Source organism: Salvia splendens, chromosome 5 (genome assembly GCF_004379255.2).
Source record: "Salvia splendens isolate huo1 chromosome 5, SspV2, whole genome shotgun sequence".
NCBI lineage: Eukaryota > Viridiplantae > Streptophyta > Magnoliopsida > Lamiales > Lamiaceae > Salvia > Salvia splendens.
The window spans coordinates 39,044,398-39,116,486 of NC_056036.1; the positions used below are offsets into that span (position 1 = coordinate 39,044,398).

Sequence of the window (72,089 nt, forward strand, 5' to 3'; positions counted from 1 at the left end):
ACCTCAGCTCGACACGATCAACTGCACCAGAAACAGGGGTCGACGCCCGCTCGTCCAGAAAAGAGAATTTTGAAGAAAGAAAATATTTTTCCATTTTGAGAAAGAAAATGAAATTTTCTAAGTTTTTTTTTTCAGAAAAAGAAAATAATTTTCACAGCCCTTATGGGAACGAAAATGTTTATTTGAAATGCTTGCAAGATGCAACGTGATAGCTGATACTTTGCATAAGATATGCTTACTGTATCTGTGTTTTATGAGCTTGACATGAATGAATAGATGTCATGGGGACTATGTATGTGAACCTAGAGTGCTTTAGAGAAGTACCTTAGGTGAGACATGCAGAATCAAGTATTAGCAGAATGAGAACTTGTTACCGCCTTCCACGGCGACGAGACCAACTGAAACCATCAGTTAGGGAGAACCCCTAATTCCACAGAATTTCAAAAAAAAAAAAAAAAAAAAATCAAAAGACGAGCCAAAAAGTACTATTGTACTACTTATAGACAGCAATTAAAGGAAGTCCATTCTTTTAAGCACACAGATAGTATACATATATATATGTATACTAGACGATGAACCAAGAAGTTCCCAATGTCTTTACAAAGACCAAGTTTTAACGAAAATAGTTTACTTTCAAGCCTGTTCGGGAGATGCATCCCTACACGGAAAGAGATCGTACCCGTGATCTAGTAAAGTGATCTAATGTGGCGTAACAAGCCCAAGTGGCTACGTGATCCAGAAGCGATACTTATAGCGTGCTACGAAGCACGATGGAGAATGTGATGTTTTACCAGAATCGGCGTTCTAAGTTATCAAGAACGATATGAAAGTATGACCTCCAGCTGCGGTTATCAGTTTAACAGCACGAGGAACCCCATCTTGGAATGTATGGTTTCCCAGAACGCGTTTATCATGTGCGAGCTCCACAAGAAAAACAAGGGAGTGTCACATAACTAGAACCGATGATTATAATCAATAGTACTTACTTGGATTCCCAATGAAATCCCTTCTAAGAGTCCTTCCAAGGACGATACCCCCGTCTATTCAGACTCTAGTTTTGACTCGCAAGTACCATGTCAGTGTTCCTTTTTCTGTGCGAGGTTTGACTCATTTCCAGCTTATGGACTGCAGTCCTTTTTGACTCATCGTACATAAAGAGTAAAGTTTTGACTGTTTAAGCTCCAGTCGTAAACCCTAAATTCTACAGTTGTTCATATCCATGATCTTCGGAATGAGCGTATTCCTCAGACATTCTTTGAACCTCCGGGACAACGATGTCCTGTCGGCTATTAAGACCTTTGATTGACTCACGTTCTGCAAGTAGTACGCCACTTTCATTTTCTTCAGGAAAGCGGCGACTCAGTTTCAGTTCCCAAATTTTGGATACCTTTATGTTTCAAGCATCGTTATTTGTTGTTGTCTCCTTTGAGCCACAATATTGGAGATTTATATCTCGATTTCTTAGACCTATGCAATGAAATTTCATTCTTACGATGCTTACGTTGTGATCCCCAGAGTGATCAAGACAGTTAAACATTTTCCTCAGGGAATTTCATGTGGTGCTGGAACTTTTGTTTACCTCCCTATTTTGAAATCCTACAAAGGTGAAATTTTTCGACCTCGATCCCAGTACATGTATTATTCCTAGTCTCGGAATTTTTCTGCAGCTCGAAGTTAAGGCAAGCATATTGCACCTTTCCCTAACAAGCTTGCCCTAGCTGATTCTTTCTGAATAGTTCATTTCAGTGCGTTGCCTTAATGAACCTATGAAATCATTGATGTGATTTTGTTATTCCATATCAAGATGCCTTTGAAACATGATCAATGTTCCTTCATTGCAATCGCCTACGTTTATAAATTTTCGTGGTTGATCATCTTAGGCGATGACATGTTTGAACCACTGTCCTTGATGCCCAGATCCTTTCAGTTTAATTGGACAACTGTATTGTCCTATTTTGCAGCTTACTATGGGAATTTACAGTTAATTCATTTCCATCCAGTTTTCATGACCTATCTCATGATTTTTCCTAGCTCCCACCAGGGGTGAGCCTCAGCTTCTATGAGTTTGCCTGGAACCAGTTGAACTACGTAGTTCTTTGAATGAACTCAATACTTACCTTCAAGGTCGATTATCGACGAAAATTCATATAAGTTGAACAAGAGCTGTTATTCTAGTCCAGTTGGGTATTCAGTAGCCCTTCAATTTTCAGTCATACTCTCCTGTGTGAATAATAATCCAAGTTAAGACTATTAGATTAATCATTGAGTTATTGATACGAGGCTAGCAGAAAAAGGCATGGTCTCAGTTTCTTTCAGATACGCATAATAAATACGTCCCCATGGAGACACGTGCAGGAAATGATGCACCAACCAGAAGCGTCGCATAACCGACAGCAAAGCGTTAAATACTTCGAATCTACGTACCGCTTGTGACCAGCAGGTGGGAGATCGAATATTTTGTTGTATAGAGGAGCAACTAGCCTTGAGTAGAGAAAAATCAAGGAATATTTGAGGATTAAATGATGTCCGAAGACGTAAAAGACCTATATGGTAGTTTGAACGATCAAAATGCTTACTCCGAGTAAGATAAGTAAGCCACAAGAACAAAGACTCAATCATGGGCATGTAATGAAAGCCATGGAGAAAGTACGAGTGTATTCGTAGTTTATGTTTGACGGAACAAATCCCATCAGCAAAAGGGATTCGTCTGAGAGGTGGCCAGGAAAGGCTAAAGCTGGAGAGACATTCGGGGAGAGGAACGCGTGAGAGCACAGCTACCCTCACCATCACTACTATGAAGGGAAAATCGAAAATTTTCCTTAAAGAGTTATCGCAAGAGAACGGGTTTAGAGCCCTATAATATAGAGCAAGGGCAAACGTTAGCATTAAAACGCGAATAAGTATTCTACGATATGCCACGCCCCAAGTAAGCGGCCAGGGAGGAGCTGTCAATAGAGTTTTGTGTTAATCTAGACACGAGATCTAGATCACTTTGGAAAGTCATGCTAGATTATTTCACCATGAATAGCTCAGTCGAACCAAAAGAACATGGAGACAGTAGCGTTGGGAGAAAGAAGCCAACGCCTCCACATGCACAGATCCAGTATTCAAGGTTTAACGCGAGTGGAATAAAGTCTGTGCTAAATCATGACAAAGAATCGCGGTAAACACAAAAGCATCTTGAAAACGATGAAAGTAGACTACCTCAACTAAGCGAGAGGTTACCAGGTCATTAGGCCAGCTCAATGACTACGATTACGATCGATACAAGCATTTGAGAACTTAGTATCTGACGATGAAATCTAAAACGAGGAATGGCTTCATCAGCCAGACGAAATGAAACGTCTAATGGACGACTTGAATCAGTCATATTATCTCAGTCACCAGATAGAATGGCGCTTAAGGAAACAAACAGAACTTAAGACCCAGTTACAAGAATAAGTAAACATGGGTTCATCCGACCCAATGTATCGCTTTTGGGCGCACCAGTACTCTTCGTGAAGAAGAAGGATAGAACTTTGCGAATGTGTGTCGACTAACGAGAGCTGAACAAGTTGACCCTGAGGAACAAGTACCTTTACCAAGAATCGACGACCTCTTCGACCAGCTGCGAGGAGGTGGTGTATTCTCGAGGATGCACTTGAGGACCACCTTAGAGACGTTAAGAGCCGAGAAACTCTATGGTAAGTTTAGCAAGTGTGAGTTCTGGCTTAACGAAGTGAGTTTCCTTGGACACATAGTGACAGCAGAAGGGATCCGAGTGGACCCCGCTAAAGTTGAAGCCGTGCAACGTTGGCAGTCACCAGCGACACCCAATGAAATTCGAAGTTTCCTAGGACTGGCAGGATACTACCGAAGATTCATTGAGGGGTTTTCTAAAATAGCGAGGCCGATGACTCAACAGCTCAAGAAAGGAGTTAAAGTCAATTGGACCCCAGAATGTGAAGCAAACTTCCAGTTGCTAAAGGAGAAGTTGACCACAGCGCCAGTTCTAGCTGTGCCAGAAGCGGGAGTCAACTATGTGGTGTATACAGATGCATCGAAGGTCGGACTCGGGTGCGTGCTGATGGTAAGGTGATAGCATATGCGTCACGCCAATTGAGGCCGCACGAGTTGAACTATCCGACGCACGATCTGGAATTAGCAGCAGTGGTCCATGCGCTGAAGATTTGGAGACATCACCTCTACGGAGTTCGGTGTGAGATCTTCACAGATCATAAGAGTCTCAAATACTTTTTCGAACAGAAAGATCTGAATATGAGACAGCGCAGATGGCTGTGAGATAAAATTATAATATTTAGCTCTTGCGGTCACGCTACACCAACAACATATGGAACGATTTCAAAAGTTGGCATACGATAAAGATTCAAGCGTCATGCCTGAGATTTGACCTTTGGTTAATACTATGTGTGAGTGTGATCAAGTGTGTGCTGTATGTATTCAGTGAGTGTCATTATGCGGTGCAGTGTGTGTATGGTGCAATTTGTGTATTCATTGGGAATGTGTGTGGTGCAGCGAGTGATCAGTGAGTGTCTGTGTGAAAAAGTGTGTTCACAATGTTTAGCAAGAGTATATGGAGTAATAAAAGAGGGAAAGTGGCACTTGTGAAACCATCCAAATTAAAATTTGGAATCTACATAGGTGCTAGACCGGTCCTCTAAATGGGCGTGGGGATGGGTGTAAAATTGTCATGTACTCCCTCTGTGTTATAGAAGTAGCACCAGAGTCACCTTTTTTGGCACGGAGATTAAAAAAGAGATAGTATTAAATATATTAAGTGAAGATATAATAAAATACTCTCTCCGTCCCGCTTTAGGAGTCCCGGTTGATTAATTTCGTGCGTTCCACTTTAGGAGTCCCGGTTGAGATATACTAATAAAAAATAGGGTGATGCTAAATAGCCATAATATGGCCCGCCATAAAACTAAAAAAATAATAAAATATTGTACAATTAATGCTAAATCAATGAAGTTAGTGCATCTAAAAAGTATCAATATTTTAAAGGCTAATATACCCTTAAATATACAATACTCCATCTTAATATTGTTTTTGTATTTTCATATAAAAATGCATTTGTATCTAACCAACAATATGATAATTCGGACTTCAAACTCAATTTTCCATTTTCGACTTATACCAGAAAATTATTATAAACATGCTTTTAGGTTTATTATTAATATTAAGCTCCTATACCTTCATTTCATTTAATATTGCGAGATTATATCTGGAATCATAGAATAAGCTAGGACCATTATTTAATTTGTTGGTATATAATTGAAGGAGTAATAAATAAGAGCAATTAATTAGTGAGTAGAATATATTATCCACACTGAACCCTTGCTAACACGCAGACGCAGGAGTTTCAAGTGTAATTTTGGCTAGCTTAACCCAAAACTACAATGGTCCACCTCTTTATTTGCTTTTAATTAATTATTGAAGGTTAATTACCGTATTCTAATTTATACAAATATTATAACAAAGTTTATAAATTATTTCAATTTGAAACGGTACTGTGAAAGTGCCTAAAAATAAATAAATTAGGCTAACTAATGGTTAAACTTATACCGTCAAATCCCCACTCGGACCCATTCCCCACACACCAATTCCCATTACTCAAACTCCATTGAAGAATTTAATGCTTCATTAATTTTATTAGTAAATTAGTTATTTTGTAAAAACACATGAACAATAAATAGACTTATTAATTTATTAATTGTTTGTTATGTATATTGACCAAAATATCCTATTATGGCCAACCATAATGTGGCCACATAGCATTTCCCTAAAAAATACCTACAAAGTAAGTAAAAAAGTGTTAAAAGTGGGTCCCAACATCCATCACAATATTTATTTATTACACACTCAATTAAAATTGGGCTCCAACATCCACTACAATATTTATTTATTACACAATCAAACACTTTCTTAAAACATATGTCCGACTCAATCGGGAAGGAGTAGAAAATAGAGAAAATTAGAGAGAATAAAGTAACTGAGGGAAAAAGTGTTACTTTTCCCTAAATAGGGAAATGATTCTACTATGATGGAACGTCTTAAAAAGAAAAAATGATTCCACTACTATGGAACTAATAGAGTACTACTCCTTATGTCCCAAGCTAAGTGAGTCAATTGTTGGCCCTCTATCTCTTACTTTTTCCTCTCTGCTTTTATCTATCTTATTTTATTTTATTTTATTTTATTCTCTCTACTTGACTAATAAAATTCTATTTCTTAAAATACATGCTGTCTCACTTAGAGCAACTCCAAGGAGAGAAGGTAAATGAAAAGGGTATATCATGTTTATACCTTCTCAAAAAGTGCAATATACCTTTCCAAAAAGCAAGCAACTCCAAGGATAAAAGTTATATGAAAAGGTAAATGATTATTTTTTTTAAATATTAGTTGCTAGACTGCTGCAACGGTAATATCTTAAGTTCTATCATACTATGCCTCAAAATTAACTAATATAAAGCAACGGTACTAATTTAATAAGTATGGATATTTAAGCTTATATGTAAGCAACAAAATAAGTTACTGGACAATTCGTTTTCTGCCCAAATGAATCCTTTTCCAAATATTTTAGATTATATGAATAATGATTCGGATGATGAATTTGATGCCATTATAACGGCTGCACAAGAGGAAGAGATGAGTCGTCGGCGGGCGAGGGTCCATCACGGCTCCATTCCGGGACACCGAGTGCTTCATCGTGGTAGGCAAGAAGGCCATGAAAGACTCTATCACGATCACTTCTGTGAGCATCCCGTGTATCCTGCAAACTTATTCCGTAGGAGATTCCGCATGAGTCGTCCTCTTTTTAGCCAAATTGTTGACGATGTGGTAGCTCACAATGCGTATTTTGTCCGTTTCCAGTAGCCGAATCTTTACTTGTATGAAGATACGCCGCAATCAAAAGTTGATCATCTTCACGGGAGAAACTTGAACTTCGTTGCCTTTTTCGTGTTGTAGGAGAAACAACATTTGAAGTGTCGATTTCAAAACTTGTCCCAAAATCACCATAATCATCGGCTAAATCAACGGAGTGTTCTCTTGTCAATAAATTTGTGAGAGACTCAGAATCATTGTATGAAAAATCCATCTGCACAAATTAAAGAGATATTTAAACCATAATCTAAACATAAAATATTAAATATTAAATAATATATCCATCAAATGATATAAAGTATTAAACAAATGTATAAAACATAAAAAACTCCTAAACTATTAGATATAATGGGACGGTACTTGAACCCAATATATATACTCCCTATTTAACAAAAAAATCACAGCTTGTTCTACAGAACGAAGGCGGCGCAACGTTCAAGCAAATAACCAAAGCACTACCCCAATCTCACAAATCTCGGCGCAATCGCTCAAGCAAATAACCAAAGCACTACCCCAATCTCACAGATCTCTTTCTCCTATATTCTTTTCTATATTTACACCTTTGATTTTTGTTTGCTTGATATTGAAAAGGAATTGCTTGGCTTTGGGAGTAGAAGTGAATGAGGTGAAAGTGTATTCTTGGTGTCTTTTTATTTCGAAAATTAGGGTTTAGAATTTAATGGTATTCTGTTTCTTGTTGGTGGAATTAATTTCATAAAACTAACAACCAATTTCATAAAATTCAATATATGTTCAGTTTTATTGTAGTGGTTTTGCCGCAACTTTTATCTCCCGCCAATGTCAAAATCAGTTTTTTCTATTTTACATTCTCTTTGGTGGAGAGGTAAAGATACCTCCTCAAAATGGGAAAATGTATAATACCTTCTCATTTACCTCTCCCATTGGAGACTGTTTTTCTGTCAAAAAGAGGTAAATTTGACAGTTAGCATGATTTACCTTCTCATTTACCTTCTCCCTTGGAGTTGCTCTTAGTGAGGAATGGAAGGACTACAATGTATATTGTTGTATTGGTAAAATTTGGCAATAGTCTCTGTATTTTTAAGAGTTTGGGATTTTTATTTTTTATGGTAAAAAAGAGAGTAAAAGTGAGAAAAACGAGGATCGTGAGGGGGAGATGATAAGAAATGCGCATGCGCATGGAGTGACAAAAAAATTGTCGGGTGAATTATGGCTCTATTTTGTTTAGCTTGTACGGAGGGAGTTCTTTTTATGTAAAAAGAAAAATATATTATGAGTGCCGAATTGAGAAGGCCCACAAAACGAGTTCTTTTTATGTAAAAAGAAAAATAGTATATATTATGAGTGCCGAATTGAGAAGGCCCACAAAACGAGTTTCATGCTATTAATCAACTTTTTGTTTTTATCACTATTTAATTTTTATGTTGTAGTTTCACGTTTGTTTGGATATTTTAGGCTACATACACAATGTATTTGTTAGTATTGATAAAATAATACAAACGAAAGTAATAAAATCACATAAGTGAATCAGATTTGTTTGTCGTGAACAAGAATCAAGGTTAGTTTAAGCAACTATCATAAGAAGTTTTATGTTTCTGATATCATTCAATAATAAGAAACGGACAAACCCTACAATAAAACAGCCAAACCTGACAACGATTTTTATCATAATTAATAGTTTAATACATAATCAAGTGATTGATTTGCATGCCTTTGTTGCTATAGGCACACAACAAAAAATAGATGAATAAAGCAGGATTAATTTCGTATCTAGAAGATTTAATTAGCACGTTTTTTCACGTGCTTATTGGATTGGATGACTGCGAAAAAAGTTGGCAAAAATTGTTTGACTACCAAAAAAAGCATTGTTAAATTAGCAATAATAGTGCAAGGCAGCTTAATGATTTATGGGATCCCAAATCTTGCTTTTTGGACTGTTGGTTGTTTCTTTAATCACTTTTGGAACTTATAGTATCACGAGGCATTTGTCGTGGACAAAATCAGTGACGGAATCGGGTGAATTTTTTTTTAAAATAATAGTACTAATAAATTTCTTGTTATTATACGAGCTTTTCTTGAAGACATGAACTTTGATTGACAATCCCTTTCAGATGTATTCTCGAAGAATGTGGTTGCTAACTTGGACATCATTAATAAATTTATTATGTACACACACTCCCAAAAATGTTATACTAGACAGTCTAGACTAATTATAATTGTACTATACTATCAAGGGGTCCAAATACAAGTACCAATAACAATTATGTACATTGGGCTAATTATGGGATGATTATTATATTGGGCTAATTATGTTAAGGGCATCACTGATTTAAAATAGCCCAAAAATAAATATGTAACCCAAAACTAAGAAGCCCAAGTCTTGTCTTCTCCACCCTTTTCACTTTACAATTTCAGAATCAGGCAGCGGCTAGATTTGCTGGAGTCTGGACGGCTGGAAAGCAAGGCTCGCTCTGGGGCGGAGACCGGTCGGAGGCTTGGCCCTATGTGGTTCCATCACTGGGCAACATACGCTTTTAGTATTAATTTGCTTGGTATTTAGAGCTTATGATAATACTTATAATTGTGTGATGTGTTTTTAAAGCAGCTCTTTATATACAAATTTTTAGAAATTTGTTTGAGGTCGTAAAAAGAAAAATTAATAGAATATGGGTCCAGTTTTTATTATATTAAATTTTATAGTAAAATATGAGTTAATGGTCAGAAGAATAATAAATAATAATAATAAAATGATAAATTTAGTAACAATGAAGAATAAAGAAAATATGATCATGTAATGACAAACAAATGGAGTATAATTCTATGATACTCATCCCAATTACCATGTGAATCTGAGTTCTAACGTTTAATTCAAAGTACAAAAAAAGTTTTTATTTTCTATAGGAAGTCTCCATGTTAAAACTCTTAAATCTTGTCCCATATCGATTTTGTGAAAATCCTGACCCATCTATATAAGTATGAACAACTCTCCCCCTTATAAGGCCTTTTAAGGGGTGTGTCTCATTTCTAATATGGTATCAGAGCAGGCACAATGTGAGGGGCGTGTTAAAACTCTTAAATCTTGTCTCACATCGACTTGGTGAAGATTCTAACTCATCTACATAAGTATGGATAATCCTCCCCTTATAAGGTCTTTTATTGCAGTGCATCATTTAGAATATTGCAGTTCATTATTAGGAAATAGCTACAATTTTAGTCATCATGATTGAAATACTCTTTTTTTGGTAGTTCTGGTCAAAGTAAATAAGGGGGTGAATGCCCTATTATTCAGGGTGAAGATCCTGACTCATCTATACAAGTATGGATAACCCTTCCCCTTATAAGGCCTTTTATTGCAGTGCATCATTTAGAATATTGCAGTACATTATAAGGAAACAGCTGCAATTTTAGTCATCATGATTGAAATACTCTTTTTTTTGTAGTTCTGGTCAAAGTAAATAACGAGGTGAATGCCCTATTACTCAGATTAAAGCCAGAACTGTTTGCAAATGTGACGGAGTATTTGAATGTCAAGCAAAAGCGGGCATCAGACCTTCGATATAAGTTTTCAAACCATGGACATAATTCCTAAGTTCTGCCATGGTGATCTCAACAGTGTCATAGCCGCCCAAGAACTCATTCAAGAATTTCAACAATACTCAACCAAATACTTCTCGTCAATCAAAATCACAAACTACTCTTCAATCTGGCAAAAATCGGCAAACAATCCATCACTGAATCTGACAATAATCCATATCGCGACAACACGTGAAAAATCGACTGAGAATTGATAATCTGACAAAGCTCGCCTTCAGGAAAAACATCCAAATCAAAGTTGATAATCGATTCACTCATATTCGAACGAATTTGTGGAATGATATGCAAAGAGCACAGGTGCTTTGATTGCAGAGAAATCGCTGGCAATTCTGAAGGAATCAAATTGAGAATAATTGAACCGATCATGTGATTGATAGCTCGAATTCAGATGAATTCAAACTGGATTGAACAGGTCGCGTGTAATTTGGAGCTAGATATTGCAGAATCGAAAATCAAAATCGAGATTGGTTGGGTAATTTTATTAAAAATTAATTATTTTAATTATTTAATTTTATTATTTTAGATTTAATATTACTATACTTTAATTATATTATTTTGATTAAGAAAATAATTATTTTAATTTGGTAATTTTTATTTTATCGTGTAATATCATGTTTAAATCGTATAATAGCATCATATTTTAGTCATTATCGTATCGTGTCAAGCTAACTGACTATCATTAACAGAGGGTTGACTTTTTTTTGGGTATACGATAACACGTACGAATCCAACACGAACCCGTTAGGTTGGGACACGATAAGAACCCGATGATTTCAGGTTGGGTTGGGTTTTGACCTTATTGGGTTGGGTCGATAATGGGTCGACACGATAATGACCCAACCCGCACGATTTGACAGCCCTACAAAAAATCACATGTTTGGTACCAAGGGCTATTTTTGTCACGGGATACCAAAAACGATACTCCCTCCGTTCCCTTATAGTTGAGTCATTTTTTCATGTTCAAAAGTTCTCTCATAATTGAGTCATTTCTATATAGTAACTTTTTTCTCTTTCTTACTTTACTCTCCCTTACTTTATTTTCTCTACTTTATTCACTTTTTACTTTATTCTCTCTATTTTTTTTACTCTCTTACTTTTTTATCTATTTATTTAACACACTCAACATCTCTTCTTAAACTCTGTGTTGAAAAGTTTCGCCTAAACTATGAGGGAACGGATGGAGTATAAAATAAAGATCAGGTACCATTTATGTGCGAAAGTGAAAGATCAGGTACCATTTACTCTTATTTAAATAGGTCATGTTACAATTTTTCGCTTAATTAAGTTCTTATACTAATCTATTGTGTAAGATGTTTTTAAAATTTTATTGGATCTTTATTTAACGGACTTCAAAATTTAATTAATTTTTCTTGTATTAATTAAATTTATTTATTTTTCTTTTTTCTCATATTTGTTTTGAAATTAATGAAGTTGTAATATCGACTCAATAAATATTGTACTGTTGATATGTCCGTCAATTTTTTTATTTATTCAATGATTTTTTAGTCGATATTACAACTGAATTAATTACAAATAAATAAGTAACAAAAATAAATAAATTTATAGAATATTCTAATTAAATAAAATATATTACCTTCTATTTATGATAATTACTACTCCCTCTGTTCCGCGGTAGTGGGGGCATTTCTTTTCGGCACGAGATTTAAGAAAAATTGTGTTAAGTGAGTTAAGTAAATGAAGAATAAAGTAGGAAATGAAAAGTGTAGAGGGATGAAGAGAGGATAAAGTAAGAGAGAGTAAAGTAGTAAGATAGAATAAATGAGTTGACTTTTACTAAAAGAGAATGACTACACTACTATGGAACGTACTAAAATGACAAAGTAACTCCACTGCTATAAAACAGAGAGAGTATGGAATACTATACAATACATACAACCCATATATTGAGGCAAGTAGATTTATATATAACTTTTAGAGCATCCTTAACGCTAGGGGCCGGACCGCATCTGGGTCCGGCCCGCAACCTGCAACGTTGGAGGGAGCCCGCAGTGGCCTGAGCCGCGCCTGGGGACGGAGGAGCATCCCGGGGCCGCGCCCGGTTGCGTCCTGGCCCGACGTTGGGTGCTCCTGGGATGTGTTTGGTTGCGGCCCGACCTAGGGTTAGGGGTGTTCTGGCCGGACCCAACCCCCAAATCATTTTTTTTTTGAAATTTCGACAATGTCGAAGTTCGAGCTCGAGTTGCACCATGAGATGATCGCCTACATTTGCGCACAAATGAAGAAGTGGAGTAGTTTTTTTTCTTTTTAAGGACTTGTACTTTTTATTTTCTAGGATTTGTAATTTTTATTTTCTAGGATTTGTAATTTTTATTTTTTAGGATTTGTAATTTTTTATTTCTAAGGTTTGTAATTATTTATTTTCGACCGAACAATGAACTTTCCGTGTTTTAATTGTTCAACGTTTTTTATTTTATGAATAAAATAGTTTGTAGCTGTGAATAGTGTAACTTAGGGTCTAGATGAGGCTTGCAGGGTTTGTTAATTATGGAGCCTAAATATCTCCTACCATGTTTAGGATTTGTTTCCTTGAAGTATATTTCCTTGTAATAGATTTATTCCTTAAAAAATATTTCCTTATGGAATATGTTTCCTAGTTTGACTAGAATTAGGGCTCTCTAGTTACTTATAAATAGAGGTGCTCCCTCATTGTTAAATCATCCTAAAATTATATAGTGAAATCTCTGGCTTGACATCGCCCCCAGACGTAGATACACATTGTATCGAACTGGGTAAACAACTTCTTGTGTTCATTCTCTTTCATATTCGTGATTGCCTGTGTTTATTTCCCAACAATTGGTATCAAGAGCCTAGGGTTTAAGAGGCAGAAATCACGATGGGGATCGACGAGAAAATTGCTGTAGAGAAGTTCGATGGATCTGATTTCGGATTTTGGAAGATGCAGATTGAGGATTACCTGTACGGTAAAGATCTCTGGAAGCCTTTAAAAACCAAACCCGAAAAGATGGAACATGAGAAGTGGGAGCTGCTGGACAGAAAAGCGATGAGCGCGATTAGGCTATCGTTGTCCAAGGATGTGGCTTATCACACGACTGCAGCAAAGTCGACAAAGGAGATGATAAAGATCTTGGAGGACATGTATCAGAAACCATCAACGGCAAACAAGGTACATCTGATTAGACGATTGTTTAATTTTAGAATGCAAGAGGGAAAGCTGGTGCAACAACATCTCAACGAGTTCAACATGATTACTTCGCAACTGAACTCGGTTAATATAAAATTCGATGATGAAATTCGTGCCCTGATTTTGCTATCGTCTCTGCCTGAGAGTTGGGCTGGCACAGTGACAGCAGTTACTGCTGCAGAGACAAAACTAACAGTTGACAGAGTAAGAGATCTGATGATTGGTGAGGAAGTTCGCCGGAGAGAATCAGGATCTTCTACTTCGGGATCAGCACTGAATACAGAACAGAGAGGCAGATCGAAGGGAAAGCAAAATCGTGGAAGATCAAATTCCAGAGGAAGGAGTCAATCCAAGAAGGATTTGGATAAAGTTAAATGCTGGAATTGTGATGAGTTTGGGCATTTTAGAAATCAATGTGTGGCACCGAAGAAGTATAAGAATAAGGATCAGAAGGACAAGAAGACAGCAAACGCTACCATGTCTGATGACGATGGCGAGGCGTTGGTCTTGAGCGTCAGTAGTCCGATGGAATCGTGGGTATTGGATTCTGGGGCGTCGTTTCACTCCTGCAGCAATGTGGAGATAATGGAAGACTACGTTTCTGGCGATTTTGGGAAGGTACATCTGGCTGATGACGAGCCCTTAGATATCGTGGGAAAGGGAAACGTGAAGGTAGTGACGTCCAATAGATCCGTAATAAAACTGAATGGAGTCAGACTCATTCCTGGATTGCAGAGAAGTTTGATTTCGATTGGGCAGCTTGATGCAGAAGGGTACACCGTGACGTTTGGCTGCAACAATTGGAAGATTACCAAGGGAGCTATGATAGTAGCTCGAGGTAAGAAGGAGGGTACGTTGTATACCACAACTAACTCCAAAGATTGCATTGATATTGCAAGTGAGGCAAATAATGCAGATTTGTGGTATTGTCATCTTGGCCACATGAGCGAGAAAGGGATGAAGATAATGTGCTCAAGAGGTTTACTGCCTGGCTTGAAAACTGTTGAAGTTGGCCTGTGCGAGGATTGCGTGTTTGGGAAACAGAAAAGGGTGAGTTTCTCAAGAGGAGGCAGAAAATTGAAGACACAGAAGTTGGAGATGGTCCACACTGATCTATGGGGACCAGCACCTGTGAAGTCCCTAGGAGGCTCTGAATATTATATGACTTTCATCGACGACTCTACTCGAAAGCTATGGGTTTATTTTCTGAAGAGTAAATCCGATGCGTTTGACGCTTTCAGGAAATGGAAAGCCCTTGTTGAAACTGAAACCGGGATGAAGGTGAAGTGTCTAAGATCCGATAATGGAGGAGAATATGAACTTTCAAAGTTCAAGGAATTCTGCGCCGAGAATGGAATCCGCATGGAGAAAACTGTGAAATGAACTCCACAGCAGAATGGAATCGCAGAGCGCATGAACAGAACGTTGAATGAGCGAGCAAGATGCATGAGGTTGAAAAGTGGATTGCCAAAGAGTTTTTGGGCAGATGCAGTCAACACAGCTGCATTCCTAATTAATAGAGGTCCATCAGTTCCCTTGGAGTTTCGGATACCCAAGGAGGTTTGGACAGGAAAAGAGGTAAATCTATCTTTCCTACGCATCTTTGGTTGTGTTGCTTATGCTCATGTTAGGTCCGTTGAGAGAAGTAAGTTGGATGCTAAATCTATTAAGTGTACGTTCATTGGTTATGGAGGCGATGAGTTCGGTTATAGACTCTGGGATGAGCAGAACCGTAAGGTTATTCGCAGTAGAGATGTCATCTTCAATGAACATGTATTGTACAAGGATAGATTGGAGGCGTCAAGTCCCAACAGTTCTGAGCCACAAGTGGTCGAGCTAGACATCTCAAACTCGAGTGGGAGCAAGGAGAGTCAGAATGCTGAAGAGGTGCTTGAAGAAGAACCAAGCACTCCACCACCGACTATTCCGCTGCCTAAATCGACTAGAGAGGGACGTGCACCTGATAGGTACTCGCCCTCTAATTTCTATTTGTTACTTACTGATGGTGGTGAGCCCGAGTGTTATGCAGAGGCAGGAGAAGGCCCTGATAAACGAAGGTGGAAAATTGCCATGGATGACGAGTTTTCCTCTCTTCTCCTAAATGGCACATGGGAGCTTGTGGAACTTCCTAAAGGGAAAAAGGCATTGCATTGCAAGTGGGTCTATCGAATCAAAGGTGAAGCTGATGGTAGCAAGCGCTACAAGGCTAGGCTGGTTGTCAAGGGATTTGAGCAACGATACGGTATTGATTATACAGATGTGTTCACTCCTGTTGTGAAACTAACTACTATTCGTTTAGTGTTGAGTATGGTAGTTGCAGAAAATCTATTGTTACATCAGATGGATGTAAAGACGGCATTCCTTCATGGTGATTTGGAGGATGAGTTGTACATGACACAGCCTGAAGGATTCATAGTAAAAGGAATGGAAAACCTTGTATGCAAGTTGAAGAAGAGCTTGTATGGTTTAAAGCAAGCTCCAAAGCAGTGGTACAAGAAGTTTGATGGATTCATGATGGAGATTGGCTATAAAAGATGCTACGCTGACCATTGTTGTTACTACAAGAGGTTTGACAAGAGCTATCTTATTCTGTTATTATATGTTGATGATATGTTGATCGCAGGAGGTGATCAAAAGGAGATGGATAAGTTGAAAAGGCAATTGTCTGAAAGATTCTCCATGAAAGATCTTGGAGAGGCTAATCAAATTTTGGGCATGAGAATCGAGCGTGACAAGGCGGCAGGAAAATTGTATCTTTCGCAAGCTGCTTACATTGGTAAGGTTTTGGAAAGATTCAACATGGATAATTCGAAGCCAGTAAGTGTGCCTTTGGGCAGTCACTTTAAGCTGTCAAAGAAGGAGTCGCCGAGTACAAAAGAAGAACGTGCTGAAATGAAGAAAATTCCTTATGCTTCAACAATTGGCAGTATTATGTATGCAATGGTGTGTACGTGGCCTGATATTGCACAAGCAGTGGGAGTAGTGAGCCGGTTCATGGGTGATCCAGGCAAGCAACATTGGGAAGCAGTTAAATGGATCCTTCAATACTTGAGAGGTACTACAGAAAGCGTCTTATGTTTCAATGGCAAGAATGTCGAGCTGGCAGGTTATGTGGATGCAGACTTGGCGTCCAATGATCTTGATGGGAGAAGAAGCACAACCGGGTATGTATTTACTTATGGTGGTACTGCTATTTCATGGACTTCTAAGTTGCAGAAGACTGTTGCTTTGTCTACTACGGAGGCTGAATATGTAGCTACGACAGAGGCAAGCAAGGAGATGGTGTGGTTGCAGAGTTTCTTAGATGAACTTGGGAAGGAGAACAAGAGTAGCATACTCTACAGTGATAGTCAGAGTGCTATTTTCTTGGCGAAGAATCCAGCGTTTCATTCTAGGACAAAGCATGTGGAGTTGAAATATCATTACATCCGACACCTAGTGGAGATGAAAATCCTGCAACTTGTGAAGATACTTGGAAGTGAGAATCCTGCAGACATGTTTACTAAGGTGGTGACCTTAGAGAAATTGAAGCTATGCATAGCTTCAATTGGCCTTGGAACTTGAAGAGAAGGTTAGGCGATGCTAAGCGGATGAAGGGATGAGATCACGAGGAAATGGTTGTTTAGGAGTTGTTAGTCTCCAAGTGGGAGATTGTTAATTATGGAGCCTAAAATATCTCCTACCATGTTTAGGATTTGTTTCCTTGAAGTATATTTCCTTGTGATAGACTTATTCCTTAAAAGATATTTCCTTATGGAATATGTTTCCTAGTTTGACTAGAATTAGGGCTCTCTAGTTACTTATAAATAGAGGTGCTCCCTCATTGTTAAATCATCCTGAAATTATATAGTGAAATCCCTGGCTTGGCATCGCCCCCAGATGTAGATACACATTGTATCGAACTGGGTAAACAACTTCTTGTGTTCATTCTCTTTCATATTCGTGATTGCCTGTGTTTATTTCCCAACAACTGGTATCAAGAGCCTAGGGTTTAAGAGGCAGAAATCACGATGGGGATCGACGAGAAAATTGCTGTAGAGAAGTTCGATGGATCTGATTTCGGATTTTGGAAGATGCAGATTGAGGCAGAAAATCATTGAATTCAAACTTTAAAAATTATTCTCTGTTTCTTATATTTTATATATTTTTTAATTATACTTGTATATTTTATCAAAATTATACATAAACCACCAAACACTATATCAATAACTTATACTCCCTCCGTCCCAAAAATTTTATAATATTTTTCCATTTTCGTCCGTCCCATAAAATTTATCACATTTCACATTGTACCGTTTTTTATAATGGACCCCATAATCAGTGACGAAACCAGAATTTTTTTGTTGGGCAGCCCATATCTTAAATATATTTAGATGTTAGTTTCACCGAAGGATGCTACAATATAGGTGATAGAGAGTAGTAAGAAATGTAGTTTGAATGTGACAAAAATATTTGAGAATGCATAATATATGCTAAATAATTAATTAAATACAGTACTAATATTTTTCAAGAATAAAATAATAGGAGTAGTTTTTAATTAAATTTAATATTATGATATTATTACATATTTAATCTCATCAAAATCTAAAATTATTTATTTGAAAATTAATATTAATTTATTTTACAAAATAATCAAAATTTTCATTTTTTATTCGATAAGTCAATATGTAGAATATTTTATTCATCACACAATATAAATCTATAACATAGATTTTTGTAAATAATAGTACTATTTTGCAAAAAATAAAATTGCAAAACGAAAAAAAAAAGTTTTACTAGACAAATCAAAATATAGGATAAATTATTTCATTACATAATATAAACCTATCACTAGAATTTCGTACACAAAATAATACAAGTATTAAAAAGGAATATTTTGTAAAGAAATAAAAAATGTGAAACTGAAAAACAAAAATATTGAATGAAACAGAAAAAATAGGCATATTATTTGAATGGGAAACGAAAAGAGAGAATGTGGGAGCGCCATTTGTCGAACTCGCGACCTCAACTACAAAAATCCCAATGCTCAGCCAAATAAGTTACGACAGACATGCATACTCAATATCGGTACTAATTATATAACAATGTGAAATGTTGAGGGGTCCAGCCTGGGCTCTTATTCGGTCGACTCGACCCAACCCAACCCAAAACTTTCGGGTTCTTATTGGGTCGACCCTATAAGAACCCAAATCCTAAACGTGCGTGTTCGTGTCAGGTTAACTTCGTGCAGATTCGTGTCGGATCAAAAATTGTCATCCCTAGGCTCAGGGCCCCCAGGCCCAATGTGCCTTCGTCACTGCCCATAATCCACTTACGCATTCACACTCACATTTTACTAAAACTAATTTTGATCTGCATTCCACTAACTTTTTCAACTCATTTTCTATTATATTTCTTAAAATTCATGCCCGGTCAAAGTGTGACAAAATTTATAGAACGGAGGGAGTACTTCATACTCCATGTTTTATTAAAGAAACGTTTTCCTTTTTGGATTATCCCACAAAAAATGACACATTTCCTAAAATGAAAATAACATTATCTCTACTTTATTCTCTCTCCACTAAATTTACAAAATAACAATAAATAACATCTACAAAATAAATATTTTATATTTATTGGGACGAAGAGTATAAGTTTAAAAATATAAGATATATATTTAATATATTTATATATATAATTTACTTATAAACTACCTATGTCCACAAAAATAAACTAGTTTTATCATTTTTGGTCGTCCACCAAAATTAGACCAATTTATAAATATGGAAAGTTTTAAACATTAAAATACTACTCCATCTGTCTCACTCTAAGTGGAGCATTTCTAATTTGCATATTTTAAGTAGTGTTTTTTGTGTGCAAAGTGGAGAGAATAAAGTAACAAAGGGAGAAAAAGTAGAGAGATCAATGTTTCCATATTTAGAAATATGTCATTTAGGACATCCCAAAAAGGTAAATGTGTGACTTAGAGTGAGATGGAGGGAGTACTAGCAATATGGACCTCATAATCCACTAACTCTACTCCTCTCTTATTTCCCTCCATTACACAGTAGTGGAAACGTTTCTTTTCGGCACGCGATTTAAGAAAAATTGTGTTAAGTGAATTAAGTAAAGAAAGAATAAGTAGGGAATGAAAAAGGTAGTGAAATGAAAAGAGAATAAAGTACGAGAGAGTAAAATAAGTGAGAAAAAATGTGTTAACTTTTACTTTAATTAAAATAAGAGAGAGGAATCAATAACTCAATCTTATAATAATAGGATTAAGGTTAAATACAATATATTTCTATTTAAGCGTGCTCTTCTTCGCCTCCGTTCCAGTGTCGTCGGAGTTCTTTTCTGCACATTTTTTCTTATTTTATGTTTATGTATCTTTCTCACTCTTTTCTAGTTTGATAATTAACTTTAATTTACATGTTATTAAATCAAAATTTGAAAAAATAATTTGAATTTAATATAAGTGTAAATCAAAATATATTGTTAAAAAACTCAAAATGAGATATCATTTTGGATTTTGCAATTAGAGATTGCAAGTTAACCTTGCATATTTTCATTTTTTTAAAAGTATTTTCTAATAAAGATTATTTTGATGAAAATTTTGATAGTTCGTGTTTGATTCATGATAATTTGATAATTCGAGGAAAAGCTGTAGCCAAATTGGTTCGATCGGTCTCACTTTTGTCATTTTTAAACGCTTTTATTGATGCATATTGCCGTTGGTAATCCCGTGTTTTTTTTATCGTGAAACTTTATTCACGTGTATTGTCATGCTATCACAATTTAAAAATAATCCTTTTTAAAATGAAACTATTAATATCCCTTATCATTTCCATAGAATTAAAACCTTGGGCTAACCTATATATACAAGTCTCATATCTCAATTATTTCATTTCATAATCCACACTTTTCCCCTTTCAAGAAAACTAAACTAAAATATGGACGGAAGCAGCATAGACCAAAGCACTACCAGTGAATCCAAATCGATCACCTCGCCGCGGGGTAAGAAGCTCCGCCGCGTCGGCAGCGGAGCCAGCGTGATCATCGATGCCGGCGTCGAGGAGGCCGAGTCGCCGAAAGCTCCCTCGTCGCGGTTCAAAGGTGTGGTGTCGCAGCCCAACGCCCGGTGGGGCGCCCAAATCTACGACAAACACAAGCGCGTGTGGATCGGCACCTTCAAAGACGAGGAGGTGGCCGCCCGCGCCTACGACGTCGCCTCCCACCGCTTCCGCGGCCGCGACGCCATCGCCAACTTCAATCCTCTCTCGGAGGACGAGATCGTCGACATGCTAAGGAAGCACACCTACCACGACGAGCTCGCCCAGTGTCGGCTCGCGAGGGGCCACGGCATCTCTTCGAGAAGGAGCTGACGCCTAGCGATGCTGGGGATCTGAATCGCCTCGTCATCCCCAAACATCACGCGGAGAGGCATTTGCCGTTAAATGGCGGAGGCGTTACGAGAGGAGTTTTATTGCACGTGGAGGATTCCGGCGGTAAGGTTTGGAGATTCCGATATTCGTATTGGAAGAGTGGGCCAGAGCTACGTGCTGACAAAGGGGTGGAGCCGTTTCGTGAAGGAGAAGAAATTGCCGGCCGATGACGTCATCAGTTTCCGGAGATCGACCGGCCGCTTTACATTGATTGGCATGTGATTAATAGTGGGCCGCATGGCCCGATTGCTCTGGGCCGGGCTCAGCCCGCGATGTTGAGGCTGTTTGGAGTGAACGTATAGGAGGTTCCCAGGAATAGCGGCGGCGATGAGTCATGAGAGCTTAATTAGGATGTAAAAATGCTACTCCGAACAAGAAACAAAGGATTATTTAGGGATGTAATCACGTCCTTACATTAAATATTTGAAAAATGCAACACTAATTTAAATCCTTGGATATTTAAATCTAACTCTTGCCATGTGGAATTATTAAACAAACAATAAAAAATTTAAAAGCCCATTTTAGGTATTTTGCACAAGATACGCGGTTATGCTCTCCTATAAAATAGTTGTCATGATTGTTTTCCTTATTTAAATCATAACTACCGTGTTATGTTTTGATTTAAAATATATTACTTACCTTCATTATTTTATTCACTCATTATGACAAGATATTCGTATACATATTTTCCATTTCATCTATTTTTCTCTTTACAATTTTTTTTATCTCCATCGAAACAATTCTTTGTGAGTTGAAGATATCAAATTATTACTCATCAATTTAAATGTAAATAATGAAAAGTTAATGACTTTTTAGATAATGCCAAAATGTTATTCTTTTAATTTTCATTGTTGATAGTACATCTATTTTGGTTTGTCATTATTGTAGTATTATGGTGTAATAATATTCATATAATTTGAAGCATACGAGTTCTTCATTCGTAATGTCTAATAATGTATTGTCCGAATTTAAATAATATACGTGTTTCAGGGAATAATGTTAATGCTGAGTAGAACTAAATAATATACGCCAAGTGACCTTTAATGTACATGTGTAATACTAAATGATGTACCTGTGTAAGTATTTAATGTTTGCGAGAGTTGAATCTATACCCTTTGTGTTTAGCAATCCATGGGGCTAGGTTGTATTACCTACTCACAAATGAAACCATCACCAAGGGCAGAGAGTTTAAATAATTCCCCATGAGTTTAGCAATCAATTGGGATAGGGTATAGTACCACCATATGAATTAAATTTCAGTTTTTAATGTGTGTTTTAGATTTGGTACATTATTATCTAATAATGTACATTTGTAACTAGGGGTGTGCATTCGGGTTTCGGTTCGGTTTTTTGCCAAAACCGAACCAAAACCGAAAAAACCGAATTTAGTTCAAAATCCAAACCGAACCGAACCCGAAAAACCGAAAAACCGAAACTGAAAAACCGAAAACCGAACTTAAAAAACTGAAAAACCCGAACAAAACTGAAAAACCCGAAAAAAAAACTAAAAAACCTGAAAAAATTAAATATAATATAAATATATATTTATATATGTGTATTTTATTTTATATATACTAATAGAATATTTATATATAATATAAAATTAATAATACATATAATATATATTATATAGAAGAATATATTAAAAGAATATATATTATATATAATATAATATATTAAATTAATATAATATATATATAATTCGGTTTTTCGGTTTTTTCTTCGCCCGAACCGAACCGAACCAAAAAACCGAATTTTTTTTTTATTTTTAAAACCGAACCGAAAAACCAAAAAAACTGAACCGAATTTCAAATTTTCGGTTTGGTTCGGTTCGGATATTCGGTTTCCGGTTTTTTTTGCTCACCCCTATTTGTAACAGTGAATAATGTACAGGTTGAAGAGAATAATGTTGAAAGGAACTTGAATTCATGCCCTTTAGGTTTAGCAATTCATGGGGCTAGGTTGTAATACCCACTCACAAACGAAACCATCATCAAGGGCAGGGAGTTTGAATCATTCCCCTTCGATTTAGCAACTCATGGGGCTAGGATATAGCATCACCACATGAATTAAATTTCAATTTTAATGTATTTAAGATTTGGGACGGTAAATAATGTATCAATAGTATCTATTAATGTACATTCGGATAAATTAATAATGTACAGATTGAAGAGAATAATGTTGAAAGAAACTTGAATCCTTACCCTTTGAGTTTAGCAATCCATGTGGCTAGGTTGTAGTAGCCACTCACAAATGAAACCATCATCAAGGGCAGGAAGTTTGATTCATTCCCCTAGGGTTTATCAATCCATGGGCTAGGTATAGTACCACAACATGAATTAAATAGTTTTTTTTATGTGTTTTAGATTTTGTAAGGTAAATAATGTACAAATAGTATCTAATAATGTACATTCGTAACAGTGAATAATGTACAGATTGCAGATAATAATGTTGAGCGTGCTGCCGCGCCAAAGCATTTACATTGATTTTAATATTCATGTTACATTGTTTATAGTAATATTTATGTTTTAATGTACAATTTGACTTTTGTACATTAATGATAGTGTTGTGTGCATTAAACAATTGTACATTATTTACGATATGAACAATACATTAATTGTATAAAAACGCGTACATTATTTATCAAGTTTGTTGGTAATGTACATGTAGGGAACAATAATGTAACGCATCAGTAATAATTGGAAGATGTACCTACAAGTCATAACTAATGTAGTCATTCACTTATAAATAATGTACGAAAACTCATTATTAATAATGTAGTCATTCACTTATAAATAATGTACGAAAACTCATTATTAATAATGTAGTCATTCAATAGTAAATAATGTAGTCATTCACTGCCTAAACGAACGATGTGCATAAAATACATAACTAATGTAGTCATTTACTAGTGAATAATGTACTAAAACTCATTAATAATGTAATCCTTGAGTAGTAAATAATGTAGATGTCAAAGCAGCTGTAAAAAATAATATGTTTGGAAAACAAACAAAAAAATATCAACATTTCTTCTTCCCCTTATGCTTCTCTTTGCTTACATCCATATCTTTTTCTGGACATGATCTCGAATCATGCTGGCACATCGTACTACATGTCCTACACTTTCGAAGTGGTCTGCTCGCCTCCTTTATAGCCTTTTCCATCTGGGAGATAATAAGACTAGCATCTGTACATAAAAAACAAATATAACTGTTACCAAACATAATCCAAAATAGCATACATTATACGATTACTTTTGTACATTATTCATTGTTAGGCATGTACAAAGGTACATCATTTAGTATTAAGCATGTACATTAAAGGCCAATTTTCGTACATAATTTACTGTTGGAAATCCAAAACACGTAAAAAAGTGAAATTCAATGTATGTAGTGGTATTATACCCTAGCCTCATGGATTGCTAAACCTTAGGAAAATAATTCAAACTCCGTACCCTTAGTGATTGTTTCATTTGAGAGTGGGTAATACATCCTAGCCCCATGGATTGCTAAACCCAAAGGGTGTAGATTCAACTCTCGCCAAACATTATATAATGTAACAAAAATGACAACGAATGCAAGCAAAATCTAACAAAATTGTGTACATAATGTCACAAATGAACAATGTACTGTACACAATCACCTAAATAATGTAAAATTCAAAAGATTACATTATCGAACAACATATTCCTACAACACATAATGTACAACACTCATGATTATAATGTAACAAACAACATGGTAACACATCATACTTTATCCAAAAACATTCCCTCGAATACAGATTCACGGACCAAAACCGAACTAATTCCCGATTATCAAAAATCGACAATATCCAAAGCAATTAGAGCGGAAACCACAAATTTCACTGAAGAACGGGCGTCTAATTGTAAAACCCAGATATTTTAGGGTCGAACTTTACCAAAAAAAGTTCATGGAAACTGAAGACTTCCGTCGTCTTCAGAGTGTTAAGGTTTGTTGAATTTTCGTCGTCTTTAGAGCGTCAACCGGCGACCGAATCAGGGATGGTTGAATCGCAATCAACACACCTTGAAATAGAGAACAGTAGATCGTGGATTGTTGTGATTTTCAGTACCTTCTTCGGAGAGTGGACAGTGTGAGAGAGTAGACGACGACTCCGAAATAGAGAAAATTTGTGATGCTTAGTAATGATCCGAGAGAGAAATTTGGGGATACTAGGGTTTGAAAGAGAGAGAAAGTGAGGGAGACAAAATGTTGATGGTGAGAGAGAGAGTGTGTGTGTGTGAATCATCTTCCTAATTAAAAACGCGAAAATCATGGACAAGCAGTTCAAATCCGTTTCTTCCAATTCCTGTGATACCTATTTTATTCCTATAATGTAATTTTCGGTGCTAATAATGTCACACGGGAATAAATGATCTGAGTCTTCCAAATTAAAGATCAAAAGGCTGATATTAGTGTTGTGTATAACACTAAGAGGGCATAAGGACCTTAATGCTCCCCATTGATAATATGTGAAATCTTATTTCGAGATTTTCGTAGGTGTATTTTTGTTGTTTACCATAGACTATAGATTGATAATTATGTTGGTTCAAGTTGCTTGGAAAAAATGATTGTAAATGTAGAGTCGGATAGGAGAAAAAAAATGGAGATGAAATTTGAAAAATTATTTCTTCTTTTAAAAATTTAAATGGTTTTAACTTTTAGTTTTTTTGTTTTCAATTTTCTGGTATCTTTTTCGCTGCTTTAATTTTGGAATACTATCTTCTTTGCTTTTGCTGAAACTAGTGTTAACACCCGTGCTATGCACGGGCAAAACGATTTTCGAAAGAGATGTTGAATAATAAGGAAAATAAGATAAAACTAAAGAGAATAACAATGATGGTTATTCTCAGGGAATAAAAATACACCTTGATGAGTAGTAACACTATCACTTATAATTATAAGACACTGAACGAATACCCCAACGTCAACTACACAAAGAAAAATTATACTCCCTTCGTCCCAACTAAGTTGGTACAAAACTTTTGGGCACAAAGAAATCGCGATTTAGGAAGAAATTAAGAAATTTGCACGACTATTATAAAAATGCGAAAACAATAGAAACTCCTATCAACTACTACAATTTATAATTATAATGGTAGAGAGTTATGATAATAATGATCCAAAAAAAGTTGAACTTCTGGGCCAAACAATATCATCATATTAAAAACAGCCTAATTAAATTCTTCAGGAAAGCCCACACAAAAAACAAATGAAACCCAAATATTTCCATTTATCTGAAACTGGCCCAATATAAAAACTGATTTTTTTAAAAGACCCAATTTTGAGAAAAAAGGAAGGAGCCCAAACGATATTCATTAAACTTACTCACTTAACAATAACAAACTACAATTAATCAATATAATTAATCAACATTATGATTTAATAACATAATTTAACGAAAATATAAATAGCAATTTTCATTCTCAGCATCGACATTACAAACCCTAGAAGATCATCCTCCTCGCCGACTTCGCAGCTAACCGCGACAAACGTCACCGGTGACGGCGAAAAAACTCCACCCCAACAGCAAATTGGCGACGAACACATCTACTCATCGCCCGTTCGAGAGAAAAATCGTGGAAAATTCCATAACCATCACCAAATCGACAAAACCCTAAATCGCTCTCCACCTTTTAAGCCTCAACCGATAAAATCGGAGAAATAGAAGCCGTTTATGGAGTTATTTTCCTCCACTTCCGCGAACTTCAGCGCCTCAAACACAGAATCAGCGACGAAACCTAAATCCTCCGAATCTCACCGCTTGACCAGAATCGAAGAAATCGAAGCCGTGGAAGCCATCTACAGCGTTATTTTCCTCCACTGCTGCTAACTTAACAGCCTCAAAAACTGATTCAGCGACGTAAGCACAAATCCTAAGTATCTAACCGCCTGCACCGATGAACACGGACAAGCAGAAGACGCAAACGGAGATGAAATCCTATCCATCACTAGAAAAAGGTAGAAAGTTCTTCCTTTGAGTATCAATATCTTTTTTCATAGCATGTTTCAAATTTTGACTAATTAAGGTAGAGCATATCTGTTTGCAAACAGAGCTAAAATTTTTACTTTATTTGGGACTGAATAAATTGAATCCCTAGTCTATTCACATCTGAAACACTAACCTATTCATGGTTTGCAGTGATAAAATGGCAAGTTTGTTGAACAAAGTTGTAAGCCTAAATCTATGCCCTAAATTATATTCATATTTACAAAAATATAGCAGGTATATTTACTTACTTGAACTCAAAAGTATATATTGATACTTAGTTTAAAACTCTTCAAAATTGCAGATTGTTTTCCAACGTGTTAGTTACCATCTTACATTCTGCTTTGTATGAACTTGGGCTCTGTTATGTTAGCTTAAGTAAGTATACAGCAAGTATACTTATTCTTGAAAGCATTAGCTACCCACCAAGTGCCCTCACCACCTTTATTGAACCCGTGCGCCCACTAACATTGAGTGATTGTGAATTGGAAAATGCTCTTGCGGGGTTCTCGTGACTGATAGGGATAATCTCTATCACATGCATGTTTAGTAAAAAGATCATGTTAAGTATACTCAGATTGAACACGCTTTTGTCTAACAAATGAAGCTGACAGTGAAAGTACACTAAAAATTTCTTAATATGTAAAGCATGCTCCGTAAACCTAAGAGAAAAGAGATTAAAAATATCTAAACAGTCCTATAAAAACATAAAATAAAACTGGTATAATGAACCACTGTAAAAAAAAAACTTAAATAGAATGTTAAGGAAGAATAAAACATAACAATAAATCATAAGTCATAAGCTTAAAAGCTCAATAATAAGCTAAAAAGATGATCCCAAAAAACAAAACTTAAACATTGTCATAACTTCAAAACACAAGCCAAATATCTTTATAAGGATCTACTCCCACCATTCACTTTCTGCCTTTTAAGAGCCTCAAAATCAGTGTCATCTTCACATGCATCAAACTCCATATCCAAGCATCTCTTCCCAGTGCCTTCCTCAATCCATTTAGAATTATTGTCATTCTCTATATTGGACAAGTTTGGTGTTTGAAAGCTTTTCTGAGTGCCCTGTAACGTAAAAAAATTAATAACAGAATAAAACAAATAGAATAATAATAATAATTAAAATAAATACCTCAGCAAGATCATTTCCAAACAATAGATCAGACAGCTTCACCTGAGAACTAATATGTTCTGAAACAAAACCTTCAGGGATATATTTTTCAACAATTTCAGGAGTTTTACAGACTTTATTCACAGTAAATGGATAACTAACTGGATAATCAAAATGATCCTTTAGCTGGACTTTAAACAAAAAATTCTGTCCACAAAACTTGTCCTCTATCCTCCTAGGAATGGAATCAGTTAAATGAATCTGCAACAAAAATAAAAGATACTATAAGATATATTCAAATTATAAAAACTATAGCATTGTTTCTTATTATATATACCTCACCTGCATTAACAATATCTTCAACTTTCAAATCCAATAGCTGAATAACCTCTCTATCCCAAAGCAGAAGTGAAACATTGCTAGTGTCATCAACAATATTTAGAACAAATTTGTACCTACAAAAGATTCAATTTTAAAAAATTTTAAAAATGCTATAACTCTGATTAATCAAACTAATCAAACCACTATAACAATAATAAAATTAAATACCTCCTTTTGGCATAACCAAAAGTCTTCTTACAACGCACACAATAATACTTCCCAGGGGCAACTTATTCATGATTCTTTACACAAATCTTGCGGGAGTCGTAAAACCATTGACCATAGTGACATTCCACAGAAATAACCCTTCCAAACACCCAATATGAACCACTCTGTGAATAAGAATAAGACACAAACTAAGTTGAGATTTTAATCAGTAAAGTAACAACAATAAAGAAAAAGGCAAAATTATATAAAAAAATATTCACTACCTCAAGACACAAGACATCCTCCAGGCTCTTCAGTTGCAGGTCATCAAACTCACTATTTATATTCTTTCCAACTTCACCTAATGACACCATACTCATGAAAGTTTGATCCCCAGATATCCTAAAACAATAAATTAAATATAAGAATGTTAAAATTAATGACATAATATTATTACAATACAATAAATTCAATAACAGTTGTTATCATACCTGCTTGTAAACTGCTTAACCTCACTTATATCAGCATTGATAAAAACTTGGGAGGAATTAAAATGTGTGGACACACGCATCTCACCTAAAAAAATACAGTTATTGAAATAATGATTAAAAAAACTTACAAAAATTAAAACAAATTAAAAAACTAATAGAAACAAAAAAAAACTAAAAACAAACAGAAAAATAAATATTAGTTAAACATATTACCTCTAAAAATATTTGGCCGGCAAAATTGAACAATTATTATAGGCAATGTTCCTTTACTTTTCTCCAACTGTTGAAGATAAGAATCAACGTTTGCATCCCAAATTGTGCAAAAGATCCTGTTATGACTGCAATAAAAGGGAAAAAAAGATTAATAAGATTAGAAACCTTGATTCTTAATTTTCAACATCGTTTTCAACTTACTTCTCATCTTCAATTTCAACCTCAATGAGTCTATATTTAGGCTAACATAAAACTCTCCCAGTGCAGCAATCACTCCTATTACATATGCAAAATTGAAAAGTTAATATCTAGAAAAATATAAAGTAACAAAATACCTAAAAATATGTAAACATAATACCAAAAAATGTTTCTTCAGCAGCTCGGTCAAGCCTTGCTATCTCATCAAAATTCTTAAATGCAAACATAAAATACTGGAATTTAGAATCTGTGACTTCAAACATTTTAGTTTTGGCAACCATGGTGAGCCTAAATTGGTGACTGGTGGTCTTGTTCTTGAGATTGTTTGGTCTCACAAGAAAATTCCTAATGCAAAATAACCCTCGGTCCCTTAGTTTAGCAGCAATATTCTGGCATGAATACCCTGGAAATGATGCTTGAATTCTGGTGCCCTATTCACAAAAATGACCATAATTTAGAGAATGAAAATATATGTTAAAAAAAACTAAAAGTAATCAATAGTTTGTTTTTCTTATATTTTGTTATCTCCATTATAAGTCTGATATTTATTATAAATTCATTTTCAGAATATGAAGAAGTCAGAAAACATACCACGCGATCATGGAAGACAGCTTCCAAGGTCTTATCATTCTTATCTCCAGAATTGTTCTCATAAAGCCGGACACAATAGACCTTGATGACAGAGGTAGGCACTTTAGGCAGAAGATTATTAACCAAGGTAATTAAAGGTGCCATTCTTCGGTAGAACTTTCTGCAGTAAAAAGAGATATTGAAAAATTACAGCTTTACTTTTCCAGTCAATGAAATAATTATATATATATTGTAATAGAATAGTGGTGTTTTTTATAAAGCCTATGCAAATCTAACAGAAATAGGCTACAACCCTACATTGAATTATCGATGCATACAAAACTAATCACACTTAAGATCCAAATTAAACAAACTGACTTTTACAATAAGATAATAAAAATTAAGCTAAGATTGCCAAATTTTATGACGTTTCCCGTCCAAATGTGGGCCCAGTGGCACTTCTGTAAATTTTCCAAACAAGTCTCCCTTTATATGAGTATAGATATGAATTGGGTGTGGCGTGTTGTACTTATCATGCTCATCTGTTGTGACAGAATAGAATAATTGTATAATTGTACTTATCATGCTCATCTGTTATGACAGAATAGAACAATTGTATAACTGAGACAAATAAAAACATAAAGAAATACAGATTCACGTGGTTCACCAACGTTTTGTTTGCTACGTCCACGGGTGGGAAACATAGAACAGATTGTATTCAGATTGTTTTCGGATTACAGAGTTTTTTTTTTTTTTTTTTTTTTTTTTTTTTAGTATTTTCGGATTACAGAGTTATGTGCCCTACTTTTATATAAATATGCCTCTGTTTGGCTAGCGGCAAACTGTACAAATTCAAGGCATACTAACATCCCCAAATGCGCCCATATGCATGAATGATAAGGAAATGGCAGCAAAATTTAAATAGATATTATCATGATGAAATTCAGATACTATATACTAATATTTCTTGAAATATGGAATTAAGAGTATGAGTTTTTCTTTGAAATTGCACTGTTATTGTATGTGGATTGTGCATCTTGAAATATGGAACTAAGATATTGCGTTATGTATAAATAAGTCAATTAATCAAGTCTACACATAGATTAAAGCCAAATATAGTTTAGGATTCAAAAGACATGCATCCATAAAAGTATTTGTTATGGATCACTGCAATAAACTTATCTTTTTGAACACAATAATTGCGTTATGTATAAATAAGTCGATTAATCAAGTCTACACATAGATTAAAGCCAAATATAGTTTAGGATTCAAAAGACATGCATTCATAAAAGTATTCGTTATGGATCACTGCAATAAACATATCTTTTTTAACACAATAATTGAGACGGAATTACTTGCATTGAATTTTTTTTTTAAATAATAATAATTTAGGACGCAAAAGAAAGCGTCTTAAGGATAAATTAACTTAATATTTTGATTTTGTTTAAGACGCCTCTATTTATATCCTCTAATTTTAATTGAGACACCAATAATGATAACACTTTTCGAAATGTCATGGTATATTTAAAAATATAAATTAGCGTTAATAAAAATGTCTTTAACCATTTTTTTATTACAGTGAATTCAAGATATAAAATATTGCGGCATAAGAGATGTGTAAGTCACGTGTTGAGGTTGAGAATTGGGCTTTACTAAAGTTTGAAATTGTTTTAAAATATTTGGTAAAGCCATTAATTTGGGCCTAAGTTGAGAACCTATTTAAAAACTCAACCCCCCTTTCTTATTTCTCTCCCATGTCATTCTATTTGTCACTTTTCAAGCTTAATAACTATACTACAGATAAAATACTTGAAAGTCTTATAGAGATACTGGATAGGTATATAATAGAGGACTATGATCAATATTCAATACCATATCAAATTAGTTTTAAACGTAGAACAACATCATTATACGATAATCTGAAGGTCATTATAATGAACAAATGACAAACTTATAATGAACTCCAGATTTTTAAATTACATAAGATGACGTCATTGTTTTTAAGTCTATGAATTTCCTATCATGAACTACGAATAAAAGTGTAATGAATATGTTTGGTATTTTGCAGTTAAAACTAGTCTGGTACTCCCTCTGTTCCCTTATAGTTGATACGAAACCTTTTTGTCGCGGAGTTTAAGAAATGAATATTTAGAGTATTAAAGATAAAGAGAATAGAGGAGAAAATTATTTCTATTATAACAAAATTATTTTCTACCATTACGGAAATTTACGGTTTACTTTAAAAGTTAGTTAGTTGCTGGATTGATTAAAACGGAGAGGGAATTGAAAGTGTGTTTTAGAAATCAAATCAAGCTCAAGGGCGCCCAAATTAATCCCAAATTCCTTCTGAGACAAATGAAGAAAAGTTGCAGTGAAAACGACGATTGATTGGGGAATTTCGTCGAACTCATGGCGGCGAAGCAGTTGATCATAGTTGTCGAAGGCACTGCCGCCACTGGGCCCTTCTGGCAGACTATCTTCTCCGACTACTTGGACAAGATCATTCGGTATCTTTCTAAAAAACTCGTTACACCACTGCGTTTTTGTGTGTGTGTGTGTGTATGTGCGCACGTCTAGTTGATCATGATTTTGTCTTGGAATTCTTGGCTTGCTTAGTAGTGCATGTTAACTGTGCTTGTATTGACTGTTAAGATTGGATTTGCACTGCTATTTGCGTGAAAATTATGATCCTCAAGCAATGTGAAAATAGACTGAACTCATGCAGTTTTTTCCTTAAATCTTTGCAGATGTTTCTGTGGGGATGATTCCATAGGTCAGGTACGCATAAATGACACTTTTCATATTTTACTTGAGTGAATAATCTTTTTATTAGGACTAGATTTGGTGTTTTTTCATGTTATGTTCTTCTATTTCATGTTTCTTTATGTTTTTACTTTTCAGGAGACATCAACCCCACAAGTGGAGCTATCACTGGTTGTGTTTACCGTTCATGGTCCATACAGTGGTGTGTAGTTTGTGTTCTAATATTAACCTTCTCCATTTCCTGTTTGACATATTTGAAAAGAAATCCAGAGTAATATTATCCTCCCTTATATAATCTTACCATCAATGTTTGTCATTCTTTCAGCTTGCCTTGTACGGCGGACTGGTTGGACTAGGAACATGGACTTGTTGTTGCACTGGCTCTCAGTCATACCTTTTGCAGGTGGTGGTTTCAGTGATGCCGCAATTGCTGAAGGGCTAGGTGAAGCTTTAATGGTATCTGGATGTGTAATTTTATTCTTCCAAGTTTATTATAGGGTATCTTCTGATTTTGGAGTTGGCGACATACAAATTGCCTTGTTAATGTTTGGCCACATTATGACTCGGGAATTACCTCTAAACTACAAGTTGATCCTAATTTTCTGCATTATGATTCTTGATGATAATTGGTATGTAACCGAGGGCTATACACCATTGTATTATTGTCATTCCTTCAACATTTTATTGTAATTTACTATACTATTTTTTGTTGCATTCACTAGATGTTCTCTACCTCAAATGGAAACCAAAATCAGAATATGGAGTCACAATCACAAAGACATTGTATTCTTATTGCTGCGAGCAACCCTTACCCATTGCCAACACCTGTGTATGGATCACAATCCCAGCGTACAGAGCAGAGCGACAACACTGAAACACCAACAGATAATCGCCTATTTGATGCAGAAGCAGTAGCAAAATCATTCGCCCAGGTACTGCGAAAATATTTCATCTGCCTTGAATAAAAGCCTTTTCATATTACTAGGCATCTCACCAGCATTTGTTTTTTTTTGCAGTCTGCTATCTCTCTATCTGTTATTTGTCCAAGGAAGCTACCCAAACTAGGAGCTATCTACAATGCAGTACGTTTTCCACTTACCTAAAGCTTATATGTTTGCATCCTACTGTGCTCCTTACAAACTTGTCTGGGTTTACTCTAAATTCATTAGAGTTGCTTTTGCTTTGCTTTTGTAATGTTTTGATGGTTGTGCAATTTGCTGTTTCCACTCCAGTCCTTGAATTGAATTGAGATGGAATCTTTCAGCTTGTATTTTATCTTTCAAAGAGCTAATGACTATGCTGAATATTATCGACATGTTAATCAGGGAAAGAACAATCCACGAGCCACAGATCCACCGCCAGATAATGTTAAAAATCCTCACTTCCTTGTCCTCATCTCAGATAATTTTGTGGAGGCTCGCATTGCCTTAACTAGGTCCGGGTTGTTAAATTTGCCATCAAATCAAAACCCCGTGAAGATGGATGTGACACCAACTGGTCCCGCTCCTTTGATGTCTGGACCACTTCCATCAGGTGGCTTTTGCATGCTTATCTTAGTTTGTTGCCTATTATTGTCATGCTTTAATTTTTTAAATAACATGAACCTAGATCTTCTAGAAGTAAATATCACTTCCAATGAATTCTTTCTGATGTTAGGTGAATAATTTAGTCATCACACTCTATGATCTATCTATTTATTCGCTCTTGATCAAGAAGTTATCTAAGATTATTAGAATATGGTTGCTTGCTTTCTAATTTTGATTTGTGCTGGATGAGTTCTATTATAATCTTGGCAATATAAATATTTGGTGCTTATGCTATACACTTTTTCTACAAATTTCAGCTGTTGCTAAGCCTGCTTCTCAAGCTGTTGCAAGCTTACAAACTTCTTCACCAATATCAACGTCACAGGAAATGGCTCCAAACACTGAAAATGCTCAAGATATGAAACCTCTTGTAAACAATACAACGCCCTCCTTGCCTCCAGTTGGAGGTGCAGCAGCAAATGTGAGAATTTTGAATGACGTGGCACAAGCAAGTCAAGTCCTAGCTAATGGAACCTCTATTGCGCTTCCTTCTATGGGTGGTACGCCTATGCTACCAAATATGATGTCTAGTGGAATGACGTCGTCAGTGCCTTCAGCTCAAATTGTAATGTCATCTGGTCCATCAGCTGTCGCATCAATTACCCGATCGTTGCCAATACCAGCTGCCACCACACAAATGGCACAGATAGGAATGGGTATGAATCAGAACATGATGAGTGATGGAGGTACGTCTGGTATTCCTTCTGGAAATGACAGCATGATGCCTACTCCAGGAATGTCCCAACCGATGCAACCAGGAATGGAGCCTGTTGGGGTGAATGGTTCTGTGGTAAATATGCCCATCAATCAGCAGACATCGAGTACAATGCCGCCATCACTACCAATACAAGTTAAATTCTGGGAGGTAACTTATGTTCTTCTCAAGTTGTTGGTATATAGGCTTAAGCAACCAAATATGCAGATTTTCCAGTAACTAAAAAAATATCAAAGGATTTTTTCCTTGAAAATCTACTTGTGATTTTGCTTGCGGAAAATAAAGAATAAACAACATGCAAAATACAAAATTGAGTCCGTTGTTGCCATAGTGTAAGCATATTCAGCCTCTGAAACTTTTTTTGAGTCCGTTGTTACAGGGAAACTTATCAGGACAGCGCCAAGGCAAGCCTGTTTTCATCACTAGACTGGTGGTAAGCCCTTACAAACTAAAATTCTGAATCCTGTTCTACTTTTAAAAAACTGGTTACATGAATTTTGGATAATTGTTAGTTTGAAATGTTTTGAGTATAAAACCTTCCATTTCATTCATATTATTCTATCATTTTACTTCTTCATGTTCTTATATTCAGTTTTCTGGTGTCAGGGATACAGGAAGTCCTCAGCTTCTGAGACGTATGACAAATTTCCCCAATTCTTTACTTTGCCTTTACACATTTCTTTCATTGTTATTCTGCGGTTCTGATTAACTCGTGAGAATGATTTCTCTCAACATCAATGGCAATGTGCTTCTATTTCCCTTACCCTGACAACTGAACCTAATGATCACATCTTATTGACTTTATGTACTTTGTACTCCCTCCGTCTCATTTTAAGTGAGACATTTCATTTTATGGCAAAAAGCAACACTCTATATCTATCGTACTTTTTCTCTCTACTTTTTTTCACTCCTAAAAACTCATGCCCAAAAGAAATGTCTCACTGTCACATGTAATGGGACGGAGGGAGTAACATTTTTTTCTTACAGGCTTGGTGCAAATTGGCCTCCGACATTGCAGATGGTTCGCCTGATATCCCAGGACCATATGAATAACAAGTAATGTCCTCTTAGAAAAGTTGTACTCCTTTTGTTCGCATGTCTGATACATGTTATATTTGTAGTTGAATTCTTACCTGTGAGGTTATTGGTATGTATGCCAGGAAATACGCTGGAAAGGGTGAGTTTCTAGTTTTTCGTGCAATGGATCAGCATGGATTTCTTGATCAGCTTAAAGATAAGAAACTTGTAAGTCATCAGTGCTACTAACTACGAACTTTGTTCAAACTACAGTTGCTAATCAATTAACTTATCTGATCAAACTACGAATTCCTTTTGTTTTGTTTTGTTTTGAATGCATTTCTCATATTTCTCAGTTGGATGGAACTCGTAGTGTGCAGTAATACAGTTACCATCCCAGACACTGTTGCTCTCACATTCCTATAAAGCATTGCACCTGACTGCAAAGCTTTACCCCGGGTAAGAAATACTATCTTACTCTGGTTCCGGTTGGTCCTGCTACACCTTTCTCTCTCTGTCTCTCGACCTGACTATCATACCCATCATGTCTCTCCAGGATATGGTAGTGTTTAAGCCACAAATAACCAATCCTCAGCAACTTCAAATATGAGGCAGCAGCAGCAGCAACGACCCCCCTCATGGCGCATAAGACACAACAACAACCTCTTATTCAGTCGCATCAACAACAGTAGTAGCCAATGTCCAAGCTGCAACAGCATTAAAATCCTCAAATGCAACAACAGCCACCACAACAGATGGTTGGTACGGGTATGAATCAAGGGTATGTGCAAGGAGCTCCGAACATGCTGGCAGGAAATTTCCTGAGTTAACGACATTTCGTACTTGCCGTTAACTTGTAGACTGTAGAGTCACATCTCTTGGTAATTCATACAAAGAAATTACATGGTTTAGTTTTGTACTAGCTGCTGCTGCTGCTGCTGCTTTACCTTGTAGGATTGTTTTTGCATTTATGTCTTGCTTTTATTACAATGTGATCTGAGTTCGTTTTCAAATCCACATTATACAAATGGGCATAATTTCACTTGTATACGGTTAACCGAATCAACAAGTCGCCTTTTTTCTTTCTTTTATTTTCTTTAGTTAATAGCTAGCAATACATGCTCTGGTTTGTACGAGTGACTAAGAAGAAGTATTAATTATATACATACTTTCCATTTACTTTCCATTTTATCACAAATTATTATAAACTCTTGTATTTTCTGATAATAGTTTCAAAATTTACCAAACCATAATAATTGGAATGTCAAACGTGTATATGAACAGCAAGCTTTTAAAGTTTCATGAATTGTGAGTACCACCTAAACTTTTAACATTCTCTTTCACTACCCTTGTATAATTGCTAAATTTGCGCAATCATAATTATGCATACCACGATACTATAATGTAGCATTATCTGCTGTGATTTTGAAACCAAAGTTCGAATCACGTATAAGTTTATTACTAAAATTTACTTTACTTTAAAACTCTAAATCATGAAGAAAATTGTAATAAAACCTTCAACTGCAAGACCGTACAAGTTTCCCAAGAATTTAGTAGGCCAATTGTTTAAGCAATCAACATCCATGCAACAAAGATAAGAGCAAACCAAAGAGTTGATAGTACAATTATGCTTAGTTCTCATTAATTTGGTCCACCATTTTGTCATCCCACGGAAAACAAATTAAAAACATAATTGAAAAAGGGTTATGATTGGAAAAAGCAAATATGACCCAATATGTATTGTTTGCATCATTATTGTGTAGTGTGAAGAAAAATGGGTTGAAATTATGTACGTGGTACTAAATGGTGTGTTTATCAAACTAACGAAGAATAAAAATAAAATTGTGATGCTCTAGCTCAAATGATATTTTCAGTGAATTGGTTGCTTTGCATTGATTTTAAAACAACGATAGTGCTATCACATGTTATAATGGAAAACCGATTTGATTGTGATTCGTAGATCCTGCAAAACCCCAATAAAGCTTTTCAATACACTTGTGGATAACTCTATATCGAGGCCAAATTCACCAATTCAAGTAAAGAAGTAGAGAAAATTTTCCTCATTAAATTACATAAATTTGATTAGAGTTGAATTATTTTAAAATCCCAATGTTGGTTCCACAATCACAGCTGAGCTGCCTGTTTGTCTCTATGATCAAATTATGAAAATAGACACCAAGTTATTATTCGACTCTCTTTTCATGACACAAATAAGAAGTCAACGCTCATGCAAAACAAGTGAAACCCCAAAATCATATTAAAATTAACAAAACAAACCTATTTCCTCTCTTCCCATTCAAAGCGTGTCTTCTCCCTCCCAACATTCAAAATCTGTAAAAATATCATAGGTTGGCAATCCTCCTTTTTCATCAATGGATCCTCTCCGTTTCCGCTGCCTCCAGCACCCAATTCCAACTCCGATAATATCCTTCATGTTTCTGCCACCATTTCCAACACCCAGTCCCTGTTCTCTGATCGGCCTCGGCGGCGGCAAGCTCTCCTTCCCCTCGCAGATCAACGCCACCCCACCTCCTTCTCCTACTGCCTCGTCGACCGTGACTCCGCCTCCGCCTCCACGTTCTACTACGTGGATCTGTCCGGAATCAGCGTCTCCGGCGAGATGCTGCCGATCTCTCCGTCGACGTTCAAGCTGAACGTCGACAGCGGCGAGGGCGGCGTGATTGTGGACTCCGGCACGGCTGTGACGAGGCTGCAGGAGGAGGCGTACGACGCGATGCGAGAGGCGTTTAGGAAGGGGACGGCGGACCTGCTGGAGGCGGACGGAGTGGCGCTGTTCGACACGTGCTACGATCTGAGCTCGAGGACGAGCGTGGAGGTGCCGACGGTGTCGTTTCATTTCTCGAACGGGAAGGAGCTGGATTTACCGGCGAAGAACTACATGATTCCGGTGGACTCAGCAGGGACATTCTGCTTCGCCTTCGCAGCGACGTCGTCTGGGCTTGGGATTATTGGGAATGTTCAGCTTCAGCAGCAGGTGACACGTGTCACTTATGATCTCGCTAATTCTCTCATTGGATTCTCTTCCAATAATTAATTGCTAACCAAAAAAATTTACTAGTACTACCACTAGACCCGTGATTTGTGAGTGTGTAGACCGGGCCTTAACAACTCTAAGTCCATTGTTTGGGCCCATATAGAGGCTGTGTGTAAATTGTGTAGTACGGATTAATTATCTCAATATATAGTGTTCTTGTCAACTGTGGACTAACCCACCGGGCTAGCCCAAAACCGAATGTTTTTGTTTTGGTTTGTAAATTTTTTAACCTGTTAAAATTTCAGCTCGATTTGCTTGTATCAGAGTAGAGTTGACCGAAATCTACTAGACTGACTCGATTGACATCCATACTACCACTTATAGTTGCCTCTGAATTTTGGGTATATTTTGTTTTCGGTAAAGTTTTCTTAATTTGAAATTGTAGTTATTTTATGTGCATATATAAGTATAATGTTATGGATTATGCATATTTGGTTGACAGTTGGTTTCAATTCAGTATGCATATTTGGTTGATTGCATTTGGTTTCAATTCATTCGCCTTCTATATTTCCATTTGATATGAATTTTTATATAACATTATGGGATCATTAGAGTAATATTTGTTTCTTGTATTCAACTTGAAAATCTATTATCCATTTGTATATATGAAATCTAAGAGAAATGTCATGTACTACTAAATCAAAGACAAATTATTGGTTGTAAGTTACTGGACCCAAAACAAAACAGTACCTAAATAAATGATTCTCATTTTTTGCAATGGGGGCCATTCGAATACACACATGTCTACTGTCTCTCCTTTTGCTGATCCATCACTATTCACCAACTATGTTTTTTTACGTATAGATAGTATATTACTCTTGAGTTCAAAGATCGATTTATTATGTTTTTTTCTTAATCATGTGGGATTCCAAGTTCCAAACTATTAGGACAATGAGTTTTAGTTATCTGAACTATAGTCTTAATGATATGTTGGGCAAATTGCACTTGAATACCAATTCGATGAATTGCAATTAATGTAAGTATCATTATTATATTGACATACGTTTTATTTTGCGTACAGCTCAGTTTTGAGTAAAATATGAACATATTCCTTTAGTAGAACTGTATTTTGTCTTTATTTTATAATAATCTCAACTGCTGCTGCTGCTGCCGCCATTATCTCATGCAAATTCAATTCTCTCGAGTCTCTCGTGTGACAATAAAGTAGTGTGGGTCTGTGGGAGGGGTAACTATTTGAATCTTTGTCATTTTTTAACCACAATGCATCTTCGAAACTTGCATACTTAGGTCAACGATTGCTAATCAATCAGCCCATCCCATCCCCAAATTTTAGTCAAAATTATCACCAAACTTAAGTTTAGCCAACACACAATTCAGCCGCACATGTATTGCGATGCGAAATTCAACATGGCTGCTACCCTCACTCGGCTGCATTGCAGTTGTTGCGACGGCCACAACGAGTTTTCAATTTTTTTTAATTATTTAATGTTTTTTTTACTATTACTAATAAATAGTAATACCCATATTTCATTCTAGAGAACGTTAGATTGTATGATTAGTTTCTTAATTCTAGTTTTTACTTTTAGTTATAGTTTTCAATTAGTTTGTATTTTTTAATATTAAATTACTTTAATGTTCTAAGTTCAAGTGATATTAAGTAGTACTCCTTAGTTTTTTTTTAAACAATAGTTTTTAATTAGTTTGACTATTATATTCTAAGTTCAAGAAATATGAAGTAGTTCTCTCTTTTTAAATAATTTTGAAATTGAGTTGTGGTTTAAATGGGACGGATTGCATTGCCGATGTTGAGGTTGAAATTGTCAAACTTACCCAATGAAGAACATACCAAACAAGGAAAAGAGCATAGATGGAAAAGATTCAGAATTGACCTGTGATTGATACACACTAGAATAGATTATTCACTACCAGAAATAAGCTTGTATCACCCTATAACTAGTGGACGAATGATTACAATCAATATACAAGAATTACCCAATTCTCTCCATTTCAATATGGTATCACGAACGGGTGAGGACTCCGAACAATCTCATCATCGTCCATAAACCTTTCCCGACCTTTTGTACCTGCAAAAAAAACAAACCAATATGTCTGACGCCGAGCATTCCGACACAGAAACATCCAAACCAAAAATGGAGACACGCAGCCAAAGTTTGCACCTACCGCTCAATTTGAGGAATTTTTAGGCAAGGCTTCAGTTCTATACCAAACAAACCAGAACCAATAGTCAAGACTCAACATCCCCAATCTCTGGGAGAAACCATTGTCCAGTCGAAATTAGACGGGGAAAATTATCCTCTCTGGGCCAACCTAATGAATCGCGCGATCGGGGGAAAGGGGCTAACGTCTCACATCGATGGAGTGTCCGACCCTCCCCCTCGATCTGACCCATCTTACCAACAGTGGCAGCAACGAGATCACACCGTTTTCATCTGGATAATAAATAATATTGAAGCTGATTTGGTGACCGAAGTGTCGCAATACGCGACGGCGAAGAACTTGTGGGAGGGCCTTGCCATCACATATGGCAATGGAACCGATCCGTTCCAAGTATATGATTTGCATCGACAAACAAGTGTTATCAAACATGATGGAATGGTATTAGAGGCACTATGGAACAAACTGCAAGGCTTATGGATCTAAATTAACCGACGGGGGCCAAAACCCATAGACGGGGAAGCAGCATCAGTGATTGAGAAATACAACAAGATAGTCTAGAAACAGAGGTTATACCAGTTCATCACTGCCTTGGAGGACAAATACGAGGCCGTAAAAAAAGAGATAGTGAGGCAGGATCTTTTACCGACCGTACGTGTTGCGTACGGGATAGTTCGAAGAGAATCGAACAACGACCAGATACTTGGAACTGGAGGCAGCCTTGCGAAGGAGGCAGGACACAGAATTGGCTCTGGTCTCTCAACCATTGAACGCAGCCGTCGCAGTCAGCCACCGAACACCGCCAATTGCCCGTGGAACCGACGACAGGGGGAGGATAAGAGCAAATTGACGTGCTCACATTGTGGTGGTCGGAAACACATAAAGAGGCATGTTTTCTCCTTGTTGGATACCCAGATTGGTGTGACGATATGAAAAAGGCAAGGGCAGCAAAGTCGGCGACCCGGAACAATGGACGGGCCGCGATTACAGTGATTGACCGCGTCGCCGATACCGGGAAACCAGCAGGCAACTCCAGCAGTGAACACGGTGATGGAGCAGACCGGAAAAGCGAGGAAACGGCGAGAGCCCGACGGCCAGGGTTTGGAACGAATAAGGTAATGGAAATTTTGGGAGTAAATACATTGACTTTCATGTTTTTTCAAACTATACCCCAAAATCTCCACCTACTTCACCTAATGCACCAGCCTCACATAAATACCAAAACCCACCTATAAACTTTGCTAAATCCCAAAATATACCCCACATTGGTCCATATTTTCCAAAACAGCCCCACATTCTTCCACCAAAAATATAAAAAAGACTATAGAAAACCCAAAATTGGGTTTTGACCCTGGTATTGTTTGCAAAAATCAATTTCAGGCCCTAACTCTTATTGGCTCGTCTGAGACACGAGGAAAGGATAGTGAGTGGATATTTGACTGTGGTGCCACTGATACTATATCTTTTGATATCTGATTTTATTAACGTTTCTACTCTTCGAAAGAAAAAATTTGTCCAAACAACAAAGGACACTTAATTCCGGTCCAAGGAGCAAGCACAATCAAAATTTCTCCATCGATGAAGATTTCAAACTGCTTATATGTTCCATCATTGGCAAACAAATTATTGTCTGGTAGCCATGTTAATAAGGAGTTACAATGCAGCCTACTAATGCAGCCGAATTTCTGTGTCTTGAAGGATCTCAAGACAGGCTCGACAGTTGGGCGTGGCACTGAACAAGAAGGGTTGTACTATGTGGATAAGGTGACCCAACCCGGTATTGCAATGCTGACTCAAGGGTCGACTGAATCACAGGGTTGGCTCTGGCATCGCCGGTTAGGACACCCTTCCATAGGATATCTACTCTTGCTTTTTCCCCGCTTTTCAAATACTCAGTTTTCCTTTCATTGCGACACATGTTTTTTAGCAAAAAGCCACATACACTCATTTAAGCTTAATAACTCTCGTGTGAACATTTCTTTTTCCCTGATGTCTGGGGTTCGACCCCTGTTTTGGGCAGTTATGGATTTAAGTATTTCCTGTTATTTATTGATGATTGTATGCGTATGACTTGGGTTTATTTTTTGAAATCAAAATATGATGTTTTGAAAAATTTACTCAGTTTTACACCCTCGTACACACACCGTATAACCGAAAAATCCAAATACTTTGATCAGACAATGGGGGAGAGTTTGTGAATTCAAATATGCGTCAGTTCTTTACCGAGAAGGATTTGGAACATCAAACTACATGTCCCCATACACCAGAACAAAACGGGGTACCTGAACGTAAGAACCGAAAAATCTTAGAAATGACTCAAGCACTCCTCATAGATTCTCATGTCCCAAAATCTTTTTGGTCAGAAGTCATCGCCACCTCAGTTTACCTGCTTAATCGCCATCCTACATACATTTTAAAATTTAAAACACCTCTTGATATTTTCTCTACACAAAACCAGATACTTACACTTCTCACACTTGACCCCAGAATATTTGGCTGCTCAGTATTCGTGCACATACCTAAAATAGATTGCTCTAAATTTTCCCCATGCTCCATTAAATACGTTTTTTTGGGATACGGGAAGGATCAAAAGGGATATAGATGTTTTGACCTTCTTCACAAACGACTCTATATTACCATGAATTGTGATTTTGTCGAGCACCAATATTTCTATAACCAGCTTAGCAGTCAGGGGGAGAAACCACTATCACCAACTAGTGACCTGCTAAGTTGGTCTCCTACTCCAGGTATCCACATCCCCAGCCATCATGTACCTGAAGCATCTAGTCAGATTGTGCCTCTGTCCAATCCTGTGATAGAAGATGGTCCAACAGACGATGTGAATAGCAGTTCTACCGGGCCATCTAATCCACATGGTAAAACTTCTGAATCACTTGACATTGTCTTACCATCGACACCGTCAAGGGATCCTGAGGTTAGTAATAATGATCAAATGGGTACTGACCGTGTAAGGCAGGAAAAAGGAGAAGATATACCTACAGTGAGCGGGCGAAGCTTTGAATTACCACCAAGGAGTACGAAAGGTATACCACCGAAGAGGTATTCACCAGATTGTAAAGGGCACAAAGCTCGGTATGCAGTTGCCAATCTTATGCAAGGGCATCTAACTGAAATGGCCCGAGCATTCGAGGCAACCCTATACGAAGAAGTGGAGATACCCCAATCGGTTGAGGAGGCTATGAAGCACAGGCACTGGCGAGAAGCCATGAAAAAGGAGATGGATGCCTTGATTAGAAGTAAGACTTGGGAGAAAAGTCCAATACCATAAGGGAAAAAAACAGTAGGTTGTCGTTAGGTGTTCACAATCAAGAGACGGGCATATGGGTCTATTGAGAGGTACAAGGCGCGGTTAGTGGCAAATGGGTACACTCAAGTCTATGGAATTGACTACGAAGAGACCTTCTCTCCAGTGGCCAAGATGGACACTGTCCGGACTTTGTTATCAGTTGATGCATGCAAGGATTGGAAATTGCACCAGTTCGATGCAGGGAGAAAGAAGAAGTATACATGGATGTACCGCCTGGCTATTCAGAAGAGTTTGGAGGTCAAGTATGCAGACTGCGGAAGATACTTTATGGACTAAAACAGTCCCTAAGAGTATGGTTCGGAAGATTCGTACAGGCCATGAAGAAGAATGGCTACACCCAAAGCAATTCAGACCACACCTTGTTCCTGAAAAAGAGGGACGGTCGAGTAGCTTGTCTGATCATATATGTAGATGACATGATACTCACCGGAGATGATGAAGAAGAGATACAAAACCTGAAGGAGAGTTTGTTCCAAGAATTTGAGATGAAAGATCTGGGTCCTCTCAAATTTTCCCCAAATCATCTATAAATACACACATTCATCATCCATTTATCACATCAAATCATCTCTCATTCATAATTCTCATACAAACTATCAACACCTTCATCTCTCACTCAAAACCTCAAATGGATTCCACCCATCTTATGGCGGAAGCGGAGCGCGAAGAACAAGAATACTACGTACAACATCGTGCCGTTTACGAAGCATACGTCGCGGCGAATACCCCCGCTCCTTTTCCTCAACGAACCAGATCAAATCGCCGCTACATCCATCGTGACCGGGAGGGAGCCCACGAAAGGCTCGTTGCCGACAACTTTGCCGACCAGCCGCGGTTTCCGGCAGATTACTTCAGGCGCCGTTTTCGCATGTCAAAGCGCTTGTTCATGCGAATTGTCAACACATTGTCCGCACGTGTTGAATTCTTCCAAACAGTTCCAGATGCAGCCGGCCGGCAAAGTATCACGCCGTTACAGAAGTGTACGTGTGCCATCCGACAACTCGCTACTGGGTAAACGGCCGACATCTTCGACGAGTATTTGCATATCGGTGAGTCCACTGGAATCTTTTGTCTAAAGAATTTTTGCGAGCGCGTTCGTTCAGCTTTCGGAGATGAATTCCTTCGGGCACCCACCACCGATGATTTCCAACGGTTGCTTCGTCTTCACGAACCAGTCCATGGCTTTCCCGGAATGCTTGGCAGCATTGACTGCATGCATTGGAGGTGGAAGAATTGGCCGACTGCTTGGAGGGGGCAACACTTGAACGGTCACAAAGGCGGCGACCCAACGCTTATCCTTGAGGCGGTCGCCGACTACCGCCTATGGATTTGGCATGCATATTTCGGCGTTGCTGGATCCAACAACGACTTGAATGTGCTATATTCTTCACCACTCTTCAATGATGTGATGAATGGTGTAGCACCGGCGATCGACTTCACCATCAACAGAAATAGATACCACATGGGTTACTATCTAGCCGATGGTATCTACCCACGGTGGTCGACTTTCGTGAAGACGTTCAACAACCCGCACGACCCGAGACGGGTTCTTTTTGCGCAGCGTCAAGAGTCCGCACGGAAAGACGTCGAAAGAGCTTTCGGGGTCCTTCAAGCCCGATTCAACATTGTTAAGTCCCCGGCTCGGCTATGGTATGTGAATAATATCGCCGACATCATGTTCACGTGTATTATCTTACACAACATGATTATAGCCGACGAAGGGCCGAGGGCGGCTAGCTTCTACGACAAGGACGAAGCCGGAAGCTCAACAACGAGGTCTCCCCCACGCCGAGGCGAGCATACGACGGTTGGCCAGAGAATCGAGACAAGGCACACAATGCGCGATACCCAAATCCACAATCAACTACAAGAAGACCTAATCAAACACATGTGGGCGAAATTCGGCAACGCTTAGTGGTTTTTTTAATTTTTAGTATTTTAATTATGTAATTTTTAATTTTAGGATTTTAATTATGTCGTTTTTATTTTATTTGTCATTTGTAATATTATTTAGGTTTTTTTAATGAATTTTAGTATTATTGAAATGTTTTTGTTTAATTGAATTTTAAATTAATTGTGCTCGTCCTTGCGGAAGAGCACAGCTGTGGGTGTTGTGCTCTTGCCAGAGAACATGCAGAAAAAGTGGGGCCGGGCCCACAACCGTGCCGCTGGCAAGAGCACGGTTGTGGATGCTCTAAATGATATGGTTCCAAAACTTAACTCCATCATTTTATTGACTTTTTTTATATTATCATAATATTTAGTATATTCTTTTCATTTTATTGTATATTTTTTCATTTTATTGTATTATTTTGCTTTTCTTTTTCTAAAACACATTTATATTTTAATAATCTTGTGAATTTCATTACTATAAAAATTATCTTATACTACTATAGAAGAATAAATACTACTTATATTAATGTAATTTAAACAGTTAACAAAATTTAATTGTAATATGAATATTTTATTTTTAATGAATCCCATATTTTAATTAAAATGAAAAAAATAGTTTTCATAGATTTTATAATAATTAAAGTAAAATAATAAATGAACAGAAAATAAAACCAATGATTATAACGGAATTAATGGATGGTGAGTTGTAGATGTAGTTTCTTAAATATGAAACGAGGAAAAAAAATTTATGGGACCCATGGATATGAAGTGAACGAACGATTTAAGAAATGTAATTGTTGATGATTTTATCTCGTCGCCCCTTGTTCGTTGAAGAATTGGGGGAGGAAGACGGCGGGCGGAGGTGCATTGTCAAGGTTCGATAGAAGCAATGTTGTCTGCTTCGGATTCTGCGTTGGCCGATGTCTTCTTGATAATAATTTTTTCAAAGGGAGAAATGTGAGGTAGAAATGGAGAGAGATGTGAGGTAAAATTAAATTTTCAAATTTTGAAGTTATATTAAATTGACACATAATGAGTCAAATATTATTAAATTGACAGGTAGGAACTATCTGTTGTCAAAATAATTGTCATATAATTAATTATTTTTAAAAATTACTCTAAAATTGAAATATGATAAAAGTTGATAATTTTAACGGCTATTATTGGTAATTGTTTCTAAAATTAATTTTTATAGTACTAATTAATTGTTTTTAATTGCCCGATAGAAGAAGTAACGTTGTCTGCTCTGGATTCTACAATGACCGATGCTTCTTGACAAGAATTTTTTCAAACAGAAAAATGCAAAAGGAAGGAAAGGAGAGACGTGAGGTAAAATTAATTTTTTAGTTTAAATTAGAAGTTAGATTAAATTGACATATAGTGAGTCAAATATTATTAAATTGACAGGTAGGAACTATATTTAGTCAAAACTAATGGTTATATAATTAATTGTTCTAAAAAGTTACTATTATAAAATTAAAATATTACTATAAAAATTGATAATTTTAGTTCCCGCCTGAAAATAGGCGAGTTTGAAGAATAGTAGGAGGGAATCCTAGACTGCTCCGCTGCAGTGGCGGTGGCGCGGCGGTATAAAAAGCAGTGTCGCATATAGGTTGCGGTGGCTGAGCTGGGTCCCGTTGTCCCTGCACCACTGCAGGTTGATTCTTCCAAGCAAAACCTCCGCAATTAATTCCCATTTATTTCTTCTCCTAACAAAATTTAATTATATTCCTACTTTGATCTGCTATTGCAATAGTCCTATCCATCGATTCTATCCCATCTCATCGCCATCCCATCATCTCTTCCATTTAACTCACTTCCCCATGTAAAATTCGTATTTGCACTAATTAAGGCAAATTCCAGGTAATTCTTTTATTTTAGAATTGCAGTAGAAATGCACAATTTGTATGTACGCTTGTTTTATTGACTAAAATACAACTTTATTTCTGCAAAAGATATGCTCTGATTTTCTTATTTCAACCTTTTCTGATTCCTACACTCTTTTCCTTGTGCAACTTCTTGCTCTTGTTGTTGTGCTTCACACTCAGCACGTGAGGAAAGGTTGGGTTGAGATGCATAGCTTCAAGTCTACTGTAACACAACAAGCTATTGCTCTCACCAGTTCTGATGTGTATTGCCATTCTCAGCCATCATTTTACCTCAGGTTCGAAAAGATTCTGCCTTTTTTTTAGTGTTTGCATGTCTCATTTTATTCAGGGTGATGAGGCTCCTGCATGTCTCATTTTAGGGGTGAAGAAGGTAGTAGAAATGGGGCTCGCTTTTCGGATCTTGGGGAGCTCGAGCAGTCTCCTGGAAATGGGTTTCATCATGATGATGCTTTGAACTTAAGCAGAAGTAAGCTGCTCTGTGTGTGTTGTGTATTTCACAACTTGTTCTAACTAACATAAGTCTTCTGTGTTAATTAGGCTCAATGTACAATGATTTGAAGGCAAGCGATGTTTCTGTTGTGTCTAGTAACTTGCAGTTTGGTGGCCTTAACAACGTATGTCTTCTTCCACATCTTCAACACTCAAGCTCTAGTCACAAATTCTGATGAGTTGAATGCTTTGTGTTTTTACAGAGCTTGGGTTCGGCAGAGATGGTTTCATCAGCAACAGGGATTGACGCAGGCCAATTCATGTCACACAAGGGGCCAATTGTGGATTTCTGTGGCGGTGGTGGTGCTATGGGAAATGGCCAGTTTGAAAACTGGGGTGATTCAGGGGTGGTGGCAGATCACAGCCAGCAGACTGACACTTCTACAGACACTGAGGACAAAAACCAGGTCCTTTTTCCCTCTTCTCTTCACTACCTGTTTCTTGATTCCACAGTGTGTGAGAAAGTTTATTCTTTTCCACTTGTTTGGAAATCTTCACATGTTTTGTCTTCTTTCTTTAAATGTTTGAGTTGTGGTAATCATGTAGTAAGAGCACCTGGGCCGCAACGCTGTGTCGTTGCGGTGCCTAGGCCGTTCCGGAGGAATGGTTCCGTGGCGGCACGCGTTGCAGCCGCCGTGTCGTCGCCAAACCGTGCCCATGCCTTGCCGGGTGTCGTTGCCGCGGCCCGCGGCACGACACGTTCCGCCACGCGCCGAGGCGACGTGGCGGCCTCCCATTCGACGCGTGACGCCCACTCGCTGCTCCGCGAGTGGGTTTCGTCACGTGACCCAATAATTAATTTTTTTAAAAAAAATTCGAATTTAATTAAAAAAAAAATTTTTTGCAACGGTATTGTTACCGTTTTTTAGCCTTTTTGTAATTTTTTTTATTTTTTATTTATAATTTATTTACTCTATAAATATTCCTATTTCATATTCATTTCACTCACAAACACACATCTATTCCTCTCAAATCATCTCGCGACTCTAGCGCCCACACCCAACTCCAACAGGATCTAATTGAGCACATTTGGGCAAACTTTGGCGGATGAAATTATTAAAAGTGTGTAATTTTGTTTTTTAGGATTTTAATTGTGTGCTTTTTATTTTTTTTAAGTTTAACTTGTAACTTTGTTTTAATGTTGTGTGTTTTTTAATAAAGTGTGTTTGTTTTTTATTAAAGTGTGTTTTTATAATTGAATTGAGTTGGAAATAAAAATAAAAAATAAAATTGAATGAATAGTAATTTAAGGAACGGTTAAGGAACGGAGGGTTGCAGGTTCCGTTCCTTAGTTAAGGAATGGAGTAAAAAAGTACAGTGGGGCCGGCAAATAGTAGTTTAAGGAACGGTATAGGAACAGTGTTGTGGATGACCTAACTCACAGCACTCTACTGAAACACTGGTAATGTGTTGGAACTTGAGATTAATCTTTTCTGTTGTGAAAAACCATGTTTTTTCAATGATAGAGTTCTTCTTGGCTACTTGTTTTGGGGAGTAAATGAACTTCATGAGTCATTAGGCCAAAGTTTCTTAAATTTTGGGGAAATTTGTGGCTTTTGGTAGACATTCATTCAAATAAACTGATTCAAATAAACTGTTTGATGGAAATTTTCAGCTGGCTGACTTGTTGATTTGGCTGTGCATTTTCAGTATCATGGAGTGCACAATGAAAGATTGATGGGCGCAGACTCTATGGACCAATTGAATGAGAAAATCGGAGACCAAAAGGTTATTTCTTTGCTATTTCTAACTTGTTTTACTGCCAGGTATAATATGCTTGTCGAAGTGACAATATTTTGTTTGCGTTTCAGACACTGCGTAGGCTAGCTCAGAATCGTGAAGCAGCTCGGAAGAGCCGAATGAGGAAAAAGGTAATTGCAAATTGTTTAAACACTTGTTGATTGATCATTATGGGGAAACTTGTATGCTTACCCCCCCCACCCCCCTTCAATGGTTAGGTCCATCCCATGGCTACAAAATTGTGTCTAATTGTTAAGGAGTCTGGTTATCCGGCTTTGATGGCTTTACCTCGAATTCTCCAAACATATACTAGCATTTATATATAGCTTTCTTTGTTCCTCTACCTCCAACATATGTGGAGCTTAATTCGAAGCTACTAAAAATTTGATAAACCTTCATCTTGCCTTTTGGCCCAAAAAAGCTAATGCTAATGCATTAATTTGTTTCAATGAGAAAGTTCATAAGATTGAGTAACATTTAATTTTTGGTTTTTGGTTAGGCCTATGTTCAACAGCTTGAGAATAGTCGGCTGAAGCTCACGCAACTGGAGCAGGAGCTGAAAAAAGTACGGCAGCAGGTATATTCCTTCTGTCATGTTTGAGATTTAAGAAAGTATAAGGATCGTTGAATCCCAAACGTGTTCTTTTATGGATTAATTATGCGTTATTTTCATTCCAATAAAAATAGCTTCATTTCGTACAGGCATGTAGAGCTAATCCTAAATAATGCAGGGTGTATTAGCCGCATCTGGATATCATGCAGATCATTCTCTAGGTGGAAATGGTAAGTCGAGAAGTTCTTCCCTACATTTGGACATCATTTTAACTAGTAAAAATCTAAAGTCCTATGATTCGACTTCCTAAAATATGAAATCTGTGTCTGATCAAGTGGCATTTCCTTTTCATAAATCATGTATAGGGAATGTGGCATTTGACCTAGATTATGCGAGATGGCTTGATGAACACCAGCGGCTGATTAATGATCTCAGAATTGCTGTAAATTCTCATGTGGGAGACAGTGAACTCCGGCTTCTTGTTGAGGGCATGATATCTCATTATGATGAGATATTCCGCCTTAAGAGTGCTGGTGCAAAATCAGACGTCTTTCACATGCTTTCGGGCATGTGGAAGACTCCTGCTGAGAGGTGCTTCATGTGGTTAGGAGGATTTCGCTGCTCTGAGGTTCTTAAGGTGATCTAATGTTATTACCATATTTCTTTCGTACTCGTGCAATAATGTATCCAGATCTCATTCCATGTCCATCATCTGTCTGTGAAACATTTAGATACTCGGAAACCAAATCGAGCCATTAACAGAGCAACAGTTGGTGGGGATTTGCAACCTGCAGCAATCCTCCCAACAGGCTGAGGATGCCTTGTCTCAAGGGATGGAAGCTCTTCAACAGTCACTCGTAGAGACACTCTCCTCAAATGCCCTCGCCCCTCGTAACTCTGCAAACGTGGCTGACTATATGGGGCAGATGGCCATTGCCATGAGCAAGCTTGCCACACTTGAGAATTTCCTTCATCAGGCAAGTTTTCTTTCCAAATACGAAAGCCTCTCGTTTATCAACTCATTATAAAAGTTCTAAAAGCAGTGATTTCACACCGACAGGCCGACCTCCTGAGACGCCAGATGTTGCAACAACTGCAACGAATACTAACAACTCGTCAAGCTGCTCGTGCTCTTCTTGCCATCAGTGATCACAGATCAAGGCTCCGAGCTCTGAGCTCGTTGTGGCTAGCACGCCCTAAGGAATAACGTTGCTGTCTTCTTATGTTCGTCGACACCCTACTTGGCCTACTCGCCATGTAAGTAAAGCCTTTTCTAGTGAGACATGTTGATCCATAGCTTAGTGGAGTAGAAAACCTTTTTCTGTATCTAAGAATCGTTTATGCCTGCAAATTTCTTGATGATCAATATCTAAGAACCGTTACAAACGTATGATCTCAAACTATCATTTATTTAGGGAAAAGATTTTGGATATATTTCCCAAGATCATCAGACTTTATTTATATTTACATATCCTTCAACAAAAGAATCAATTTTTTCTAATCTTCAGTTTTCTCAACGCCCTTGTTTGTTTGTCCTCTTTCGTTCCTCTTCCTTCCTGCAGCCATAAAAAGTAGCCAAATTTGGTTGTTACAAAACATAAAGAAGGTAATATTTGTCTCAAAATTCAGATTATGAAAGCATACTTGATCTGTTCTTCCTCCTTGACTGCACAATTTGTGGGATGAACACACCAGTCCCGTTTCCAGTTATCGACGCATTCATGATCCACGTAGGCGCTGCAACCTCCTCGTTATGCTGTGGCCAGTCGTAATATCCACGACGGCCTTCTTTCTGGGCTGCAACCGCGTTCGAATTCTTGATTTTGTGTTCTTGAACATCATCATCGTCGTCTTCTGCTGTGAGTTGCAAGACTTGTTTCCTTAGCTCACTGTAGAAAACATCATACTCGTATTCCAACTCCTGTAACTGAAAATCCATTGAGGTGTTTTGCTATTGAGTTGCTGATCTTTGTTATGTTTTTACTTGCAAATATTTTGTGGTATATATATGTGTAAAAGTTGGTGTTTGATGGCCTGTCTCACACCTATTTGGATTCAAATTGCTAGGAAAATTCCCAAATTTGTAATATAGTTAGTGATTCCATGTGTTTTTAATTTAAATTGAATATTAGTGGTGAATTTTCGTTACCGAGTCTCTTTTGGGTCTACAACGCGTTGAAAATTTATTGGATTCTAGAAATGAAATCTTTATAGTAATCATGATTTTTCTATATTTCTTCGTGTGATGTGGGTCATGAAAATTTGAAAGATTCATTGTCTAGTATTTCACTGTATACTTTTAGGTCCTTGTTAGTATTTAAAATGATCAAAATAAAATATTCTTATGTTCCAAAATAACTGAATCGTATTCTTTTTTATTGTTTTATTATAGTTGGATTATTTAGTTTTTTGACAAACAATAATACACTTAATCTATTTTATTTAATTATTACTTTAATTTTCTTTTCTTTCTTATATTCTTTTTTCTTAAGTAACTAGTGGTATATTATAATTTTCTTAAATTTCATTTCCATGAAAAATATCTCAATTATTATAGAATGAGTGGAGTAAATTATAGAAATATTGAATTGTTCCGTTGTTGAGTAGTTTTTTTTTTTTTTGCATTATAATTTTCTTAAATTTCATTTCCATGAAAAATATCTCAATTATTATAGAATGAATGGAGTAAAATATAGAAATATTGAATTGTTCCGTTGTTGAGTAGTTTGTTTTTTTTTGCTTATTCATTTTTATGGGATAATTGAATTATTTTTTGACAAATTCATAGGTAAGGAATAAGGGCGCACATGCACATTTATAAAGGGAATTAATTATAGTATTACATGTGCAGATGTGCTGTTTATGTTATTACTTAGGGCATCCACAGTGGTGATAGCCCAGCAATAGCTCAGCCATAGTCCAGCCACAAACTCCTCCTGCAACATCATCAATACTAAAAATCCTCCTGCCACATCAGAAATAGCCCAGCCATAGCCTAGTCATATCATAAATAGCCCAGCCACATCAATAGCCACATCACTAATAACACAATATACGGAATTTAATTTACGAGACATATACGGGAAACATTAATAATACTATTTTAATTTAAAAAAAAGTACAATAAATTAAAAAAGTACAATAAATTTTAAAAAGTACTAAAATTTTAAAAAAGTACATTAATAATAAAAATTACATTAAAAAAGTACATTTTACAAAATTACATAAATAAAAAAAACTAACTCCGAGCAGTCCTCCGCGCCCATAACTCTTCAATTAAATCCTTTTGGAGTCGAATATGAGCTTCCGTTTGGCGCATGTCGGCATGTGCTTGGAGGGGGCCGGCTTCATCATGAGGTACCCCACTCCGTGCGTTGGGGACGGCCACGCCGTGGCTTGGACCGGCTTCATTATCGTCGTTGGCCCAATCAGTCAGTTGTACACCTTCATCTTCGACAATCATGTTGTGCATGATAATACAGGCGTACATTATATCAGCAACGCAGTCGACGTGCCACAAACGCGTTGGACCCCTAACCGCCGCCCATCGAGCCTGGAGCACACCAAATGCGCGCTCCACGTCCTTGCGCGCGGACTCCTGCCGTGCCGCAAAGTAGGCCTTCTTCTCATCTCCTGGGCATCAGATCGTCTTCATAAAGACGGGCCACCTAGGGTATATCCCATCCGCCAAGTAGTAGCCCATATCATGCCGGTTGCCGTTGGCGACAAAACTGATGGCCAGACCGACGCCCTGGCACTGCTCGTTGAATAGGGGCGACGAGTTGAGGACATTTAGGTCGTTGTTCGAACCGGCTATCCCAAAATACGTATGCCAAATCCACAACCGGTAATCAGCTACGGCCTCGAGGATCATCGTGGGATTCTTTCCCTTGTAGCCGGTCGTGTAGAACCCCTTCCAGGCAGCGGGACAGTTCCTCCACTCCCAATGCATACAATCTATGCTGCCTAACATTCCCGGGAACCCATGCTGCTCCCCATGCATCCTCAGCAGATCCCGGCAATCTTCGCGGGTAGGCTTTCGGAGATACTGATCACCGAATACTTCAATCACGGCTTGACAGAAACACTTCAAACATTCCAGGGAAGTCGTCTCACCGATGTGGAGGTACTCGTCCCACATGTCTGCCGCGCCTCCGTAAGCCAACTGCCGGATTGCCGCAGTGCACTTTTGAATTGGTGTGTGGCCGGGTTTGCCAGCAGCATCGTGCCTGAAGCGGAAATACATATATCGCTGCTCCAAGGCGTTAACAATACGCATAAACATGGCTCTGCTCATCCTAAAACGTCGCCTGAAAATGTTGGCGTTGAACCGCGGCTCCTCTGCGAAGTAGTCTTCGTATAGGCGCTGATGTGCAGCTACGTGATCACGATCAATAGCTTGTCGGCGATGGACAACTGGCCGAGGTCGAGGTACCGCCGGCTGCAAGGCTCTTTGCATCCATTGGTCTATCCCGCGGTTGGTATATGCCTCAAACGCTTCGGCCATTCGAAGTTCGTACTCCTTAGCGTCCCCCCCACTACCTCCACTACCATCTCCCGCGTTACTCATTTCTCGGTGTTGATCTTGTATAGAAATTAAGATAGAGAGAGTACTCGTTAATACAAGTGGTGCGAATGAAAATGATGTGCAAATCGCGTATATATACTGTCTCGAAAATTAAAAAAAAAAAAACAAAAAAAACCGCTGGGCGATCCCGACGCTGCAATGGCGCTTAGCGGATCGCCCAGCGCCCGTCGACCGCCTAGCGCTAGGCGATTTTTAATTCCAAAAAATCGCTCGGCGGTTTTCGGAAGCAGCAATGGTTCGCCTAGCGACCGCCTAGCGCCGGCGCTCGGCTAGGCGGTGCGCTAGGCGCCATTGTGGATAGCCTTAGGGCATCCCCAATGGGCGGACGATGGCACGCCCGATGGCGCGCATCGTCCGCGCCATCCATCGTCCGCACCCATTGCGGGTGCGCGCCATAGGGCGCGGACGATAGTCGCGCCCTATACTTCGGTCGCGGAGGATAGCGCGGACGATGGTCATCGTCCGCTCCATTGCGGCTGTCGCGGACGATGGTCATCGTCCGCCCCATTGTGGAGGTCGCGGACGATGGCACGCGGTTTCGTTTTTTATAAATACCGTTCATTTGTAACATTTCATTTCACTCGATTTCATTTTCGAAACTTACAATTACATAATTACTACGAAATGGATTCAAGCCCCAATAGTCCTACGTTTAGCGCAGGGGCGCATTGGCCGGGTACAAAACCCGGAGATTATCGTTCGTTCGACACCAACACCCATTACGATCCCGATTTCAGTACGGAATAGTATGGGTTGTCTGACATGGAGCCGTCTCCGCACCGTCCAACCGCAGCGGCCGATCCCGACCCCGCCGCGACCGCTTTCTCCCCAGCCAGAAAGAAGCGGAACCGGCAGCGGGCGCAGAAGTTGCCGCCTCCCGGTGATTGCGATGAGTACGCCCCCGGCCGTACGAACTACAACGACGACGAAACTCTCACCTTGGCCCGGTGTTGGGTATATATATCGGAAGATCCGATATTCGCGAACAACCAGCGACAGATCGCGTACTGGGAACGCATCGCGAACCTCTACAATTCGGTCAAGCCACCGACCGCGTACAAGCGCAAGCGTGAGCAACTCCGCAAGCACTGGGATCAAGTCAAGAAGCAAGTGAACTTGTACGCGGTGGAGTTCGAGAAGTTCACGCGGTCACAGGGGAGCGGCGAGAGCTTGAGCGACGTGCGCGCTAAAGCGCTGTTGTCGTACCGGTCGATGTACAGTGACTTCAAGCACGAGGCCATCTGGGCGCTCTTGAGGGACAAGCAGAAGTTTCAAGGTGGAATTCTGCACACTGGTGCGCCGAAGAGGACGAAGACCACTGAAGCTGGTGATTACACGAGCAGCGGCAGCGGCAACCACCCGGTTGACCTCAGCCGGACGTACGTGGATGAAGGGAGTTCCGGCACACCGGTGTCCTCCCGGCGTCAAGGCTGCGAAGGTCAAGGGGAAGGCGACCGCGACCTCATCGCCGACCGCTGCAACCCAAGCTCCGGTCCCGTTAGAGCTCCCGACCCAGACGGCCACCGCGTTTGAGTCGTTAGCAACAACGTCGATGGCAAGGACGATGTTGTAGACGCACAGGGCCCTCAAGAAGTGTACCGACCCCGACGAAGCCGAATATCTCCGGGCGTTACTCGATGAGCTGCGTCGGAAGTTGGGAATTGGTCCGACTTAGTTTTTTTTTTTATTAGTTCAATGATGTAACTTTTTTTTATTAAAACTTCGCCGTTTTTTATTTAGACCGTTTTTTATTTACTCGTTACTTGTTATTTGAAAACAGTTAAATTAATTAAACAAAACAATAAAATGATGATGTGGCGCGCCATAGAGCGCACCTTAGGGCGCCCCACTGCAGGTAGGGAGGTAGGAGCATAAAACTGCTGACGTGGCGCGCCATAGGGCGCGCCATTGCTAATGCTCTTAAGAAGATTAAAATATAATTAAGGGCATTAATCATGTTATTAAGTGTGGAATCTGTGTGCAATACGCACAAAAAGAACGTCCTTTGATTTTCAGGAAAAAATGACTCTTTTAATCTTTTCTGCTTTATTCTTTTTAATTACTAGTACTATTTTCTAATTCTTTCGAGTAAGGTGCTGTTTCTTGTATTTTAGCAGTACTATTTTGGAACCTAATTTATAAACAACAAAGAAAAAATAATGGCATAGATAGTAATGTACGTATTCAGTTTGCTTTTGAAGTTTGAACACAATTCAATTTATATTGCAATTGTATTTACTTTCCAGGTAAATGATGCCTAGCGTCGTCATGAAGTGTAAGTCAAGTCAACATTATAGACCACTGACACTCCTACTATTCTATGAATATTATAACTATATTATGAAATTATGATTTCGTAATCAACTTTCTTGATTGACTCTCTCTTTCTTTATATATATAATTAATTGTTGAAGATAAGAATGATTGTAAATTTTTTTGGATGTTTACTAATGTACAGTCACAACTTTGATACTAAGTTCTATTTCATGGAACCCAACTAATTATTTATAGGAGTATATGTTATTCCTATTGAACATAAGAATCAAATAACATGGCAGAAAAAAGTTCGAACTTAGCAATATAAATTGAGACAGTCCCAATAATGAAATATAGCGGTAAGAGTAGACTCTTCTTTTTTCCATTAGACTGAGGGTTCGATTATCACGGAGATATTTATAAGAAGAGAATCAATGCCCATATAGTTAATTCAATAGTTAAAATAAATAACTAGTCCTCAATTCAATTTCAATAAATATATAGGGAGTAGATGTTAATTTTCTGGATAAAAATGCCCTTGGCGAAGGCGCTCGTTTCTCTTTTTTACTTTGATATTAATCTATAATTTTTATCGAGTTTACATTGCAATTATGGTAATATCTAAAAAAAACATGAGCATCATATTTCATAGAGATTAGGTTTAGCCTCTAGCTCCAGCTCTGGCACCCGTAACGGCTTGTTACCCTGGCGGTTATAGTCAAACCATAATGTGTGTGTTGATTCCATCCCCCATGTGTTGTGGACTACATCTATAAATATGATAGCCATTCATGCATTCTAACACCCAACTATCACATTCTCTCTGCATAGCAAGCTCTCTCCCTCTGCTTTGTCTTTTCTATCAAAGCTCTTTCATCACCATCATCCGGTTCGCCAAAGCTCTGCTGTTAGCAGTGCTGCTACTTCAGAGACGAAGCCGTTTTATATTTGGGGACGATACACCAATCCGAAAGCACTATCGGGGCGTATTCCGTCTTGCGGAAAGATGACTCATCGACTTGACTTATATCATTACGGTTTAAAGTTTCGATTTGTATTTCCATTTTCAGTTTATATTCCGTTTGTATTCCGTCTTGCGGAAAGATGACTCATCGACTTGGCTTATATCATTACGGTTTAAAGTTTCGATTTGTATTTCCATTATGAGTTTATACCCATGTAATCTTCAATAGGTTATATTACGCCCGACTAATATTTTATATAAAAGAGATGAAATTAAGCTGGAGAAATAGAACGATAAGGATTTCTTGAGACTTGAAGTGTTCTATATGTTACGTGCAAGTATCAAGAGTATATATACATAATTTGGTAGAATTTTCTTTCATAAAGATTAATATTTTATTTAATGTGTCTTTATTTAATGTAAATTCGAATTCGAAAAAAAAGTTACCGGATGGCATGAAGCTTTATACCAGCCCGTGATGATGCATCTAGATTATATTTTAACTAATAGTAATGTTGAAGATGCATATTTGTTGTATAGTTTATGGTTGATTACATTATAAAATACGATTCCATTTTTTCGTAGAATAATTATACATATATATCTGGATTGGAATAAAATCGTTATATTTTTCCTCGACGAACATTTATCTTCTGGAGTTAGGGAATTTCGGTGCCGACTTCGGTCTGCTTTTATAATGTGGATAATATCACATTGGCAAATTCAAGTCTTCGTCAAGATTCACCCCAATAATATTACAACTTTTTACTCTTCGATGCCTTCATGAAAATATGTGAATAAAATAACATAACTGCATCATTTTTTTTATATATCAAAGATGTTGAAGCCAAAAACGGTAAGCAAGCAAGCCCAGTGTAGAAAACTCCCAAACAAAAGAAGCGTTAAACAACAACACTCAGAGCTACTTGACAGACCACCAACAAAACACGTCAATGGCCAAAAAACCAACGCACCCACCCAAACAATCGAAAAACAAAAAAAAAAACTCAACCAAAAGCGCCTCACAAACAACAACAACGACAAAAAGCACAACAAGCGGAGAGAAGAGACAACAAAAAAACACCTGCAAAGCTAGATACCTGGTCCCAACTTATATCCCCGGTCTCTCAAGTTCGGACTTTCTGACTCTTTGTGTCTTCATATCTCTCGCTATCTCACTCTCTAATGCAGCTCAACTCTAAACATAAATATACCTAATATAATTGTGCATGACTGGCTTAGTGCATGCAAAATTAAACATATAAATTGATTAGTTGACCTAATAATAATAGTTAAAAATGTTTATTAATAAACATGGGGAACCCTATAAAAAGGAGAGGAAAAGGTGGTTAGAAAGATTCCAGATTTTTCCAGAATAGGAGAGACCTGATCACTTGTCCATTTGTTGTGGCTCTATCCTACTTGTGGAAACAATGATGGTCAAAAAAAAATGATGAGGAATAAAGAAATATATTTGCCCATTTGTTTGTGTACTTGGAAGATTTTGTTCTCAATTTCATATCTACGTTGCATTTCCTTTATTCCTTTTCATTCTCTTTTGCCACAAAAATTATCTATCGCATATATACATAAATCAAACACATATAGTTATCTAGTTTATCCTAATCAGAACATGGCAATCCATAGTTTTAAGTTTATAAATGTCATAGTACTATTTAGTATAGGAAGAAAATGAAACTTTATAAATTATAATAGTACTCCACATATCACCTGAAAATCTCATATATATATATATATATATATATATATATATATGTCCTAATAATGAGTTATTGGCGTGCATGAATAGTCCAGAACACAAATTTGACTGAAATTTTGTTTTGGTAGTTATAAAATATATATTGTGGGAGACAAACTGAAGTTAGGTCGTCTCATTTTTGACTTGATTAGATGAATCTTTTAATTTCTATATTAATTAACGTATAGTAATGTTGGCCTCTCTCATTTGTCATACCACAACCAATAATTAAGTTTGGCTTCCACCAATCATATTATATATATAATGTCTACATACATCCAATTATATTCTTAATTGTCATGATTTTGATGATTGCATCGTACACAAACACATAAACCAAATCTTACCCACTTCTCCGTGCCCACCAATATCGATTCGTTTTTTGCAATGTTTTAAAAACCGGACCGGCAAGCGAACCGGCGTCATTACTGGTTCACTGGTTCAATCGGTTCACTGGTCGAACCATTGGTTGAACCGGAATACTGTTTATATATATATTTATTTATTTAGTAGTAAATAATAAAATTTAATCAAATGTTTTATCAATAAATATTATAGTATTATACATTTAATAGTATTATTATAGAAAACAAGTCTTTGTACTAGTATATTAGAATATTTAATGACGTTAAGTTTAAATACAATAATAAATTATAATACACAATATTAAAAACTAGTATTAAACTCTATGCATAATTATAAACTCCTATATTTTAAAACATTAGTGATTGTAAAAGTATAATTAAAATATAAGAAATATATTAAAATTTACAATTTCTTAAAAGAATATATAAAATTAAAATGAATTATCTTAAAAGAATATAAAATTAAAAAGAATATATTTTTTGTGAATGATAGAATTTTATTAATTTTTTATCAACAAATATAATTAAATATATAAATTATACTAGTAGTAAGTTATTGTAAATAAAAAATTTAATATTTATGTATAAAAATAAATAAGTTCATAGTATTATTTTCAAAAAGTAATGCGGCAAAATAATATTATACACAAAGATATATGAATAAACATAAATTAAAAACATATATTTAGTAAATACTCCTAGTATATAATCAAATAGTAGTAAACTTTTAATATAATTAATCACATATTCTTAATATACGTATAAACGTATTAAACACGAATTATTAGTTTATATAGATAAATATTTCGTGTTTAACATATGAAAATAATTTATGTTCATATTACAACCAAGAAGTCCTTGTGGTGTAGTGGTAGAATTGTTGGTAAGTTCACCGGGAGGTCTTGAGTTTCGACTCCTATCAAGGCCAAAATTTTAGAATAAAATTTTGAAAAGCATTTGAACCGGTTTTCGGTTCCCGGTCAGACCGGTCCGACCGGCCGGTTTCGGCGGTTCATGGCGGTTGAACATGTCACTGGTTTTATAGTGCTAAACGGACTAGACCACCTACTGGTTCGCGATTGAAACGGTCGAACCGGCCGGTCCGGTCTGGTTTTTAAAACATTGGTTTTTTGAAAGAAAAAAATGTCCTGTTTCGTTTGACACGTGAATGGTTGATTGTTTAATATCATGAAGTAAAAAAAAATCCTTTCAATTCTGCATTTTTATAATAATTTTAGTGGAGACGGACCATGATACAATTTTTTTAAACTCAAAACATAAAATCTGTTTGCAAATACATTAATATTGGTTGACATCACAAAATATACATGATTTTAACTTAATATTAGTTTATAGATTAATGAATATTAGTTTCTAACTCAATATTAGTAACTGATATTAATGTATTAGAAAATTGAAGTATGATTTTTCACTTCTCAAAGTTATCATTTTAAAAGATTTTATTGAAACTTTTCTTAAAGTCAGAACACAAAACTATATTAGTTCACAAATACATTGATATTACTTGGTATCATCACAAAACATATCGGTTTTTGACTCAATATCAGTGATTGATATATATTATGATAACGACTAATAATTATGTATTAAAGAAATAATATGCTTTTCAGTTCTCACTAGAATACTCCTCAACAAATACTACTCCTAAATACTAGTAAGTTTTTTCCGCATAAGTATATTTATAAATAATACATATATCAAATTGCTACTAATTAAGTAGCTAGTAGCATAAATATCAATTGACTTAGAATTATTTTAGTTAAATTTTAACGTCTTCTTGATTTAAATATTTTGTACGACTCTCCAAATAGCCGCACTTATAAAAAACTAAATATTAATCAGATATTGTCTTTAGTTGTTTGAATAATTGAATACTTATATAACTGCATAGAAATTGTGAAAGAAAGGCTTCTTCAGATCAAAATACAAGTTACAACCTTGTTCACGCGATGACGTGCCGGCCTCTTCCACTTGTATATTTCTCATATACTCCTGATACACTTATGTACATATATTCTAAAAGAAGATCAATAATTCTTTCATTAGTCATGACAATAATTGTATGTGTCGGGTCGTTATCGTGTAGATAAGATAGCATAGGCTAAACTCGAAAATGGTACGAAAAGAAAAACCCTCGACAGAAACATGAACACAACATGACTCATGATGTCACAAACACGATATAATTTATGCTTTCGAGACAAAATAACGATCCAGTAACAACAACACTCTGATACAATCACAAACACGATCTAATTTGTGACGCCACAACACATTAACACGATCCGGTATCGACATAACCCAATAATATTGCAGGTACACAAACATGACAAAACTTCAAAATAATCAAAGCATTATGTCCAAATTGCGAGGATTAGATATATGCGCGACTTTCAATCTTATCTTTTCCTCCGTCAACTTGTCTCTCACTCTCTATAAAGACAACCTACTCCAACCCCAAATTTGTCCTCAACAAAGCATTCATAGATAGATATATAATTAATTTCTCCCTATTCAAATGTCTGCGATGATAATGGGCACAGATCTGAGCAGACTCCAAATGAAAAGCAAAGCTCCCCAACAAAAACTTCAAGTAGTTGAGGAAATTGAGGGCCTCATTAAGGTACACAACGACGGCCACGTGGATCGCCCCGAAATCGTGCCAAATGTTGGGTGCTCATTGGTCCCTGACCTCGGGGTCACTTGCCGCGACGCGATCATCGACAAGTACACCAATATCTGGGCACGTATCTACGTCCCAACCGCCGCCAACAAACTGCCCTTGCTCCTCTACTTCCACGGCGGCGGATTCTGCGTCGGCTCCGCATCCTGGAGCTGCTACCACGAACTACTCGCCAAGCTCGCCGCCAGAGCCGGCTGCGCCGTCTTCTCCGTCAGCTACAGGCTGGCGCCGGAGCACCCCCTCCCCGCGGCCTACGACGACGGCGTCAAGGCGGCGGTCTGGGCCAAGCAGCAGGAGTTCGCCGGCGTCGGCAGCGAGTGGTGGGCCGGCAGATGCGATTTCTCTAGAATATTCCTCGGCGGCGACAGCGCCGGGGCTAACATCGCTTATAATGTGGGGCTGAGGGCGAATTCAATCGGCGTCGGAGTCAAGGGTTTGTTATTGATACAGCCGTTTTTCGGCGGCGTGGCGCGGACGCGGTCGGAGATGTGCGTGGCGCGGTCGGCGCTGACGCTGGCGGCGTCGGACGCGTACTGGCGGATGGCGCTGCCGGCGGGGGCGGGACGCGACCACCCGTGGTGCAGTACTGCGGGATCGGAATTTGGAATTTTGCGGCGGGCGGGGGCGGCGGTGTTGGTTTGCGTGGCGGAGGCGGATATATTGAGGGATCGGAATTTGGAATTTTGCGGCGGTTTGGCGAGGGAAGGGGTGAGGGTGGAGCAAGTGGTGAGTAAAGGCGTTGGGCATGCTTTTCACATTCTGAATAAGTCGCGTTTGGCTCAAACGCGTCTTCATGAGTTGTTGTCGCATGTAAAGAATTTTGTGGGTAGATGATATGAGTGGAATTTCTTGGCCTCTCACCTTTTTTTTTATGACTTGTTTGTAATTGGTGTTAGAATTAGAGAGTGATTGAGAAGCCTTTTACAAAACAGTAAATATATGGGGGACAATATGTTTTAAAAATCAGATTGGTCCTACCACGAACCGGTAGGTAATCCGATCCGATTCATCACTTATTATGTTAAACTGTTGTGAACTAGTGAAACCGGGCTGTTGGAAGGATGAAAACTATCAATTTTGTTAACTGTACTATATTAAATTTTTTGCAAATTATATAAACCAAATTAATAAACATCTCTCTCATCGAATATATTTCACTAGTAACACTAATTTTTGGCGGAACGGATCACCTACTCCAAAACACCAATTCATTTCCTACTTCACACTCACAACAAAATTAAATAATCTTATAAACATGAGCAATTTTAATAAGTGATGATGAGTCCATTTTATTTTATTGTGAGTGTGGAGTAGGAAATGAATTGGTGTTTTGGAGTAGGTGATCCGCTCCGAATTTTTGGTCATTTCAAAACAAACTCAATTAATAGTTGTGTCACTTGTGTGCTTTATTTGATCGATTTCCAATTCGAGCTATTAAATACTGTAATTAATTATCATCAATTCAAAATTTGAAATATGAAATAGTCTGATTAATTCTCTTATACAAGAAAAATGAGAAAAGGATATACATATAATTTTAAGTTACAATACAAAAACAAGGCTATTTACCGAGACCGTTCGCAAGCATGGTTAAATGTGCTCGGAAAATATTGAGCACCTAAATCTTTGCTCAGCAATAAACCGAGTACAATTGAAGGTGCTCAGCAATATCAGAAACGAGAGTGTTAATTGCAAGCAATTTCGAGTGAGTCAACATGCTCGGCCTGGTAATCAATCAATAATGGCAAGCACCATTTATGTGCTCGGAGAATAGCGAGCACAAATGATGTGCTCGGAATATATTAAAATAAACACATATCAATATTTTTAAGAAATGCCGAGCACCCTGTACTTGCTCGGAAAAAAGAAATAATTAATAATTATTCAACAACAACAAGGATTTAAAACATTATAAATATTACATATCAATATTTTGAAGCAATACAATACCTCGTAAAATTTTCATATGGATCCTTCACCATAAATGTGCATGAAAATATTAAAATTTATTTTAAACATAAAATACCAATATTTTTAAGAAAAGCCGAGCACCATACAAGTGCTCGGAAAATGCCGAGTACCATGTACTTGCTCGGAAAGAATTAAAAAAATAATTAATAATTATTCAACAACAACAAGGATTTAAAACATTATAAATATTGCATATCAATATTTTGAAGCAATACAATACCTCGTAAAATTTGCATATGGATCCTTCACCATAAATGTGCATGAAAATATTATAATTTATTTTAAACATAAAATACCAATATTTTTAAGAAAAGCCGAGCACCATATATACATGCTCGGAAAATTCCGAGTACCATGTACTTGCTCGGAAAAAATTAAAAAAAATAATTAATAATTATTCAACAACAACTAGGATTTAAAACATTATAAATATTACATATCAATAATTGGAAGCAATACAATACCTCGTAAAATTTGCATATGGATCCTTCACCATAAATGTGCATGAAAATATTATAATTTATTTTAAACATAAAATACCAATATTTTTAAGAAATGCCGAGCACCATACAAGTGCTCGGAAAATGCCAAGTACCATGTACTTGCTCGGAAAATTTTTTTAAAAAAATTAATAATTATTCAACAACAACAAGGATTTAAAACATTATAAATATTACATATCAATATTTTGAAGCAATACAATACCTCGTAAAATATGCATATGGATCCTTCACCATAAATGTGCATGAAAATATTATAATTTATTTTAAATATAAAATACCAATATTTTTAAGAAATGCCGAGCACCATACAAGTCCTTGGAAAATGCCGAGTACCATTTACTTGCTCGGAAAAAATTTAAAAAAATAATTAATAATTATTCAACAACAACAAGGATTTAAAACATTATAAATATTACATATCAATATTTGGAAGCAATACAATACCTCGTAAAATTTTCATATGGATCCTTCACCATAAATGTGCATGAAAATATTATAATTTATTTTAAACATAAAATACCAATATTTTTAAGAAATGCCGAGCACCATACAAGTGCTCGGAAAATGCCGAGTACCATGTACTTGCTCGGAAAAAATTTAAAAAATAATTAATAATTATTCAACAACAACAAGGATTTAAAACATTATAAATATTATATATCAATATTTTGAAGCAATACAATACCTCGTAAAATTTGCATATGGATTCTTCACCATAAGTGTGCATGAAAATATTATAATTTATTTTAAACATAAAATACAAATATTTTTAAGAAATGCCGAGCACCATACAAGTGCTCGGGAAATGCCGAGTACCATATTCTTGCTCGGAAAAAATTAAAAAAAATAATTAATAATTATTCAACAATAACAAGGATTTAAAACATTATAAATATTACATATCAATATTTTGAAGCAATACAATACCTCGTAAAATTTGCATATGGATCCTTCACCATAAATGTGCATGAAAATATTAAAATTTATTTTAAACATAAAATACCAATATTTTTAAGAAAAGCCGAGCACCATATACGTGCTCGGAAAATGCCGAGTACCATGTACTTGCTCGGAAAAAATTTAAAAAAATAATTAATAATTATTCAACAACAACTAGGATTTAAAACATTATAAATATTAAATATCAATATTTTGAAGCAATACAATATCTCGTAAAATTTGCATATGGATCCTTCACCATAAATGTACATGAAAATATTAAAATTATTTTAAACAGAAAATACCAATATTGATATTTCATGTTCAAAATAAATTTTAATATTTGTGATGAATGATCCACAAATTTTTATATATGCAAATTTTCCGAGATATTTCTATTCACTAATAAAAAATATTGACATGTTTTAAATTATTATTGTTGATAAATAATTACTATTAATTAGTATATTTTTTTATGATTTCCGAGCACTTTATATAGTACTCGGCATTTTCCAAGCACATATATGGTGCTCGCAACTGTTGATTAAAAATATTTATATTATAAGTTCAAAATAAATTTTAATATTTGTGGTGAATGATCTGCAAATTTGAGATTGTGGTGTAAATAGCTTTAAGGATCATGTGTAAATTGATTCGATCAGCATAGTTTTGGAAACTGATTTGAAGCTTGTGCTCCTATTCTTATGGTAAATTGAATGCATGTTTCTTGCTTGCTGAGACACAATTTCTTTCTTGGTCAACTCCTATTCTGAGCAAGTTTATTATACTGCATTCTCAATATATAAGCAACGGCTCTCTTGTTATCCGATTCATGAATTTGAGCTTGTTTTGTGATTGTAGATACTCTTTTATGGAATGTGGAACCAGTTCTATGGCTTATCATTTTCTTCCTTTTTTTCGAAATCTGCTGTCAGCTGCCTTCTCATTAGTAAAAAATGCTGAATCTTTAGTATTGCTTACTCTAACATACTAATAAATTGCTTAGGGCTTATGCTGGAAATGATGATTGCAATACCGAAGATGAATTAATTGATGAACTGAATTCTCATGTTTATATATGAAAGTTAAAAATGTGTTAAAGTTCTTACATGATTAGTAGTTTAGCAATGCTGTGAGATTTCTTACTCTGTTGGCTTAAACTTCTGATTGTGGTGTAAATAGCTTTAAGGATAATGTGTAAATTGATTGGATAAGCATTGTTTTGGAAACTATCTGAAATTAGCTTATTGAGCTGAGACACAATTTCTTTCTTGCTCATTACTAATACTACTACTCTTGCTTGTATGCATATGATCTGCAGGACTTGTCCCAATTTTGGTTGTTATAGGTAAGCTCTGCTCTTCATTTTGTATACATTCGATCCTCATTTTGTATATATTGTCTGGATTTTAACTCATTCGTTCATATATTGTGTGTATTTTAACTCATAAATTGCAATGGTGCGGGAGGAAGCGGAGAAGAGGGAACAACAAATGCAAGCCGATTCAGATAGGAAAATTGCAATGGTGCGGGAGGAAGCGGCTAAAAGGGAGCAACAAATGGAAGAGCGAATGAAAAACTCGAAAAAATGCGTAGTTTAGTTTAATTTTGTAAGACAATCTTACTTATTTGAACTTTGTACAAAACAATCTTACCTATTTGAACTTTGTTTACTTGTGTATTCATTTATTTATTTTTATTTTTTTAATAATTAAAAATATAGAATTTATATATTAAAAAATCTAAGATTGCAACTGCCGAGCACCAATCCTAAAACTTCTCCAAAATACCGAGCACATGGGTGTGCTCGCAGGTGCTTGGCGTGTCTCTTAAAACCTCTTGAAAATACCAAGCACATGGGTGTGCTCGATAGAGGTGCTTGCTACATCAAGACATGGAAGGTGCTCGCCTTATTTCCTAGAACCTTTCAGAAATTCCGAGCATATAGCGGTGCTCGCAATTCCCGAGCACATGGAGGTGCATGCCTATCCTAAGGCATGGTTGACCAGTTTGCCGAGCACTAAAAATGCTCGGAGAAATATTCCGACGAAGCAAATACCGACTACCTAAAGTACTTGGAATGTGCTCGGTATTTCCTATCTAATTACCCTTATTTTTGTAGTGTTATCCACTAATTATATTTATATTTTAAGTTATCCACTAAAACAATCTAACTCTTTTTATTTCTACTACATTAATTATTAATTACGTAATTCATATTTTATTTAATAAATAATACTGTAATTTACTAATTACATGTGTCCCGCCCAAGATATTCTTTATTCTTTTCTTGTCACTATTAGTTGTTATCTTAAGACGGCATTTCTATGTTTATGAAACTAACAGATATCCTTAAATAAGGGTATGATATTTGATATGATGCAATTTGATTCTTTTACGACATGGTTTTCTTTGTTTATGAAACTAACAAGTAACTAACTTGAAAAAAACTTGAACAAGCCAAAAACTTGTTTTCACGTTTTGAGGTCCTCTGAATAGACATTTAATTTGGAAACATAAATAACGATAGAACAAACAAACGCTAAGTAATAGTTATTAAATAATTTATCATGCATGTCTCGTCCGATGAAAATATACTACTCCCTCGGTTGATCTGTTTCATAGTAGCGGAAACATTTCTTTTCAGCACGGAGATTAAAAAAATTGTATTAAGTGAATTAAATTAAAGAAATAAAGTAGGAAATGAAAAAGGTAGAAAGATAAATAGAGAATAAAATAAGTGAGAAGAAATGTGTTGACTTTTGCTAAAAAATGAAATGATTTCACTACTGTGTAACGGAGGGTGTACAAATTAAATGATTTGTCATGCACAATATCTAATGTCTAAGCTTTATACGTAATCTGGCCCAAAATTGCATCCAAATTTTGCCGTAGATCGCATCATAATAATTTCCAATATTTTACAGTATCTTTTTCATATTAATAGATTTAACATATAGTATCTTTTATTTTAGTCAGTTGTTTTTATGAATCTTTATTTTGATCGAGTCAAGTTGGTAATTGGTATACTTTACTACTCCCGTCTTTGAAAAATAATGATAGTTGAAATGACACAGGTTTTAATGGATAATTGATAAAGTAAGCGAGATATAGAAAATGTGATTGAAGTATTATAGTTGAGAATGGGTCCATCGTCATTAGAGAGAAAAAAATTTCCTAAAATAAAAAGTATAGAACGTTTCTATATTTAAGAAACGGATCAAAAAAAAATATTAATATTTTTAAAGTACGAAGTTAATATTAATTAGAAGTTTATGTGGATCATTATTCATTGAGAAATAAGAAGAATATCTGTTCTTATACGTATTTTAAACCCTAGCACCTCTCTATCAAGACCATCTATTTAGACAAGATCGATACATTATGTTGGTTACAGTACATATACTTAGGGATGCTTCATATCGGATGAGATCTATTGACAAAATTCTTAAAATAGGTTCCGAAAATAGGCCACTTTTTTCTTCTTAAATTAAGCGTAATGCATTTTGAGAACATGTAAGTAAATTAGGTACACACATTCTTAAATCTGTAACCAATTAGTAAAATAGTGTGATATTCATTTCACTATAATTAATCCAATTTTATGCATGAATTTAGAATATATTAGTAGTAGTATCTTTATTAATTACTTGACTTGATTTAGTTTGATTTGGTTTATTTTTGTTAAGATATCTTTTTTTTTATATATATTCATATCATGCGTGTAGTCTTTAGTATCTTTTCATATTTCCACTACTTTCTGCTTAAATATGTTCTCATTCCACCAACCAAACTCTACTATATATAACTGTAATATAAATAAAGTTTGTTTGTGTCACTCAATTAACTTTCACAAGCCTCAATATGAAAATATCCAACAATTAAACTTTGTTAATAGAGGATATCATATAGTAATCTCACGATGTTAAAGTATGTTATGCATTTCGAACGTAAGTAATTTGATTTAACGAACAATACATAACTTCCAATCAACAAAATTAGTAGTACTACTAATATTGATCATCGATTATTGAACCGGTCATCAAAAAATTACGTAAAATTAAATAATCCTACCAAACAGTCCCCTCCCTACTTGGTTGGGATGAGATCAATGGCCAGAAATGCGGAGAGACCGAATAATTCCGCTAGTTTGTTACCTCGTACAATAATTTTGTCATTAATTACTTTGGAGTCCACAACTTTTTGGCAACTACTGATGCAGTCCGTAGCAGACAGAAGAAGATCATACGACGCCGTTTGGTAGTCTCCCTCTTCCGTTTCGGCTAGGGCACTGCGGGTTGACCCTATTGACCAATCATACGACGATTTGCATTGTTTGAGTGGTGCCTCCGTTTTTGGATTTGAGCTCTTCTCCTTCAGTAGGATTTCGATGTGGCGGCGCGTGCGATTCGACCTCGAGATTCCCGATTTCATGATTTCGACGGTGAGATTGTACATGTTTGTCGCCGAAGCTACTCTTGGTTCTGATTCAAGTGTTTCGTCGCACTTTTCAACGGCGAAATTTTTCCTAACTTTGTCGCAGACTTCCTTAATTAAAGGGGATGGAGAGGCGGCGTGGGGAGTTGAGAACAAGACTAAAATGAAGGGTATGAAAATGATGATGCGAGTGGAAAAAATTGAGCGAGACATTGTTGTCATTTTAGAGGAGAAGGATGGGTTTTATAATACTCATGGACTA

General features: G+C 36.7%; 5 protein-coding genes, 2 long non-coding RNA genes and 1 pseudogene across 13 annotated transcripts; 6 read left to right on the forward strand and 2 right to left on the reverse strand.

The window, feature by feature from the left end:
• The first annotated feature begins 20,471 nt into the window (after nucleotides 1-20,471).
• Nucleotides 20,472-21,348, forward strand: LOC121803343 (annotated as a pseudogene).
• A 5,136-nt stretch (nucleotides 21,349-26,484) lies between these two features.
• LOC121805865 lies at nucleotides 26,485-30,491 on the forward strand. Of its 2 annotated transcripts, XR_006051544.1 has the most exons (3): nucleotides 26,485-27,026; nucleotides 27,208-27,291; nucleotides 30,171-30,491. It is a non-coding gene; the product is annotated as an uncharacterized LOC121805865 (long non-coding RNA). The 2 variants fall into 2 exon arrangements; XR_006051543.1 differs by lacking the exon at nucleotides 27,208-27,291.
• A 1,895-nt stretch (nucleotides 30,492-32,386) lies between these two features.
• On the forward strand, nucleotides 32,387-37,434 carry LOC121803536 (mediator of RNA polymerase II transcription subunit 25-like). Of its 6 annotated transcripts, XM_042203169.1 has the most exons (15): nucleotides 32,387-32,681; nucleotides 32,922-32,952; nucleotides 33,076-33,139; nucleotides 33,263-33,393; nucleotides 33,660-33,869; nucleotides 33,954-34,019; nucleotides 34,263-34,470; nucleotides 34,781-35,179; nucleotides 35,258-35,388; nucleotides 35,618-35,671; nucleotides 35,845-35,873; nucleotides 36,226-36,294; nucleotides 36,399-36,483; nucleotides 36,629-36,714; nucleotides 36,812-37,434. In XM_042203169.1, the coding sequence occupies exons 1-15, from the start codon at nucleotides 32,584-32,586 to the stop codon at nucleotides 36,819-36,821; spliced, it is 1,671 nt and encodes a 556-aa protein (XP_042059103.1). In that variant the 5' UTR covers nucleotides 32,387-32,583; the 3' UTR covers nucleotides 36,822-37,434. The 6 variants fall into 6 exon arrangements, 4 of the variants coding, with proteins under 4 accessions (XP_042059103.1, XP_042059102.1, XP_042059104.1 ...); XR_006051054.1 differs by having other exon boundaries at nucleotides 34,781-35,388; nucleotides 36,612-36,714; XM_042203168.1 differs by having other exon boundaries at nucleotides 34,781-35,388.
• A 968-nt stretch (nucleotides 37,435-38,402) lies between these two features.
• LOC121803407 (protein ASPARTIC PROTEASE IN GUARD CELL 1-like) lies at nucleotides 38,403-39,658 on the forward strand. Its single transcript, XM_042203075.1, has one exon. It carries the CDS (start codon nucleotides 38,876-38,878, stop codon nucleotides 39,308-39,310), a length of 435 nt encoding a protein of 144 aa, XP_042059009.1. The 5' UTR covers nucleotides 38,403-38,875; the 3' UTR covers nucleotides 39,311-39,658.
• A 1,479-nt stretch (nucleotides 39,659-41,137) lies between these two features.
• LOC121802820 lies at nucleotides 41,138-42,606 on the reverse strand. Its single transcript, XR_006050849.1, has 2 exons — nucleotides 41,453-42,606; nucleotides 41,138-41,355 (listed from the first exon to the last, which is right to left on the reverse strand). It is a non-coding gene; the product is annotated as an uncharacterized LOC121802820 (long non-coding RNA).
• Nucleotides 42,607-48,400: 5,794 nt separating this feature from the next.
• On the forward strand, nucleotides 48,401-52,866 carry LOC121802242 (transcription factor TGA2.3-like). The gene is made up of 12 exons (XM_042201864.1): nucleotides 48,401-48,533; nucleotides 48,719-48,834; nucleotides 48,919-49,025; nucleotides 49,097-49,173; nucleotides 49,252-49,455; nucleotides 50,699-50,776; nucleotides 50,860-50,919; nucleotides 51,288-51,365; nucleotides 51,520-51,571; nucleotides 51,707-51,978; nucleotides 52,073-52,318; nucleotides 52,402-52,866. Exons 2-12 carry the CDS (start codon nucleotides 48,743-48,745, stop codon nucleotides 52,546-52,548), a joined length of 1,413 nt encoding a protein of 470 aa, XP_042057798.1. The 5' UTR covers nucleotides 48,401-48,533; nucleotides 48,719-48,742; the 3' UTR covers nucleotides 52,549-52,866.
• LOC121802243 lies at nucleotides 52,732-53,365 on the reverse strand. Its single transcript, XM_042201865.1, has 2 exons — nucleotides 52,986-53,365; nucleotides 52,732-52,897 (listed from the first exon to the last, which is right to left on the reverse strand). The coding sequence occupies exons 1-2, from the start codon at nucleotides 53,278-53,280 to the stop codon at nucleotides 52,839-52,841; spliced, it is 354 nt and encodes a 117-aa protein (XP_042057799.1). The 5' UTR covers nucleotides 53,281-53,365; the 3' UTR covers nucleotides 52,732-52,838.
• Nucleotides 53,366-63,487: 10,122 nt separating this feature from the next.
• On the forward strand, nucleotides 63,488-65,125 carry LOC121802938 (probable carboxylesterase 6). Its single transcript, XM_042202631.1, has one exon. It carries the CDS (start codon nucleotides 63,813-63,815, stop codon nucleotides 64,809-64,811), a length of 999 nt encoding a protein of 332 aa, XP_042058565.1. The 5' UTR covers nucleotides 63,488-63,812; the 3' UTR covers nucleotides 64,812-65,125.
• The last annotated feature ends 6,964 nt before the right edge of the window (nucleotides 65,126-72,089 follow it).

What these genes read in the sequence shown, in the direction of transcription:
- LOC121803407 (XM_042203075.1), top strand. Translation starts at nt 38,876, where the DNA reads ATGCTGCCGATCTCTCCGTCGACGTTCAAGCTGAACGTCGACAGCGGC.
- LOC121802242 (XM_042201864.1), top strand. Translation starts at nt 48,743, where the DNA reads ATGCATAGCTTCAAGTCTACTGTAACACAACAAGCTATTGCTCTCACC. An exon ending in CAGCCATCATTTTACCTCAG is followed by an intron (nt 48,835 to 48,918) that starts GTTCGAAAAGAT and finishes GTCTCATTTTAG; the next exon opens with GGGTGAAGAAGGTAGTAGAA. An exon ending in AGAAAATCGGAGACCAAAAG is followed by an intron (nt 50,777 to 50,859) that starts GTTATTTCTTTG and finishes TTTGCGTTTCAG; the next exon opens with ACACTGCGTAGGCTAGCTCA.
- LOC121802938 (XM_042202631.1), top strand. Translation starts at nt 63,813, where the DNA reads ATGTCTGCGATGATAATGGGCACAGATCTGAGCAGACTCCAAATGAAA.
- LOC121803536 (XM_042203168.1), top strand. Translation starts at nt 32,584, where the DNA reads ATGGCGGCGAAGCAGTTGATCATAGTTGTCGAAGGCACTGCCGCCACT. An exon ending in TACTTGGACAAGATCATTCG is followed by an intron (nt 32,682 to 32,921) that starts GTATCTTTCTAA and finishes AAATCTTTGCAG; the next exon opens with ATGTTTCTGTGGGGATGATT. An exon ending in GTCTGGACCACTTCCATCAG is followed by an intron (nt 34,471 to 34,780) that starts GTGGCTTTTGCA and finishes TACAAATTTCAG; the next exon opens with CTGTTGCTAAGCCTGCTTCT.
- LOC121802243 (XM_042201865.1), bottom strand. Translation starts at nt 53,280, where the DNA reads ATGGATTTTCAGTTACAGGAGTTGGAATACGAGTATGATGTTTTCTAC. An exon ending in AAGGAGGAAGAACAGATCAA is followed by an intron (nt 52,898 to 52,985) that starts GTATGCTTTCAT and finishes TTATGGCTGCAG; the next exon opens with GAAGGAAGAGGAACGAAAGA.